At 39.7% G+C, this 59,081-nt stretch overlaps 3 protein-coding genes across 3 annotated transcripts in view; 1 reads left to right on the top strand and 2 right to left on the bottom strand.

The window, feature by feature from the left end:
• LOC121950215 (BTB/POZ domain-containing protein 10-like) overlaps positions 1-1,205 on the bottom strand; it is a 20,507-nt gene extending 19,302 nt beyond the window's left edge. Inside the window, exon 1 of the mRNA XM_042496141.1 lies at positions 1,133-1,205. Coding sequence (XP_042352075.1) covers positions 1,133-1,205 — 73 coding nt within the window. The remainder of the gene's footprint in view (positions 1-1,132) is intronic.
• Positions 1,206-2,118: 913 nt separating this feature from the next.
• LOC121950214 (aryl hydrocarbon receptor nuclear translocator-like protein 1) lies at positions 2,119-19,162 on the bottom strand. The gene is made up of 9 exons (XM_042496140.1): positions 19,062-19,162; positions 9,732-9,917; positions 7,896-7,959; positions 6,588-6,735; positions 6,305-6,325; positions 6,047-6,079; positions 3,825-3,854; positions 3,061-3,218; positions 2,119-2,276 (listed from the first exon to the last, which is right to left on the bottom strand). Exons 3-9 carry the CDS (start codon positions 7,939-7,941, stop codon positions 2,119-2,121), a joined length of 594 nt encoding a protein of 197 aa, XP_042352074.1. The 5' UTR covers positions 7,942-7,959; positions 9,732-9,917; positions 19,062-19,162.
• Positions 19,163-24,543: 5,381 nt separating this feature from the next.
• On the top strand, positions 24,544-53,095 carry LOC121950211 (liprin-beta-2-like). The gene is made up of 4 exons (XM_042496137.1): positions 24,544-24,686; positions 46,506-46,610; positions 50,402-50,610; positions 52,967-53,095. The coding sequence occupies exons 2-4, from the start codon at positions 46,529-46,531 to the stop codon at positions 53,093-53,095; spliced, it is 420 nt and encodes a 139-aa protein (XP_042352071.1). The 5' UTR covers positions 24,544-24,686; positions 46,506-46,528.
• Positions 53,096-59,081: the final 5,986 nt, after the last annotated feature.

The following is a 59,081-nucleotide window of genomic DNA, read 5'->3' as shown; positions in this document are numbered from 1 at the left end:
ACAGGGAATTTCACATCTGAAAACACAGGTGGTGCAGCTGAGTCTCAGAGACGCACGGCCACAATAAGATGAATATTACATAATATATTGGAAAATATTATTAATATTTGTAGGCTGTTTGGTGCAAAACAATTAACAATGAAGAAGAATAAAAAAATATGGTAACTAGAATAAGATATAAGATAAAAATATAGAAGCAATACAAAAATATCAAATGAAAAAAGAATTAAAGAACACATAAAGTATGTAAGATGACACATTTCAGGCTGCCAAATAAAACGCTGCTTTATAGCATGAGGCACTGTTTTATATTTTGCAAACTTTACATTCAGCAAATTATACATATTTCTAATTTAAATATTCACATACTTGTGCTAATTGCCTATTACTGCTTTTCTTTAAATTTGAATTTTTACTTATCTTTACTTACTCATCATATCATACAGACTAATGTGTACTAACTGTTTAGTGTTACTGTATTTGTATTTTCTATTTTTATACTTGTGCTGGTACTTATTACTGCTTTCTATAGACTGTAATAAACCACAATTTCTTCCCAGGGATCAATAAAGTGTTTCAGATTTCTGATCTGTAATTGGACCTGGGACGTCAGTGTTTTTGTTTCTAGCTCAGAGAAGTTTCTCTTCTTGGCGGTATTACGCGTCACCATGCCCTAAACTGTCGTGACGAGGCCTCGAAAAACAGAATCTACGTGACGATTGTTTTAAGCAGCTGCATTTATCAGCAGTTTGATGAATCACACTTAAACCCGATCATAAGATGCTTTCTCCGCTCGAATTGGCGCTGATTTTCCCATTTGAATGATTAATGAGAGCTAGTATGGTGTAGCTCTATATAAGCAGCTTGATGTTTTGAGCACCATAACTAGTAAACAGAACTGGAGATTAATGATCACCATTGACAGTAAATTTATTGTAATAGTACAATATAGACATCATGGTGAATCCTGAACAATGTGCATCATCATTTTAACTTTTTTAACTCTAAACTCACATGATCTTGATACTTTGTTGCAGAATAGCTTGTTGGTCGGCATCAGAACTGAACTCAGAAAAATGTCCTTCTCCTACAGTGCACCTTAAAACCGATTTATCTGCAGAGGAACCTAAACTTGGACACTCTTCCACCACTGCCGAATGTGAAGCGGCCAGGATGAAAATCAGCACCTCCAAATCTGAGGCCATGGTTCTCAGCCGGAAACAGGTCGAGTGCCCCCTCCAGATCGGGGATGAGGTCCTGCCCCAAGTGGAAGAGTTTAAGTACCTCGGGGTCTTGTTCACGAGTGAGGGAAGGATGGAGCGGGAGATCGACAGGCGGATCGGTGCAGCGTCTGCAGTAATGTGGACTCTGCACCGATCTGTCGTGGTGAAGAGGGAGCTGATCCAAAAGGCGAAGCACTCGATTTACCGGTCGATCTTCGTTCCTACCCTCACCTATGGTCACGAGCTTTGGGTAGTGACCGAAATAACAAGGTCGCGAGTACAAGCAGCCATAATGAGCTCCCTCCGCAGGGTGGCTGGGCTCTCCCTTAGAGATAGGGTGAGAAGCTCGGTCATCTGAGGGGAGCTCGGAGTAGAGCCGCTGCTCCTCCGCATTGAGAAGAGCCAGATGAGGTGGCTCCGGCATCTAATTAGGATGAATCCTGGACGCCTCCCTGGTGAGGTGTTCAGGGCACGTCCCACCGGTAGGAGGCCCCAGGGAAGACCCAGGAAATGTTGGAGAGACGATGTCTCTCAGCTGGCCTGGGAACGCTTCGGGATCCCCCGGGAAGAGCTGGACCAAGTGGCCGGGGAGAGGGAAGTCTTGGTTTCCCTGCTTAGGCTGCTGCCCGACCCCGGATAAGTGGGAGAAAATGGATGGATGGACTCTTCCACCATTACAGCTGTACAAATGTCTTATTTCAGATCTTATTTTAACTGACTGTAAATGTTTTTATTATACTTCTACACTATAGCATATTTTTTATCCTGTATTTTTTATTTTTTTTATCAATTTACACCTCTTTTATTGTTTGTTGTTTTGTATGATTTTATTGCTATTTTAACTGCTATGTTTTTGCTTGATGATTGTTTTTAATGTCTTTACTGATGATCGGCATCATTGAAAATGAAGTTCTCCCTCAACTGATTTCCCGAGTCTTACATTAAGGTTTGAATGAATTTGTGCAGCACTCACCCGTAATATTAAGTGCTTCAGTTCATCGTCTGACAGGAAGGAAGGTTTGTAGTTGGCCTCTGTGTACGGGTTGGCAGCACCTGCACACAACAGTAAACACATCACTCACACCTGGAGTAATCCAGATTGAAGCTGCACACAGAACAGCTCACACAGTTTGTAGTCTTCTTTTAGTTAAAGTTATAAGTAGCTTTCTTCAGGTAAGCTGTGAACCCAGAAGTCTGACATGTCTTACTAAAGAGTATTTGCTGTTGTATATTTGTAGAAGGTCAACAGAATTGTTGATCAGAAAACCAATAAATCACTGATTACTTGCTCAGCTGCTAAAAGTCTGAAAACGGTTTAATTCCTCTCAAAAAAGTGGGGAAAGGGCAATCAGCAAATTAATAAAACATTTCTAAAAATATATATTAGAGTTATTAGAATTATATATTTTTTATATATTTTTTTAATTTTTTTTTCCTTAGTTTTTGATCATTTCCTAATATTTCACAGCCCTTTTTAAAAATAATTTTCAGGTAATTCTCTTAGTCACCTTTTACAAATTTCTTAAATGCTGTGTAACGTTTCTTGCCAAGTTATTGCCTTTTCTCCCCGTGTTTTTGAAATAATTAAATAGGTTTTAAGAGGCGTCAGAATGCTGCACGATAAAAAGATATGTCACTTGCACCTGTGTTTTCCCATTAATAAACACAGTAAGCTGCGCCAAAAAGCTGTCACTAAAGTTGTAATTATTATCAAGAAACTTCCCGTATGGCTCTCTGACAGTTGTGTGCAGTATATAGTAGTATGTATGCAGTATTATTTTCAAGCAATCACAAGCCATTTATTGCAGTTTTTTGTATTTTTCTAGTTGATTCTAACCTCTGAGTGTCTTCATGTGCTGGACAGCCATGCGCAGGACCGTCAGCTTGTCTAGTTTGCGGGACATGGCGTTACAGGTGGGCACCAGTGACGCCAGCTCGTCGATGAAGCTGTTCATCTTGTCCCTGCGGCGCTTTTCGATCTGGCTGTGAGCCTCTCTGTGGAGGGAGAAGCATCAGACATGAACACGCGGTGATCTCACACCTATTACAGTCTTTTTTTTATCTTCTTGTCTGACTGGCAGAAAACCAAAGTGAAGAAAATCATTTTGGTCGCGTTTCACCTGAAAGAATCCTAAAAGTGCACGCAGCAGGAATGCAAGATAGTTATCCTCCAGTGGGCTGAATTCTGGTGCTGTGGATTATCCATCAGCTCAGAGTCCTATCTGACATGATATCAATCACGGAGCTCAGAACATGCTGCTCTTAAAAGATAAAAGCCTGAGTGTTGAGTCTATCCTGCGGGACTGTAAGGACACGTCCGCGGGTCTGTCCTGTCGTCAGTAGCTGCTGCTAAAAGGGAAACTTCTCTCCACGCAAGAGAAAGAGAGCTTGTCACCAGCCTTTAGGTATGCTCTTACAGTCCCTTAGTTCCACATAATGCTCCAATCTATACACTTCAATGTATAAAGTTTCTTATTATCAACGTGCACAAAGCTCTCTCTGTTCCACGTCACACAGAGGGACATTTAATTCATGTAAGAGAGAGTCGAAGGCAAGGGGGGAAGTAAAGTTAAGTAAGTGAGAACAGAGGAGAGTTTTTACCTGGCATTCTTAATCCGGCCCTGTTGGTCACTGCAAAGACAGACAGAGAAACAGTTTTAAATTTAACTGCATTTCTATCAAAAGCTTTCGGTATTGTGCCTTTGAATCAAAAGTACCGCCTACAAACATGTACCTAGACCCTAGATGTGTTAAACATTTTCACAGGGTTTTTGACACTTGCTGCCCCATCCAGCAGCACTCGTTCACCAGTGATACAGAGAGACATTTCCCACCAAAATTAGCACGTGCACACTGGTTTTTCAAACACAGGAAACCCCCCATATATAGGCGAAATACTGCATTCCCACTGCCAGTGAACACACCGCTGCAGCAGTGGAATCCGCCTTTCTGTCAGCTTGTGTGTGTGTATGTGTGCATTCTCACTGCATTAAAAGCCAGATCTTAGTGGGTGTTAACAGGATTTTTGTGCAGTGGGAGCGAGGCTAGAGTGAAGTCTTTATCCCGTTTATCATCCGTAGATGGGCTGCACGGCAACAATTTTAAGAACAAAAAAGAGCAGGCTGGAGTAAGAGTCTTTTTCAAAGGATTTCTGCACTGACTCGTTGTCAGGCAAGAGGGGTTTAATGCTGCTGGAGCGCACAGGAATAAAGCTCCAACATGTTTTTTTTCTCCAAGTGAGGATGAGAGTAAATGCAGTTCACATAATCTGGTCGCAATTAATCTATATTATTTAAACACTCATAGATCCACTCATTATTAAAAATGCCCATCATCCAAGAGAGACAATAAAAACTAAGGAAATGTTCAAACTTGACATTTTAAAATTTAAGGTGTGTTGATGGATTTATGTCGTCATCTCATACATTGTCTAAAATTATGAGTAAACGTAAGTTGCCAGCAGTCGGCCCAGTGAATTAATGTATTTTTTCCTCAATCTACAGCTGCTGCTAAAGACTGAGAAACATAATTTCATTTTGTAGTTATAGTTTACTGATGTATGAACATCTTATTAAAACAAGCCACAACTCAGAGTGTTGATTCTCTACTGACCAATCAACAGACTACATTCTGGAGTACCAAACTAGTGTGCCAAGTACCACAACAGAGGGGTGATAAAAAATGGGAACGGTAAGAAATGGTTCCACAATGGAAATGCAAAAAATGTTTACTGAACTGAACCGACCTGCTGGTGGAAACACATTTATGGGACAGGAAGTATTTTAAAGAGACAAGGAGGCGACATGGAGGGCGGGGACGAAGCACAGCTCGCCTCAGGATCTCTAACAAACCTCATTTGTTGGTTCTAACAGCATCAAGCTCTTTCTTAAAAGAACAGTTATGTAAAAGAGTAACAATGGGAATCATTTACACCCCACCCTCTACTACACTCCCTAAACAGTTTTCCACCCCACACACCCAGCGGGCCACCAACGTCATCAGACGTTAATTAGGGGTTAGAGCCCAAAGGGCTGACATTTATGATTATATTATCATTGTTATTAAAGTAGTAGTAGTAAAAGTATTATTCAGAAATGTTTTGCAAATTCCCGTGGATGGTACAGCACGCGAAACTTGTAACAATGTTTGGAGGTTGTGTCCAGATGCTGCTCAAGAAATATGATGCTTGCTATAATTAAGGCCCGAAAATTCAATTTTGGAAAAGCCATGCGTCACACCGTATGTCTGATTAACTTGAAATTAGACACACAAGTGCAGCTCAATGAGCTCTACGAAACTACTGCAACAACCACCGAGGTCCCCTGCTGGAAAAATATGCTTGTTGTGTTGATGTTTCCGGTCTTTTTTTGCCTTGTTTTTCTTTCTAGAGTGAACTTCTATAACATGCAAGTGAGGCAGGAGTTTTTGCTCTTGATCTTCTCCTATGCACCTGCCTACCTACAGGTGTGCAGAGGTTTCACAATTTTTCATGCTTTTGCTTCTTTAAAAATCACCAAAAATTACACTTTTTCACAAGGAGAAACTGTTAAAACAGAGATTCTTGTCCAATTTTCCTATTTCCTTGGAAGGTCCTTGAACACGTCATGTGTTATTATAAAGGTTTTTCCAAAACTTTCAGGGTATATTTAGTGAGAAAATCTGCTTCTGATTTGGGTGAAACCAACCCTTTAGTATGGTTTAACTGATTTAAAGGGGAAACTGGAAAATTTGACTCAGGCGGAGTGATTTAAAACTACAGCAAACCCAACAATACTGAAGCTTAAAGGACCTGCTTTATCACCATAGTAACAAAGGCCTCTTACCTTCCCAGTTTATCTTTGTCTGGGTCCATCTCACTGAGGAGGAAAAACAGGAGTATTAGTTTCAACATTAACTTCTAAATAACCATAGCACTTCAGAAATGTTGCAGGCAGAACAGGTTCACTGGGTTCATTAGGTTTGTTTTTCAGTCTACTCAATATTTCATGCAGCAAAATCAATTGTGGGTCATTGATATTTCAGATCTTGATAAATTAAACTTGGTGCTACGTCTATTAACATGGAGTCGTGTTAGAACTTACTCAAATGAGAAGCCATCGATTCTGCAAAGAAACACAAAGTTATTAATTAATTTTCTGTCATCCAGGTAGTGAGAAAATTTAATTTTTAAGAATTTGTGAAACTGGCTGAGAGTGTTTCACAGCACATATGATCCCTCCCTCCTACTTTCCTTCCTGAGGTACTTTTCATTATGCATTCATTATCATTCATTATGCCTGACCTTGCCTTTTTTCCCCTCCTTTGTCTGTTTTATCCTCATTTACTTATTGTTTTCTGTCTTTCTCTCCTTCCTGCTGTCCTTACTGGTAGTCAGTAGTGCTGCCCTTCCTCTTGCGGGTGTAGTCCATGCCAGGCGTGCTGATGGAGCTGGAGATGAGGTCGGTGGAGCTGGGGGACATGAAGTCAGTCATTGTCGACGAGATGTCCATCCTTTGGTCTGCCATCAGGTCATCTGCAGAGCAAAGACAAACATGCGTGTCAACAGAGGAAAATGTAAATTCAGAGTTTATACACATTTTTACCAATAAATTCCCATGAAATTTCCATGACTATGAGTCAAATTTTGAAGACCATTCATCGCTAATCTTTATCAGTTCTTTTTCATTACTAAACATGAGCTTCTTTTAAAAATAAATGTTATTCTTTTTGAAAATAATTAATTCAGAACAGGATTAGAACTGAATATTTAAATATAACGTCAGGACTGTTTGCTATTTATGAGAGGAGAGGAGGTGGTGAATAAAGGGGGAAGCATGTCAATTTTTTTTAGCACTTGTTTTATTTTGGCTTAGGGGAGGATCATAAAACTTAATATGGCTGTATTTTATTTATTTATTTATTTTACTGCTGATTTGCAATTTATTTTTCCTAAAAAAATGTTGCTGATTTTTAATTTTAAAAAGGCAATTTTGTCTTTCTTATATATATATATATTTTTTTTTAAAAAAGCCCAAAAAACTTTATGAGAACATTTTTTTTCTTTAAAAGGTTTGTCCTTTTTTTTGGACTTTTTTTTTTTTAACATTTTAGTGATTTGAGCCACAGGTGTGGAAGGCAAGTTTTCCTCAAAATTTTTTTTTTTTAAAAATCCCCAAAAATTCCACCATATCTCACAACCAGACACTTTAAAAACAGGAATTATCATTGTATTTTTAAATTTCTGACAATCCTTTAAGATGTCATATGTGGCTATACAAATTTGTGAAACAAAATTCCATGACTTTAAGCTTTTGAAAACTTCTCCAAGCCTGGAAATTGATATTTACAGATTCCATGACTTATCCCAGTTTATTCACGACCCTATGAACCCTGTAAATAGCACAGAGAGGACAGTCACTCTTGTACGCTGTGCATGTTCAAATATGTAGTAAACTTGCCAACTAATAACCAAAGCACTTGAAGGATTAGTCATTTTATCTTCCTTGACTGCATGACTTGCTGACAAGAAATCTCTATAAAAGTGAAAAGGTCGAGAACAAATCGGTCCCGGTGGAAACATCGACAGTCAGGCGGGTTTCAGACACATATGTTCCTTAAGAGGAGTCAAAACATCTGCTGTTGTCGCAGGGAGTGTTCCTGTTTACAGGCAGGAGATGATGAAGTCACACTCACCACAGATGTTCATCACAGCCTCTGTGTTAAAATCATCTCCTTCCATCCACTCTCGAGCCCTCAACTGTGAACACACAACAGCATGTTTGCAATTAAATGTCAGTCCCTGCAGCAGAGGAGTCGCTCTTACACTGCGCAACAACTTTAAAAAAACAAAGCACGCACACACAGTTTAGAGTTGCCAGGACACGGCGGTAAACATTGTGGCATCTGGGTCAAATGTAGAGGCAGAATGGACGGGAAGTCACTATTGTCTTGGTAACTGTATGTATGTGTCACAGTTATTATTTTCCAAGGAGATGTAGGTCATGTCATATCAGTTACAAGACGTGCGAGGTGTGTTCCTATTCCTTCATTTCAACCCAGAAAAGTATTTAAATTAACTTGTGGTGATTTCCCAACCAAATGTGACCAAGTTTTAAACAAATCACTTTACTTTAAAGCTATACTACACAGGTTTTCTTAGAGGCAACAGACTCATACAAAAGTAATTATTCTCAATCATCACTTATGAGCTTCTATAAGTGTGTGGAGGTGTATGTATGTGCAGAGACTCTGACGTCTACATGATTTTCTTCTTATCGTACGGCGTCATAACCGGACACAGCAACAAAAAAATGCAATATAGCGAGGCAAAATGCCAAGCACACAAAGCTCATTCAAATATAAAAGTAAATCTGGGTTTGGCTTTTGCTTTCACTTTCGCTGGCGGGACTGTTCACAAACAATAAACAACAAGTCAAACACAGAATGCCTTTAACCCTTTAACTCTTGGATTGACAACAGTTTTCTTTTGCTGTGTTCAGATTTCTTGTGCAAGCATTTAAACTTCAGAAACCTGATAAAATTTGTTTGATTTCTTTTTAAAATATGGGAAAAAGTTAATGACCAACAAACAAATTCTCCGCAATTTACAAAAAAATAAACAAACAAACAAAAAAAAAAACAACCGAAAATTTGCTGGTATGGATTGTTAATTCTTAATTCTATTTTTTTTTTTTGAGAAAATTTTCCAAAAAACTATATTTAGAATTATTCTAATTTTATTTAAAATTATGCAACAAAAACAAAGATAAAAAAATTCTTTACAGCACTTTCTTGGTCTTTGCTTATTTTCTGGAAATATTTTTTAACTTTTATAATTTCTGGCTCATTTTTGGGCCATTTCTTGTTAAACTGCTTGTTTCACTCCTGTGTTTTTTCTAAGAAATCAAGTCAATTTGTACATATTTTAGAGGGTTAAGAGATAACAACTACTTAAGACACTGTAAACTTTAGACTGGCCCTCTCTAAAGGATTTTTCAAACTTAACACTCCACACATAACTGCATGCAATGACAGATTTAACAGTTTTGTTTTGATTGTGTGAGGAGAATAACAATTTGCCAAAACAGCACACCAAAACACTAACAGATTTCTTCCACAAACAACTTAAGTCCTGGCTCTCAAAAGTGGAAATCTCTCAATCTCTTGTGATCAAATGTGACTTTGTAGTGTAAACAAAGATGGCGGAGGACTGGCTTAGTTTTTGCACTACTTTTTACAGAAAATTCACAAAGAAAAGGAAAGAAGTGTGGATTACCAGCAGGTAAAAACATCTACATTAGCCAAGCTTTTAATATAATAACAGCAACAGATGAGAATGCATTAGTGCCAGAGGGCATTATTAGCCTTCAGGTAAGGCTAACTGTCGTCATATAAATCTCTGGTTTATGCATTCAGCTCCCTGGCAGTTCCCACATGAGTCAGACTGATGCATAAGATGAGAGGGCAGCCTTTTTTTTTACTTCAAATACACCTCTGAAATATGAGTGGGAAAAGAGCTGCTTCAGTTACCTGGATAGGAAACTGTAACGGGCCTCCTGGACGGGCCGGGGATCGTCTGGATCAGTCTGGTCTGCTTTGTTCTGATGTGGTCTCAGTCTGGTTTGATTCAGCCTGACCTAGTTTCATCCGGTTTGATGTGGTCAGTCTGCCCCGATATGATCTGATCCCTAAGCAGCAGGTGCAAAGCGTCTACACCTGGAGAGAGACGGAAACAGGAGTTAGCCGAGTGCAAATCTGATCTTTCACAAATCCACAAACCAAAACAAAATCAGAAATTATGAACAAGCACACATACGCATCACGAAACTTGATTAAAAGAAGAATATGGAACTCAAACAGAGAGCTTCTGTTCACGACTACAGACCTGAAAAATGTCAGAACTGAATCTGGGCGAACTGGATCTTTTCCTGATGCTCATTAAAAGGGCAGATGAAAGCTAAAAGATTTTCTCTTTTCTCTGTTTTATCTTGCAAACCTGAATTTGCACGGCAGCTGCTCTTCAATGTAAACACCATAAAAGCATATTGATGAAATCCTCATTAGTACTAACCGCCCTGCCATTCATAAATACTAGAATGGTAAAAGAAGCCCTTATCTTGGAAACGTGTGGAATTTTAAATAAATGTATAACCTAATGTGAATCAAGGGCCTGCTTTAATATTATACACATTACACACACTCCCTATGCACACAAAATTTCAAAATCAAGCTTTAAAATTTATTGTATATTAATATTTTTTTCTACTTTCATTGAGATAATTTTTTGAACAACAACAGTCCTATATAAATATCAAATATTTATTTTCAAAATTTTAATCCTTTAAATGCCAGGTTTTGTCATGATGCCACTATGTTTTTAGAGGGGAAAAAATACAAAAAATGTATTATCTTCAATATACTACATGCTAAGTAGATTTGTTATTGTTGTTGTTGTTATCATCATCATCATCATCATCATAGACTGGTATATGTCAGTAATTTGCAGCAACATTGATTGTGACAGTGTAATTAGTGGAAATAGCATGTGCTTTCTGCATATGCCAAATATATTATAATGATCCCATCAGGTGGAATATAAAATAGTAAAAATTACAAATTCAAAGGCAAAAGCCCAGAATAACACTCAGAAATAATACAAAGCATGTTTTTATGCTTTGATGGCTATGGGATTAAAGGTCGCACTTTGAATGGGTTTCAATGGCGCATTTTTTGCACTACACAGTATAAATGTAACACTTTTGTTTACACAGTGTATTTTAGACTTAATGTCAAAGCTGAGCTGGAAAATCCAAGATTAAACAAAAACATCTTCTACATTTTTGAAGATTGCTGGCTCCTCAGGTGCTGCACTGCTGACAGCTCAGCTGCTTCTGACAATTGTCCATAACATGTCCATGCTATGGCTCTCAAGCATTTTCACTTAACACATATGCAGTTTTTAAAACTCTTAGCAACTTCTAATTCTCATTTACAGGCAATGTCCCCGATTTGATTTTGGGCATAAAAATGGACTGCTCTCTAGCATGTTTGCTACTAAATGATGATTCAGGGCAGAGCTTAAACCACACTGAAAGGCAGCCATGGCTATCAGCATGCACTGTAGCTAAAAAGATGCTGGCAGTTTGGTGGCAACCACCACACACTCTTTCTATTCAGCAGTGGAGTTACTGAATATAAATATAGATTGTATCTGTGGAGTTCTCTGTTGCTAGGATGAATGGGGCAGGACGAGTTTTGTTTGAGGCTAGGAAGGAGGCACTCAACTTAGCTAGAAATATGGTGTGAATTTGTATTCATTTTTGTCTTCATTTTTATTCTATAATGCGAAAAAACTTTGTACATTAGGAATGCATGATAATATCGGCACATAATCCCTAATGGCCAATTTTGGCTTTAAAGTGAAATATCATAATCTGACAACATCCTTATTTCTGTCGATATCACAAATCCATATTTTTTTTCATTGACAACATGAACATTTACAACACATCAACCCTAATTTGAAGTATTTTTTACTATTTCCTTTAGGGCTGCTCCCTGAAAGCCAGAGATTTAAATCATCGGTCTGAGACCCTCAGTCCACTGAGACACCTTCAAGTCAAACAGCCGTCTTTTTCTGTGCAGTGCACTTCTGTGGACGTTTTGGTGCCAAGATTTTGCTGCTGAGTGAGTGCTCTTGACTTTCACATTACTCTTTGGTACAATGAGGTGCTGCAGACATGCAGGCAGCAGCACAGAGGAGAAGAGAGGAGAGACCTTCTACTTAAAAGAGGTGAATTTACAGCTCACACCAACTTAAAATGATACAGTCTCTGGCACTTTAAAACTTTGTATGAAAATCAAAACGAATCGTCCAATATTCGTATTGAACCGCCAAATCTGATCGACTGGCATAATTCTGAGTCAGATACAGCTCTAGTTGCTACTGTGCATATATCAGCCTGAAAAGTTGGAATTAAGTAGCGCACTCGCTGTCCGGAGCTGTATTAACGTTGCCGGTGAAATTTCAGGAAGGTACGACATATTACATACTGCCCAAGATTAAGTAGTAGTATACGATGTACAACAATAGTCATCAGTTGCATGCACCAATTTGCCAGTCAGACAAACAAGAAGCAGCCTAATCAATAAAATCTTAAATACACGTAAACAATCTTGCATTCTTAAGAATGTCACACTGAACAAGCTTCATGTAGAAATTTAAAGCCAGTCTCAAACCGTTACTCATTCCTACTAAGTTTCGGGAAAAAAACTCTTGGAGGGCCATGTAAATGTTTAATGTACAGTACAAACAAAATGCAAAGCTCAAGAAGCCCCGTCAAAGTGGCAGGCAGCGGAGTTCTAGGTCAGGACGGGCTTGGTGAGCCAGGCGGGGACAAAGCTCTGGGCTAGAGGGGGAAAACCACTATGTCATGATTGAACACTGAAAGGAACTGGTGCTGGAGTGGAAACTGGGTCAGCCGGTCTCTATGGTCTCAAAACCAGCCAGCCTCAATTTCCATCCACCACCTACTTCTACTTCGTCAGTGAGTCAGCAAGCCATTCAGCTTTGTTTCCCTGTTCTACACTTTACACCCACTCAGACAGTCTGCAAGCAGCCAGCAAGCCTGTTCATGAACCGCAGAGACGTCCAGGCAGCCGCACAGTCGCCAAAATCAAAAGCACTTAAACTCCAGTGATGGAAAGAAATTTGAAGTGGGAGATTTTATTAATCTGTCAGTATGTTTACATGATGTTAGAAAAAGTCGAATTATTGTGCTAGTCGGACTAAAACTGGACTTTTAAAATATATGTAAACGTGTTAGTCCGACTGAAATTGTACGAAATTGAATCGTTTCGTGCGTCGTGTGAACACTTCAGTCGTACTTCAACTGGGCCAGGTGTTCTGTGCATGCTCCCAGTCACTGTGCTGGCCTCCCTCGGTGGTTAGGGATAGGGACTGTGCGTTATTTCTGAGATGGGAAGGGGTGCTGCAAAAAGGCCAGGCTTTTTTTTTTTAATTTAAGCACTGAGGAGGGACTTCTTTTAGATTTTGGCTTAGGGCATACAACTTTAAATGGTTGTTTTTTATATTTATTTTAAATCAATGAAGGCAGTTTGCTCAGCACTGTTTGATTGTATGTACCCGACGCAATGGTTTTCTACCCAGAAGTTATTGCAAATTGACAGTTGTGACAATGATTCAGTCTACAATGTGGACTGTGTAAATAGCATAGATCTATTGCATCTAGCTGAAGGGAAGCATATCTCCACCTACTGTGGTGGATACAGACAGACTTCAGTCAATAAATTGATTCTCCCCTGGTGCTTGTATACTGGGGCAAGGACAGCAGTCCAGTTAAATGACCTGATCGTGCTATAACTGTAGCTCGACTCAACTGTGCACGTAAACATATTGAGTGTTGATAGCAAACCTTATCAGATTATTGGGAATGAAGGAGTGTGATAACTCAAACTGTCAAACCAAAGACCACACTTTTCTCTCCCACTAATTCAAATCACCTGCACCTCGTTAATTCAACCACCTGTGCCTCATCAATTCAATCACCTGCTGTGATCTGTATGGGTGTGTCTAACCGCTCCTCTCCCTGTTCTTCTTGGTTCTCAAAACCCTTCCCACCAAACCATCTTTCTCAGCAGGGCAGCAACTGTCTCAGCCGCTGGCACCATCACCTCACAACAAGGTGGTCCTGGCTATGAGCCCCTGGGGGATTACGCAGTGCAGAACTCATCCGGAAATGACCACCACCTCTCGGTTCATACACACTCCATCCTCACCACGACTCTATCTGAAGCATCCATCTCCATGAAGCCGATCCCCCTTAATCCCTCTCCTGTCCCCTATCCCCATCATTCCATCACAAGTCGCATTTGCACTGCCTGTTCAAGGCGAGAATGTCACGCCATTATGCCACCTAACAGTACTGTAGAGGAGGGACAGGAGGTAAAATAGCACCTATATGAGGTCTTTGCAAAACATGTTATGTGTGCAACCCACCACGGGAGATTTTAAAAGCAGCTGTTACCAATAAGCAGCAAATTAAAAGAAGAGCACTGACCGTAAATGTCCTTAAACTGGGAAAACAATGAGATTCAGGAGCTCGTTACCCTCTGGGAGGAGGACGAGATCAGCAGCCATATAACAGAGAAGGTAAATGATTGTGATTGACATGTTATACCTTTGTTACTGCTTATAAAGCGCTGCCGATGTATACAATATATGTCACACTAAGGCCGACACTGTTGTGTAACATGTAACGCCCATCATGCCTCTTGTGATCGCGGGATGCTGCGATGCAGTGTAAAATCACAAACACTGGAGCAGAATGATGCCACTGTCGCTCAATTCTGTGTAAAAATGCAGGGGCGGTAAAAAAGGGACTTTATTGTGGCCCTATAGCGTGATCTCTGGAAAGCCGCTTATGATAGTTCATTGTGTGACCATGGCAACCACAGAAACTACACCTACCAAAACTCTGATTTAACTGGTATCCGAGTTCCCTTAATGCCAAACCTTTTTTATCATCAGACAACAGACAGATCAATTAGGAGAAACAGTATTGGAGCAACATCAGCTACAAAGTTTAATTATCTGATTCCAAAAATGTCCTCTATTTTTAACTTCAATATGCTCGGTTTAAGGGATAGTTCCCCTAAAAATGAAAATTCAGTCATTATCTACTCACCCTCATGCCGATGGAAAGTTGGGTGAAGTTTTATAGTGCACAAAACACTACCGGAGTTTAACGTGGAAAAGAGTGTCACTCATCTCCCGAACAGTTGAAACAAATGTTGAGGATTCAAACATTGAAAAAATACATAATAAAACCACAAAATGCCTCCATATTGCTCGTCTGAAGTAATGCAAGTGTCCTGAAGCCCTGACGTGCCATTTTGTTTGGAAAACGTCAGTGGCATCATGTTGTTAGCCATGTCACCTGTAGCTGCTAGTGTGGGAGCCGTGTCCACATATGTGCGCTCACACAAGACCAACGGCAGCTCGCTGTATCTGCACACCAGTATTCACATGCTCCAAGCCTCCCCCACACAGAGAGAGACTTATGGAGTTTACAGCAAGCAACAAGTCCCTTTGTCGGATTTAAAACTACTGTGTGTGTGTGTGGGGGGGGCTTCCAGGTAGCATAAAACACTGGCGTGCAGATACTGCGAGTTCTCATTGGTCTCCCTCAAGTGCATATACGTAAATGCGGCTCCCACACTAGGAGCTACAGGCTAAAAACATGACGCCAGTGACATTTTTCAAAACAACTTGGCATATCAGGGCTTCAGGACACTTGGATTACTTCTGATGAGCAGTTTGGAGACATGTTGTGATTTTAAGTATTTTTTCAACATTTGAGTCCTGGTCACCATTTGCTTCCATTGTTTGGGAAATGAATGCAATGCCTTTTCCCTGTGAAACTCCAGCAGTGTTTTGTGGACTATAGAACTGCACCTGACTTCCATCAGCATGAGGCTGAGTAGATAATGACTGGATTTTCCATTTTGGGTGAACTCTCCTTTTAGCTGTAAGATAAGATTACAGTAGGTGAACAGTGGATAACAGCAGTTTGTGCTGTGCAGGCTGTTAAAGTCAGAGGTAACCTGGAGCCACCTGTCTGAATGTACGAGTACGAATGTGCAAGGCCTTGAGAAAGGAAAATATATGCCATAACCAAAAACCTTTTATGAGGCCAATAATGCACCATTTTAATGATGGTTTTCAGTCTCACAAAGTTCACAGCTGAGAGCAAACAGTATGTTCTAAAGTGCAGAGTGAGCTTATAACGACACACACAAAAACACTCAGGCTGTTGGAAAGAATTTCATGAATTGTGAGTCAAATATCAGGGGTGGGAATTGAAAAGATTATATTGATACCAATGCCATTACTCGTGCTGTTTATCGGTCTGATTTTTAACAATTCCCTTGTTGATTTCCGATCAATTTTCTGTGAGGGAAACAGGAGGCCTTCACAGGTTTTCAGCATCAAAGAAACTGTTTTCTTATCTTAGTCTAAACACAGCACAGAAACAGAGTAAAAAGGCATGAAGCTGTGCAAAAGCTCCACTGTTTAACTGTTTTCTCAGTCAAAATAATCCGCTAGACTGCCAGTGTGGCGCGAATATTATTATACCATAAGATATTTACACTTAGTAAAAGACATGCTGCTCCATTGGGGGCATAGAGTGTCAAACACGAGGCATTCCTGGAATTTAAACTCAAGCTGTGAGGTTTTGACCCAGTCTTGTTTTTTGTGTTTTATGATCATGGAGAAAGTCTTTCAATAATTCTGAAAATTCAAAAATATTCCACTCTAAAGTATCTTGCTACAAATAGCATTTTCATTTTCTTCAGCGCTATTAAATACCAATTAAAAAATACTAAAAGGTAATGGAAATATGAAGGAAGGAAAATGAATAGCTCAAAAAATAAAAATCAGTTCAAACCTAACTTTATTTAAGTTAGTTTGATGTTAATACCAGGTTTATTTAGGCTGATTATTGCTCCAGATGGAAAGTTGAGGAAATACAGTTAGTTGTAGTTTAGACTATAATTTATAGTCAGAACAACATTTGCCAAACAACAGAATATTTCACAAATCTAAAGGTAAATTCAACACAAATATATTCTAACTAATGTCAATAAATAAAACATAAAATATATAAAGAAATGTAAGTCCTTGTCAGGAACATTGTTTAAACTGGAAATTTTGTCCCCAAAGGAAAACATTGTTAACATCTGTTTTATATTTATCTTTGCAGAATTTAGTATCTTGTCGTTTCCTCTTCCTGAACAACAGGCTGGTAAACCGCGGCCCTGCTGTCTCATCACAACAAACTGTTATCAAAATGTTTTTGTTGCAACATCAATCAATACTGATAAGCACTGATGTAGGTTGCTACCTGCTTATAAGCAATAATAACACTTGTCAGTTCAAGTCTGAAGTTCAAACCGGATGTCTTTCCTGACATGAAACGTTTAACACATGAACTACTGATACTGCTGTTAAGCCAGACTTAAAACGATTTTTGCAGTAATAACAAAACAAGCTGCACATTTAACAATCCAAAAAGGATGACTAAAATGTTTTTTTGTTTACATAATAGCCACTGTGGACTGTAAACCTTTTGAAAAGTGGAGCAACATCACTTTTCTTATGTTGTTTTTTATTTGCCTTTCACAAGTATTTAGGAGCAAATTGGTGGAATTTCTTTAAAAAACATGGAAAAAAGGCATTAAGTGACTTGGTAAGAAAGGTTCCACAAATTGAAAGAAATCAGCAAAAGGTGGCAAAAGAATGACCTGAAATGTAGCTTTTTAAAAAGAGAGCATCAAAATGCCATCCAAAAGCTAGGGAAAATATCAAGAAAGTATATTTAGAATTATTATAATTACATTTTTATATTACATTACAAACAAAATATTTATATTCATAATTATTGTTTATATTTAGGATTTCTATTCTGTTTTAGCATTTTTTTCCAGGTCACTTCCGGTGTTTTTTCTTTTACTTTTCTGGGATTTTAGGAGGTTTCTGGAGTTTTTGGACATTGGGGCTTAGCTAGGACATCTGTCAGGGGTTCAGGGGATGCTACACTGGCACTTTTACATATAACAATTTAAAATAGTAATATAATGAAATAAATACAAGTCACGCCCCAGCCACCTCCCTCCTCTGATAAATAAAATGCTGTCCCTTAGAGGGTTACTTACAGCAGAGGGAGGGTGATTGATTAAAAAACAACAACAACAACAACATTTAGCTTCAGGAGGGGTCAAGAATAAATACAAAACGCCCAACAAGATAAGATAAAATAAAATAAAAATAAAAAATAAATACATGTCAAACCCCAGCCACCCTTTCCTCTGATAAATAGAAGCAATGTCCCTTACAGGGTTATTTATGGTGGAGGGAGGATGATTGATTTGATGACACATTTGGCTTTGAGCAGGTTCACAATAAAACAAAATAAAATAAAATATAATAAATAAATAAATAAATAACGTACAATCTCTAAGAGGGTTTAGATCAGATTTAGGTTGGAGAAAACGCATATCGACGGGGAAACCATCTTCAACACACCTCTTCATGCTTTTCCTTAAACCCAACTTTGGGATCCCCCCGCTGCAAAATCATACAACAAATTGTCCCAGATTGTCTCTCGTGCACAAAAGCAACCAAAGCACCACTATCATGATCATCTTTTGGCAACCGCTGCGGAGACTGCAGAAACCGAGCGGTCGCCACATTTCCACTGCCAGTGCCAACACTGTGTCACGATATTTCATAACCAAAGCTGTCCCTGCTGCTGTTTCGACACAACCCGGGTCTCCGCAACCACGCGTTACTGTGTCTTTCACAGCGAAATGCGACGGAGACATGAATAAAATCGCAGCGGGACGGATGCTGTCGAAGAAACGCTGTGCCAGATACCCACCAAGGCCTGTTTACATAGCTAGCATTAGATAGCATTGTTCACTTTAGGTCACGTTTAGTCAACATTTCACGAGCCCACGGACCGGCACCTACCTATGCACGAGCCTCCTCTGACCCCCGGTGATAGCGGACAGCAGTTAGCGTGACACACCGTGGGCGGTTTCCTCACCTTTTATTCATAACACAATTTAGATTAATATTAGCATACAGCTGCTAGCTAAGGCACGCTAACTGTCAAGACCTGGCCAGCGAGCTAACGTCCCTCCTCCTGCTCTAGAAAACTGACAAGACCACGGCGATGTGAAAACATCGACGATATCCATCGCGGATTAAAACAAAGCAACGCCACCGACGAGCAATATCGATGCGCAGAAAGCTTGTTTTCAGTGTGTACTTACAGTAGGCCCAGTGGGGTCGGTCTATCCATTGAAAGTAGCTCGTAATATGTAAAAGCAACTCACACAACTGTGACATAAACGATTCTCGATCGGTGACCCAGTTTCTCTTCACCGTCATGCCTGTCGGACCACTAACCTAGTTTCTCAGCCAATGGCGTTCGCGTTACCGCCGGAGGTGCCGCTACAGCCAATCAGACGCGAGTTCAGGCTGGGAAACTATGATTGACGTGCGAGTCGACCAATCAGAGCCGGTGTCGAACGGAATGCAGAGGCTGTTATGTGTGTGTGTGTGTGTGTGTGTGTGTGTGTGTGTGTGTGTGCGCGCGCGTGTGTGTGTGTGTGTGAAGAGCACTGCATTAGGAGACGTGGTGGGCGGAGGAGCTCCGGCCCTCAATTTCCTCATACTGTATTTTGACACTTTAATTGATTTGTTAATTGAATTATTTTGATCCCAAACTTACATCTGTTGAATGTAGACAATATGGCAAGAATACTCGGCCTTTTTAGTTTTTCTTTGGGGGGCCACTTTTGCAAAATGCCAGAAAGCCCCGGGCCAGTTACAACAGCCCCAATACACAGTGGCGACTGGTCATTAAGGAGAAGGCATCATCAATGCTCAAATATTATTACTTGCCACAATTCATTAGTTATATTACATCATCATTCCAATTTGAAAATCATGTTACACAAGCCCCAACTCCATTTTTAAGTCAAAGCTAAAAACATTACTTTTTTACACCGCCAACTCCACCTCACTACAAGCATAGTTTTAACTTGATTTTAAATAATTTTAAATGATCTTTTTTTTTTGCCATTGCCACTTTTGCCATTTTAATAGTGATTTTAAATCATTCAGTAGTTGATTTTCTTTGTATATCTCATCTCTTTTATTGTAAATCTTTTATTATGTTTTATATTTTATTGCTCCGTAAAGCACTTTGGATTGCCCTTTTGTATGAAATGTGCTGTACAAATAAAGCTGCTTTGCCTCGCATAGTATGTTTAAAACACTCAAAATACAATTCTCGTCCATGTTTACTGGTTTGCGTCCGCAGTAGAGTTACGGCGGCCGTGGGGGATTTATAGTGGAGCCATGGGGTAAATAATACGCATGCTCGGGGTGTTTACGTCATCTGAGATGTCAGAGTTGATTGGCTGATATTTCAGAGGGAACATGATGATTGGCCGGCTGTCTGTCTTTGAAGTCTCGCGCTGCTGACGTTAGCTGTGAACTTTAGCTCCTCGCATGAAGCCAGATCAACTTATGAAAATGAGTGAAGTAGATTTCTTATTGGAGGTTTGAAACCCTTAATTTACTGGAGTAATTGGGGTTAAAGCGCCTGGGTGCCCGCCAACCAAGGGATGCTGTCCGTACTCAAACTGCTGGTAAAACAAATCGCGGATTAAACGCGGAGTGGTTTTCGAAGAAAAGTGGCTAACGGTTAGCATCGACGGGAAGGCGCTCGTCTGTTTTCCCATATCTGCTATTTGGTTTGAGATGGCTTCTGGCTCATTTAAAAACATCTTTCTGAGAGGATTACGAAACGCGGAAGTCACCAGGACAACGCCGTAAAACTTGGCACACTTGGAAGAGTAACTGCGGCTGCTCAAACTGACAGTGCATACCGGCGGCGGTCCACTGAGCAGCGTGAACCACAGGTGGAGAACAGGTACGTGATCACGCGGATCATAGGCGGTCTGCAGTCTGTGATTCTCACTCTCTCATACTGTGGTTTGGTCAATGACCTTCCTCGTCAATTTGTGACGTTTTAGGTAGCCCTCCGCTGTCAAAATATGAGGCGTCGGGATGCCGCTACAGAAATGCACGTGGTGGGATGACGCAATCCGTTACAGTGACGTCACCAAATGCGCAAGTGGTTGGATGGCTAAGTGTGGTCAAATAGGGCACGCACGCACACGCGCGCGCACACACGAACACGCGCGCAACGGACTCGAGCTCCAGATTACCGCACTCCCCACCCGACCAAGATCCGCGCTGCCAGCCGCTGTTTCGGAGATCCGCGCTGTCAGAGAGCCAGGCTGCCAGCTGCCCTGTCAGAGATCCGCACTCCTCCGCTCTGTTCCTCTGTCTCACTGCGCTGCTGTCGGACATCAGCTGCGCCAATGTCCGTCCTGCTCTGGTTCTCCATTGGTTTCTCCGCCGGTGTCCCCTCCGCTCTCATTCTCCGCCGGTATCTCCGCCGGTGTCCGCTGCGCTCTCATTCACCGCTGGTATCTCCGAATGTTTGCTCCGCTCTCATTCTCCGTTGGTGTCTCCAAATGTCCACTTGACCATTATGAAATAAAATGATAAAAGACTTAAAAATTGAATAAAATAAGATAACTCTGCAGTAACGCACAAATTTCCCCTATGTGGGGTCAGTAAAGTTGTATCTATCTATCTGTGTATCTATAAACCAATTACAGATAATAACATAATAGAAAACCTAAAAAAAAAAAGGGTACATGATAAATAAACCAATAAATCAGTAAAACACATCTATGTTATAACAAATACAATAAAATAAAATAAAACCATGTAGGCACTGTAATATTCAAAGGGGCCCTGAGGAAAACCGGTTGTGTATCTTTGTCTTTCACATGTGAAGACAAAGATACAAGACAGGTAACAACCCGCATTGAGATCTTTACCATATTAGACACCATACCATATTGTATTAGTTGTTTAGCCCAGTGATTCTCAAGCAAGGGTCCTGGGACCTGTAGGGGTCCTCAAGGGAATTCCAAAGGGTCCCCAAAAATAGGGAAGAGTTAAATTAACTATTCAATTCACTAAATGTGAGTCCAGTGTGAGTCATAAGAGTGACTGTTGGTGTTTCATGCACTCTACCACCTTTATTTAAAAAAAAAAAAACAACAACAGTGTGAATCACTTCTTTTTTTATTGTGAATAAGAAAATAGTTGGGGGGCCATCCGGCACCCTGTCAGGGAACAGATTTGGCCCTTGGACCATGAGTTGAGTATCAGTGATCTAAGGGATGACCCAGAGGTCTTATCAGTTGCAGTGATTTCAAACACTGCTCAATAGGTGTCGCTGTTTATTTACTTTCTTTTTATCTTTTGCCATTTGGGAATGAAGTCAAAATGATCTGATAAGTTTATAGACATTTGTTTCCACGTGACACCATATAACTAGCTAATATTCTGTGTCACTGACAGCATTAAACCAAATCATATGTAAGTTGTCAGACATGATATGAATTAACCATCAGTTGAATTTTACAGGTTAAAGAAAAGTAAAATGGGTAAATACAGTATATAAACATATACATTTACTTTTATACATTAATATACATGTGTTGGCTGTATTTTCTTAAAGTAATGTATCATATTGCAATCAGTAGTAATAAATAGTGGCAATAATAACAACAATGATAAGAATAAGAAAGTACAAAGTATCAAAGTCACTTTTACCAATTATGGTAACATTTATGTGATTTTAGTACATTGTATTTTTTTGGTCATTTATATTAATTATTAATTAATTCATTTATCTATTTAGTTATTTATTACAATAATAATAATTATAATTATTATGATCAGTAGTGCTGATATTATCAACAGTTTTCATTCACAGCTTTAAAGATGACACATTATGATATTAGTGAGACAAATAAGTTATTTATAGAAGTGCACCTGAACCTGGTCTGACTTCATACATTCATATACTCGTGTGTTGTGCCCTGAAGCAGCTTATGTCACGCCTGTTTTGCAAGAGCAGCTTAACCTGATTTGGCCAATAACACATTTCTGTGGATCTCCTCATTCAAATTATTGAATGATTGAATGAGTAAACAAGGTCAGCTGGGTCTGGGTCCTGAGCCATAAATAAAACCATCCCATTTTCACTAATAAACAGTTAGTTCAGTGTATGACTGGTCGATTACAAAACATACAATACAAAAATGACACTGCTCAACCTTACAAACAAATATATTCTCACACATACCTTTTACATGAAACATGAAGTCAGACATCAGACTAATACTTTCCCTTTACATGTGGAAAAAGAAGATTAAAATAATTTAAATGATGTATTTTACAAACATACATTACATCACTAGATGACAGTATTGAGTCATATTTAAACAACATCAGATTTAAAGGTAGAATTCATAGTTTTCATTCCCATATTATTTGGTTGGTGTTGGCTGTTGACACTTCATGTTTGGTGTGTTCTTGTTTTGTTGGTTTTTTTTTTTTTTTTTTTTTTAAAGTATACAGTTTCTATCAAAAAGTCTTTTTTTCTTTTTTTAACAGATTGTTTGTTATCTAAACTTCATAAAAATACTGGAAAATGACTAAATATCCTTGTTAATTTCCATTAGACTTTACGTGTCTGTTGCATTCATTGCTTATAATCACAAATTAATATTTGTTTTTCTAATATATAATACTTTAATAAAGAAACCGGCCTGTGGTTGTTCCTTATGCTATTTGTGCCATACTGTTAATTGATCCCTTTCCCGCTTTTTCTTTTTCTTCTCTTTTTTAAAGGTGACAGGCAACCTGTAGATCCTTTAGGAGCACAGTGAAGTTGAATGTCCTTTAATTCAAATTATCCACCACATTTTTTAATGAATGCAACTCGTACTAATATTCTGCTGCATTCAGGTACTGTCGGATCTTTCAGAGTTCTGTATTATGGCGCAGGTAATGCTTCTGCAAAGTTGTACATATAAAATAAAATAAAAAAAAATGTATGTATAAATATGGGTATGTTATATGAGTAACATGGGGTTGTTATAAATTAATTACCGAACACTTTATATAAGTACAGCTGTAACGGTTAGTTGAATAATCAATCAACATTTAAGTTTTTGTTTCTTTCTTTCTTTTAAATAAAATTGAGATTTTAAGGGCATGTTATTTCCAATTTAGTTTAAACTTTTGAGTTTTTTTTTTTTTTTTTTTTTTTAAGATTTTCATCTTTTCTTCAAATTGTAATTTTTTAGTATGTTTAAGTTATTTTTAGTTTTGCAATGTTTTTTCGTTTTATTAATTTATAATTTCGAACTTAGTTGTGTTTTTTCTTCTTTAATAAATTTGAGATTTGGGGTGTGTTTTGTATTTAAAAAAATTTTAGATTTTTGAAGATTTTTCTGCATTGGGCATTGTTACTTCTCATAATTATGGCACAATTTCCTGATTCTACTTACGTTTACCCAAGTACCATATTTAATGCAGGACTTTTACTTTTAACAGAGTATTTTCACAGTGCGGTATTAGTACTTTAACTCAAGTAAATGATCTGTGTACTTTTTCCACCACTGTTATGTACCAAAAAGCCTAAATATTAAAACAAAAAGGTCTTAGTATGTCAAACGCTGACGCGCGCGAGATATTACGAGCTGCTCGTGAAGGCATCGTGCCTATCACATGGCAGGTGATAGTCGAGGAAGCTCGCGCTCCTCTAACGCGCTCAGTACAGTCGACTCTACAGCCCAGAGCCCGGTGTATGTGTGAGTGTGTTTTCTGTGTGTGTGTGTGAGGGGCATGTGTGAGTGTGTGTGTGACTGCGTGCTCACCTTAACTTCAAGTGTCTTCGGAAAACGAAATTAAAGGATTTTGTTCCGATAAAAGCGTCGGAGGAGTCGCGTTTGGTGAGTAAATTTAACTGGATGAAGCTAATTTACCTCCAGCAGGAACCTGCTGAGCTCCTGTCACACCAAAGTGTCATTCAGTGTCGACTAGTTATTTTCTCTGGGGATTACATACGAGTTAAATAGAGTTACTGCAGGAGATAAGTTTACTATAAACTTTGTTCGTATTTATAAGTAACAAATAAGAGACTTAAGGCTGTATTTAAGGGACTGTCAGGAGCGCTGTTTGGCTGGAAATAAATGTTAGGTTTTCACATTTTGTTCCTTTTTAAGGCAGTAAAAGTGCTTTCATGCTTCGTGGAGTTGTCCCCATACAAAAACGATGATAATGTACCAGGGACGTAGCTATGGAGCCAACACTGGGAGGGGGGGCAAATCTGCTGAGGGGTGCCCAGAAAAAAAGGAAAAGAGTGAAAACTTATTTACTTTTATTTTATGTTATTAATCTTAACTGCTTTCTGTATCTTGGGAGATACAGTCATTTGGCAGTCTGTGGGGGGAGGGGCATTAACACTTAAGGACTGGGGCATTTTACACGCCATTTTTCATTCTTTATTTTCTGATAATTTTGGCTGTGTTCATGCTTTAATATTACACATGCTTGTATCGCTCTGTGCACAAAATGCGCTTTTCAAAATCAAGCTTTAAAAAATATTCTAAATATAAGATATTATTTTCTACTTTCTTTGAGTTTTTTAACTAACATCAATCCTAATCATAAGTATCAAATATTTATTTACAGAATTTTAACCCTTTGGGTAAAAATCGAAGTGAAGATGGAGATCAGAGATGTTTCATATTGCTTGTGTTATCAGTTTGACATCCTTGTATCAGTTGTGTCCTGCAAATCTAGCATGGCGATTCAATATTTAATATGCGCTTTTATTATAGGCTGGACATTTCCACAACCGTAAATTCGGCTTGTGTACAGGCGGCGTGCTAGAAAACATGGTAGGCCTACTTTTAATGTGACACTGGTGCTCCTCTGCTTGCTCAGTCATGTCCTGTCAGCTTGGAGCTATTAAATGATGTTTAGTTGCTCTGACACATGCTGTGTAATTGCACATCATCAATTTCTGACAGCGTGAGGGAGGGAGGGAGAAAAGAGGGGATGCTGATATGCTAATGGAAGGATATCAAGGCTGATGTGTGGCTCCCCTCTGCTGAAGCATCTGCTGCATCTAACACTGGAGATGGTGGACATAAACGCACACACACACACAGGCATGCATGTGCACGTGCACAGACATCACAGACAGGCGACTTGAGAGCTGAAGGAGCCTCCTGCCACTGAATACAGCAGCCTGGTGCCTCTTTTCTGTTGCAAATCTCATTTAAAAGGGCGGGAGTTGAAAGGCACCATTGCCACTGACGACAGTGAATTGATTAAGGCTGCTTTGGTTGGCACTTGGGTGGCATTAGCACTTTAAAACAACAACAGAGGAAATAAAACCAGGAGCTGAAATGAACCGGTGATGGATAAAACCCCCAAATTCATAACAATTATCGCAGCTTTAAAGCAACTTGTTTTGACAGTGTTATACCCTAAAGTAGGTTTTAGAGCAGTGATACTCAGCTTGCGGCTCATGGACCAGACAGGGTGCCAGGTTGACCCGAAACCGTTTTCTAATTCACAATAAAAAAATAGTGATTCACACTGGGAGTTGTGTTTGTACTTTTGCTGTACATAAGGTACCAGTGTACATAAAACAGCATCAAAACAGAGCTTGCTTTTTGGGAAAAAAACAAGGGTCCCAGCTAAGCCCCCAAATGTCCTAAAATCGTAGAAACGTCCTACAATCCTATAAATGTCCTTAAATCCTGGAAATGTCTACAATCCTAGAAATGTAAATAAACAACCACTTGGAAGCGTCCTAAATCCTAGAAACGTCCTAATCCTAAATCCTGGAAATATACTGAACCCTAGAAACTTCTTAAGACCCAAGAAATGCCCCAAATCCTAGAAATGTCCTAAATCCTATCCTTAATCCAGAAACATCCTAAAATCCTAGAAATGTCCTACAATCCTAGAAACGTCCTAAAATCATTGACACGTCCAAAAATCAGAAATTTGCCCTAAAATCATGGTAACATCCTAAAATCCTGGAAATGTCTTAAGATCTGAGAAACATCCTAAAGCCCTAAAAACATCCTAAAATCCCAGAAATGTGATAAATCCTAGAAATGTCCCAAAATCCTAACAATGTCCTTAATTCCTAGAAACCTCCTAAAATCCAAGAAATATCCTAAAATCCTAGAAACCTGTATGGGGCTGCTGTAACTGGCCCCTGGCCTCCTGTCATTTTTTGATAAAGTGGCCCCCAACCAAAGCATTTTGAGTCTCCCTGCTGTATGCATGGTGCGCACACACACTTGCGCGCGCACACACACACACACACACACACACACACACACTGGATCAGCAGATGACGGCGTTGATCCCTGTGATCAAAGCGGCTTTTGTAACACCAAGAGTAGCGTTTTTTTTGAGGGGTTTTTTTCTGCAGCCAATAAAGGTTGAGATGATTGCTCTGTCATCTTAACCAGTGCTGCTAATCACACCACTACTGTGGTTCACTGGAGGTAATCTACTGTTCCCTGCTGACGAGGAGAGCCACAGAGAAAGAGAGGAGGAGAATAAGACGAGAGGCAGAGATGCAGGCGAGATCAAGGCCGAGGAATGGCTATGAAAGAAGGATGAGAGGAGGAAAAGGGTAGAGACCAGAAGACAAAGTCAGGCTGTTAATCTACATGGAATAATCCTCTGCTCGCTGAGGGAGTGGAGGAAAAGATAGTGGCAGAGAGAGAAAGGAAAAAAAGCGAAAAAATCTGAAATGACTGTAGTTTATTAGAGGTTATCTTTAGTTTGTCAAGAAAGAAAAGAGCATTATTTTAGTTTTCCGCACATTTTTTGTTTATTAGACAGTCCAAATATCAGAAACCCAAAATAAGTGGGTGAGGTGTGTTACAGGTTTAACGTACTTTGTCGGTGCTCGTATAAAAATATGCAAAAAAATATAATGGGGTGTTATGGAACTTCACAACAACTTTAATCCCCTTTTTGAGTGCGGTTATGGTGCAGCCCGCGCGGTCTGTATGTGGGTTTCAGCGTGCTCTCTTTGAAGATACAAGCCTCCTGTTGTGAGAGATGAAGGAGGCATAATGATAAAGGTTTGAGATGACTCACTGCGTTTGTGTTTAGAAACCTAAACTTGTTTATATGGGCATTATCATCTTGACAATAAGGGTTTGACGTATAGAGTGCACAGGGTTTATGGATGACCTTATGTTGTAAAACTCAAGGACATGTTTGGTCTCAGGAGTGGGAGGACACATGAAGTCAGATGTTCAGCATGGAAAATTGAAAAATTGCTTTTGTCTGCATTTATATTATCAATCCAGCAAATTACATATAATATTGTTTATTGTTTATTTAAGGATTAGAAACACGTGTGTCTCTAGTCTTCCTGGGATCCTGAAAATTAGGTATATAATACAGACATACAATGAGAAAGTACAACTTATGATATAAAAACAATCAAGCAAACAAGACAGATACACAAATGAGAGAAATTAAGAGTTAAGTAGTAACAGACTTAACAGTACAATTAGCCCTTTGAAAAATGAGCAAAAATGAAAAAAATGAAAGTAAGTTTGCGTTGAAGTTGAATAAAAGCAGAAGACGGGGATGATCGAAACTCAGATAAAAATGTCCAGCTGCTGTTGGTCAAACATTAATCACTCTTTGTTTATATTTGCAGTGGCCCTTATTGATTTTCACTTATGTGATTCTACAGCATTACTGAACTGACGCGCAGCATTTACTTAAGCTTCTCTTTCTCTTGACTGGTCACCATAAACATACAGAATGGACTCCAGTGGACGTCCATTAAGACACCAACACTGATTGATTGATCTGTGACACAACTGAAAACCTTAAAAAAAAAAAGCATAAAAAAAACCTTGCACTTACATTAGTCCAAAAATGAATTTAACAGAAAACAGAGGGTCAGCAGTTGTGAGGACAGGAAGAGCTTACACGGCAGATGAGAATGGAAAGAAGCGAAATTAGCTGTTTTTCTAACAAACGAGTGGATGTTAAAAGCTTGTATTATTTGATTTTGTTTCCATCAGCTCTCAATCTGCTCTCTCAGAGAAACAGAGCGACAGAGGTTTAGATGATGCTGACGATTAGTGCTGACATATTAATGCATATAACAGTTGTTAAATAATGTCCACTTTTCAGCATTAATAGAAAGAGTTGTGACCAATACAGGAATATTCATGCATGTAATAGGGCCCTGCTGATATGGGATTTTTGGGGCTGACGCAGATACTGATATAAGGGAGTAATAAAATTCCGATAAGACATATTGGCTGGTTAAAATTAAAAATATGTATATATATTTAAAAAAACAATAATTTGTTTTGGATCTCTCAAATATGGTTCAAACACTTGTGAAAAAGCTATAAATTGAAGGCAAAACATTTTACTGTTTTACAATACTTTTATTATCCAAAATGAGTACAGGAACTTTTTATTGTAAACATCAATATGTAATAATGTGTTGAGCAGCATATGAAAAACACTTATATAACATTCTTTGCACAAGCCCCCTTTAGCATTTTTACTTTTCAAAAATAAATAACTTTGGTTAAGAAAATGACGTGCAAATTTGGAGTAAACCTCAGGGAAATAAAACTACTAAGAAATAATAATAAATAAAAAAAGAGGGCAAGTCTGTGGCAATAACCATCATTTTGTACCAGTAGTCAGGATGCCATGTATAAAGGAAGTTTGTCCATGATGATCCTTCATTTAGGAAGTTAGTTATTTAGTATTCTCTGCTTTGGATAAACACACGTAACACATGATGATCACCAATAAAGTGCGGCACGAGAGCATCACGTTGTGTTGCTGCAGTCAAATCTCTGTTTGAGCTGTCAGAAAAAATACCAAAACGACCAGCTGACGAGCAGAGGAGAGAGGAGGTGAAGGCGGAAGAAAGAATTGGGGCGATCAGGGCGAGCAGCAGCATAGAAAATCATGGAGAGACAGTAGAGACAGTAGAGACAAGAGAGGACGGTAACAGGGAGGAGGAGGTCAGAGCTGGACAGAGGCGATAGGAATGATGTCAGCGGAGCAGCACGGGGATTTCCACTGAAGTTCCTTAAAGTTGGGGCTGTACCCGACTCAGAATTGTGTCAGTCGAATCAGATTCGGCTGTTTATACAAATATTCAGCGAGCTCTGAGTAAGTGTTACCATCTATTAGCATTTAGCTGTATGCCGCTGATCACATGGATGTATTATAAGTCTGGATACAGCACCGGGGTCACTCCTATAAGAGCTGCTCATTGGAGCATGAAGCAGAAAAGGCTCTTTTTCCAGAGGTGTGAAATACAAGAAAATAACCAGAACTACTGGTCCATAAGGCTTTCACACTAGAGAGTTATGGCGGTCGAGTCTCCCCCTGAGCGGGAAACTATTGTCAGCAGAGCGACTGACTCCTGGTTTAGAGCTTCGCTAGCTTAAACGGCAGTCTAAAAAATTTAATCTTACCGCTCTTTTAGACTTTCCCAAATGTTATCGAACTGGATGGTTTATATCTAGATAGCGAAATAAGTTGTTTCTCGAGGGGTTTTGACGCTGAGTGCATCTTTTCATGTATTTCTATTTGTCGGTTAGTAGATGTAGGTCGTAACAGAAGGTTGTCTTTCATTGCAAAACTGTGACAACAGACATCCCTGAGCCTCTCTCTGTGCGACGTAGGACCACAGGTTTAGAGCCGCGACCAAAGATATCGCCATCATCGAAACCCAAACTCGCACAGTGTGTCCAGTAATGTGTGTGATCACTCTAAGAGACGTGACTGATGTCAATATTTGATCTGGCTTTGATTTGAGTGTATTATTTATCTTCACTCCTCCTGTATCAACAATGTGAAATGCTGTTTATACTGAGCTGACTGCTGTCTGTTTGGGATGCAGAGCAGGACAACCTAATGTCTCATTCCAGGAATGTATTGATCTAACTTTTTTTAAGTTCCCCGTCTTTATTGTACTGAAGCGGGGGGATAGATTCAGCAGCACTACACTAATACACACACACACACACACACACACACACACACACACACACACAGAAAGTCAGAGAGCCTAAATGAGAATATTACCAGTCGTTTTATAAGAGGGGATATCTCATTTTGAAAATTGAATTGTCCAATTTGCTTAAGCAAGACGATTGCTATTTTCAGTGAGCAGATAAAACGTGAATTAAGAGGAAAGAATGAGCTTTTAATACGTTTCCCCTCCTCTCGCTCTCCGGTTTAACTGAAGCCTGTGGATGTGAGCAGGCGTCGATTCACATCCCACTCCTTCAAGTCAAAATGGAAATTGAACTTTAATTTGAGTTTTAGTCTCTCCAAAACAAATGGAGCAGTAGACTCAGTATCAGTCCTGATGCAAACTGTTGTTTCCTGCGTGAGCTGTGAGCAGCAACATAACACGGACTAAGTCACGGATGCTCAACTTGCTTTCCCTGGGGGCCACTTCTGCAAAATGAACAGGAGACCAGGGGACCAGGGGCTGGTCGCAGCAGCCCCAGCACATGTTTCAAGGACTTTAGGACATTTCTAGGATTATAGGACATGCCTCTGATTTTAGGATGTTGTCGGGATTATAGGACATTACTAAGATTGGAGGATGTTTCTTAGATCTAGGACTTTTCTAGGATTTTAGGATGTTTCTCAGATTGTTGGATGTTTGTAGGATTTTAGGATTTTCTCAGATTGTAGGGTTTTTCTCTGAATTTAGGATGTTTGCAGGATTTCAGGGCATTGCTCGGATCTTTGGTAATGTCTTTAATTTTATGATGTTTCTAGGATTTTGGGACATTTTCAGGCTGTTTTTTGGGCGATATATAACAATTCCTGGTGTGAATCACTTTATTTTTTATTGTGAATTAAAAAATGGTTGGGGGGCCAATTGAAACCCTACGGGGGACTAGATTTGGCCACTTGCTGGAATTTGAGTATCACTACGGACTTTCTTAAAAAAAATGAAACATTGGATCGGTTTCGATGAAATCAGTGTGTGTGTGTGTGTGTGTGTGTGTGTGTGTGTGTGTGTGTGTGTGTGCGTGCGTGTGCACCTGCTTCTCGATGCCATTTACCTGAGCCTCGTTAGAAGACAAACACTCAGCCTATGCTTATGGTACTGTAACATAATCCTGTAATGTGAACTGTGAACTGCAGGTTGTGACTCTGTAACTCTACTCTCATGTAGCCAAGGTGGCGTCCTCTGAAGTGTAACGCTTCGCCGTGTTGTCCACACGCTCGGCTCTCATTGTGGACATGTAGAAGTATTTACAACCCTGCAAGTTGTGTTCTGTGTGTTTCTAGTTGGTGGAAAGTTTTTTTGGACCGGATTTGGATGGAGGTTAATGAGGAAGCCGGTAGACTGCCCTCACAAGGCTCGCGGCCAGAATCTTTGAGCTCCGTCTGAATCATCCGGCGGAGCACAAACAGTTGATGGTCTCAGTTGGTTACTCCACTGGGGCTCCAGCAGGAGGTGGCACTGGCATTTACCGTTATTGTTACTTTAGCATGCAGGTCGTGGTCTGACCTCTTTTGTTGTATGTTCTTAAGATTATCACTTTGTTCTTTCAGTTTCATGTAAAATGAGAAAAAGGGAATAAATCAAGTTTTGGGCAGAAAATGTCAAGTTATATTTGATTTTAAATTTAAGTTCCCTTATCTTTTACAATTAAAAGGTGCTTACGGGAAAGTCATGGCTCTGTAACTCCTCGTCTCACTCATGGGACAGCCTGCCTGGAGACCGAAGAGCACCAAAGAAGGTTGATATTTTTAAAACTCAAGACCTACCTCTTTAGTTTGGTTTTTAATCAAACTTTTTTATCTATTGAATATTTATTACATACATTTATACATTGAACACCATTCAAACTGCAATTTTTGATCCCACAGCCATCAAAGCATGAAAACATACGTTGTATTATTTCTGGGTGTCATTCTGGGCTTTTGCTTTGGAATTTATAAATGTTACTATTTTCCAACTCACAATGTAATTTTTTAAACCATATTTGGCATATAGAGAAAATACATGCTATTTCCATCAGGTGTGCTGTCACAATGTTGCTTCAAACTATTGACATATCCCAGACAGCAAAAACAAAAAGGCATCATGAAAATTCTGAAAGTTAAATTCTGATGTTGGTTAAAAAATAAACTCAGCGAAAGTAGAAAATAGTATTAATGTTCAATGTATTTTTTTAAATCCTGATTTTGAAAAGTGCATTTTGTGGGCAGAGCGATACGAGTGTGTGTCATATTAAAGCGAGCCCTAAGGGGTTAAATTAAAAAGAACTGTAAACATGCTTTTGTGTTTTTGCAGCAACTCTTGTCAGTTTTTCTGAAGCGTCACACATCAGCTGTATTGTTGAACTTTATCATGCTTTGTGCCTTTAGCTGCAGGTGTCGGTTTGAAATATCGTGAGGACAAAACTTAAAAAAACAGAGAAGTTGAGAGTCAGTATGGAGCCTATATGAGGCTGTTTTTGTGTTCTGCCTGACAAACTGACTCCCACTGCTGCTGCTGCGCACAACACTACTGCATCTGTGTGCAACATCTCATGTCAGAGTGATTTAACTCTGGTCATCACACACACACACACACACACACACACACACACACACACAGCCATGTATGAGATCTCGCTAATGATCATTTGCCAGGGAACCAGCGTGCTGAAGTGGAAGAGCTCGATGTAGTCCTGGAGATCAAATCAGCCGTAGATTAGATTTCATCAAACCGTTTACCAATTTACCATCGTTCTGTGGAAACCATGAACTAAAAATATCCACATGGCAATCAAAAACCTTGGATTACATTTTTTGACTGTTTAAAAACAAAAACAGTCTATCCAACTGTGTGCGATAAAATTGTAACTTCAGGCACAACTAGGCAGGTTTCTATTAACTCTCAAATCGCACAAATTGAAATTTTGAATTTAAAATACTCTTAAAGGAAACATGCCAATAAAAAAAACAAAACAAAAAATAAATCACATTTATCGCAAAAAAGATCTGAAGTGGGACGTCGGCGGCTCAGTGGATAGAGTGGGCGCCCCACGTATAGAGGCTGAGTCCTCGCCGCAGCGGTTGGATCATCCGGAAGTTTTGAATCCACAATTCCTTTGTGAAATCGTGGACTATCAGCTCCCAGAAATCCCTCATATGTGGCCGCTCCCACGTATAAGGGGCTCGCCTTTCCATGATTGCTCCATAACACGCCTACGTCGCCTTCGATTGGAAATAATGACGGCTAGTGCGGCGGCTGCAATAGAAATAAACCTGCTAATGTTTTGAACGTCCATCACCATGGTTACTGGGATGTTATCACCAGAGAAGTCGCAGAACATCACTCAGTAGAAACACAGTCATCTCACAGTTGTGTTTTATTGTCATTTCGAAAGTACCACTTAAGTTTTGCGCAAATCTGTAATGGAAACCCGCCTACAGTGATTCGGCCTAAGGTTCACATTAACACCAGTTCACCAGTTGCTCGATGGCAAAGTGGTGAAAATGAAAAAAAACCAAAACAAAACAACTTAAGGAGAGAGGGAGAGATTTTCAGTCTGATCTAAAGGACAGAACAAGGAACATCCTCGTCTTAAATGTCACTGGTCCCGTCGCATTGATGTTAATTGGTGAAGAATCTGGTGTTTCTTGTTGGCTTTGCTCTGTGCTCGCACACACACACACACACACACACAAACACACAGAGTTGTATTTACCCTGTGTGACAGGAGGGCCTGGGGGTTTAGGTCTGGCCTCTAGCTGGTGACACTAATCCAAACAGGCTAAGCCAAATGAGGAGGAACGGTAAACTCACACACCCCTCGCTGTGTGTGTGTTTCTCCGTCTCTCTCTTGTGGTCTTCTGCGTTAATGTTTTACTCTTCTTCTCAACCGTGCAGGTTCACATGCATTCTCACAGGCCGGTCCCCTATAATTGATCCTTGTGAAGGTTTTGGTGTTGCTGGAATTTCAAACGTCCAGGTTTCTGTGGATATTTGACAGATAGTTTCACTCGTGTTGAAAGCTCCGACTCTCTGTTTGTGTGTTATTGATTAACGTTGGAGACATGTTTTTGTTTCAGAGTCGGAGGCCAGTTTTGGTCAGCGTAGATATCGTATTTTGCTGTAGCGTGATACTCTTACGTAACTGTAAATACTTTTTGAGGAGATTTCCTCATTTGCATGTGTAATATATGCATATCCAAACACTGGAATAATGTTCCCAAACCTTCTGTTCCTGTCAGGCAAGTTAGAAAACAAACTGCAGAACATTTTCCTCTCATACATCTCAACTGTTGCCAGGTCACTGCCTCGCTACCCCCCAAATTTCCCTTTGTGTTACATTCAGGAATGCATTGACGGGTGAAACCACAGTTATATTTGCAAGAGTAAGAAGTTAAAAATGGAAAGTCAGCATGCAAATTCATATCGTAATGTATCTTAGTAATTAGTATCAACCTGAATTTGTCAATTGAGTTCAATTACAAGCATCTATAGTTTCTCACATGTAAGATTTTCATTCATTAATAAAAAAACAATTGGCATGAGACAATAAAATGTGAGCATTTATAGCACTTTTATGGTCTTTTGGGGAAGCTGTTAAGCATTATTAGGACAGTGCACTTACAGCTTTCTACATTTTCAATAAAGATTTCCTAATATAACCATGAAACCACAGACAGAAAATGAAGGATGACATTTTCCTGAAGGCTGAAGAGGAAGTTAGCTTCACCCTGGTGTCCTCGTCAAAAAGGCTACGGGATTTTTCCATTGGATTTTGGATTACGGCAGAAAATAAGTTCTGTGGCAAACAAACGTTGACAATAGTTACACATTTTGTTCAGTAAAATAATCATTTTTTTAAAGCATAAATGCAATTGCCAGAAGTAAAAAAGACAATGTAAGGCTGTAAACGAACTACACTACGGTCGTGTTGCTATCACTACGAGGCTGTAAAAACGTGTTTTACGTGGCTTGATGTCATGACGTTCTGTAGTATTATTTAGTCACTTGTTAGCATCGTCTTTTTGAGACACATTAAAGCTTGAAAATTTTTGAATTGTGTATTTACTGACATATAACATGAAATCTCTTAAGCTTGTGTTAACCCAAAAACCATTAAAAAACCCACTGATTTTGACATAAGGGACCCAGAGGTGCTAAAATGCTAATTCATTTTGGGGTTTTAGGGCTCATTACTGGGGTTCTCCGTTTTGATTTAAACTAATATTTATTGTCAGAACTTTACAAACACAATTCCACAAATCTGAGTTAGCCTGAAAACAATTTTAATTTGTTATTCTTTGTCAAAACAATCATACTAAAATCAGCTTTATAAGCGTGTTAAAAGTTGTTAAAATGTTATTACAGTAAGCATTATCTTTATGACTGTATAATCTGCAGAAGCTTGGTCAAGCTCCAGAGGCAATTTAGTCTCTATGTTTCAGTAGCACTCTGAACGATCCAGCTTCAAAAAAAGAAATTTGTGGTGACAGATTCATGGCAGGCAAATAAATTAATTTGTGGGAAACCCTGGGGACTTTGCCTCAGTGTTTGGCTACATACACATTAAGAGGAAATAAAAATGAAGGCAAAGTACAGCTAAAGTATAAAAGAGCTTCTCTGGAGCTTCTCCACTCTATAAATGGAGGGCTGACATTGGAGGGAAATTTAAATTAGTATTAGTGTCACTGACATAAAGCCCAGTCGGATGTGTCTGTGTGTCTTCATTCTCCTCTGCGGATCATCGAGTCAGTTTGATGATCAGTAAAAAGCCTCCGTTGTGTTTAGGGTGATAGTCCCGAGGCAGAGTGTCGTCCATCAATCTGCTAAGTGTCCGCTCATATCAGCTCTGCCATTCGACCAGCTCTTAATATTTTATCTCTTCTTCAGTTTGTCTGTGCTTCTTCTTCTTTATCTTTCTGCGTCTATTGCTGTGTATGTTTCTTTCTTACAGTACAATTAGTTGCGTTGTGTTTGAATATTTCAATATTGGTAATAATTATATCACAGTACCAAAGTTGCATGAGAAAAAGGGGTTGAAGGATCTTTGGTCTGGCTGATTATTAGGGCCGATATTTGGCATTTTGCCAATTACCAGTATTGACGTTTAATTGTAACGCTCACAGATAAACTTAATTAAAAAGTGCAAAGAAAGTGTCAGCATGAAGAAATTTTTACTTTGTAAAACCTATGCTGTTTTTATTTATTCATTTTTTACTTTAAATTTTCTCTGAGTCGCTGGGAACTTTCTGTATTTGATGCTGAAAGTGTCAGTTTTGATTAAACATTTGCTAAAGGCATTTAAACAAAATTTTGTGTTGGAGTTTGGTATATTCCAAATTCTAAATATTGACAAAGATTTCTTTTTAAAATTTTAAATGCATATCGGTTTCAAATTTCGGTTATTGGTCTCAATTGGTATTGGTGTCGTCCCTGAAAAACCAATATTGGTCAAACCCCAATAAGAAACAAAGTGAGTTAAATAACATTTGGTGAATATCAGGTTGATTTGAGTTCCATTGGCTTTTTCCTGTTTAAACAGTCACCACAAATATACACACACACTGTAGGTCTTTCCTGCTTTATTTTATGGATCTGAACTGTAGGTGCCTTCGGGCAAGTAGCTACACTGATGATTACTATCGTCAAGCTGCTCTGCAGCTGACAAACAGGAATGTAGTAATGCAGGATAACCACAGGTGTGAGTGTTTGTGGTGAAACAACAATAGCCCTCAAACTCTCCTCCAGGCTGCTGCTGCCAGCCGAAAGGTGTGTGTATGTTTATTTATCGAGGTGTCGATTAGTTTCAGAAGTCTGCAGCTCCTTCACTGTGATTAATAATGTGACATGACTTAACAGTTATCAGACAACTTACCTTTAAACAGGAAATGATATTCAAATGAGTCATCGGGATTTTAGGACATTTTTAAGATTTTAGGATATTTCTAGTATTTGAGAATATTCCTAGGATTTTAGGATGCTTTTAGGATTTTAGTCTTTTCTAGGATTTCAGTACATTTTAAGGATTTTAGGACATTTCTGGGGTTTTTGGACGTTTCTTGGATTTGAGGACCTTTTTAGGATTTTAAGACATTTCCAGGATTTTTAAGATGCTTTGGGGATTTTAAGATTTTCTAGGATTTTAGGACATTGCTTGGATTTTGAGGCATTCTTTTTAGGACGTTTCTTCGATTGTAGGACATTTCTAGGATTTTTGTTTTAAGGATTTTAAGACATTTTTATGATTTAAGGACATTTCTAGGATTTTAGCAAATTTGTAGGATTTTAGGATGATTTTCCGATTTAGGGACATTTCCAAGGTTTTTAGGACATTTCTAAGGGTTTTGGATGTTTCTGTTTTATGCACCCTGGCACCTTATGTATACTTAAAGTACAAAAACAATTCCCAGTGTGAATCACTCATTGAATCAGAAAAAAGTTAGGAGCCACCCTGTCAGGGGCCAGATTTGGCCCGCGGATCATACATTGAGTATCACTGCTCTCTCCTCTCTGTGACTCTTGTCAATAACACGCTTGCTCAGTCATGGAAAAACTAACTGGGTGTGAGCTCAGTGTGCAGCGCTCTTCTCTGTACTGCTGTGTGTTAATGTTTTCGAGGGTACACCCACCTTATATCAGTTTACCCAAATTTTAATTTCTAATTTTTTCCCATCTGACTTTATAGCTTAAATTTATTATATTAAACAACATCAAGCTGATGCTAGGCAGTTATTTTAAGTGAAAAATATTCAAAGCAATGTTTTGATGTTTGCTGTTTGTTACTCTCACAATGACCATCGACTGGAAGTCATGTGTTGTTCTGTATTATGGTTCATTACCCTCACTCTGAGGGCAAAATAGATTACAGCGGATATGAGAGCAGAAGTCAACTGGATGCACCGGAGTATAACACAGAGCACGGTCAACGAGAAAAGAATCAGATAATATGTAGGAGAAAGCAGAAAACAGAGCCATATTTCCTTAAGACAACTGAGCAGAGCGCAGCTGAATGAAATGCACTTCAGCAGGACTAGGACAGTAAAGAGCAGAGCAGTACAGATGAGTGCAGCGCTGGGAGTCACATGAAACTATATATTCTTGCACCCCCAGCAGCATTCAGCCACGGTTCACAGATCACACACTACCCACAGTCATACACCAGAGAAGATAATCTAACCAGTGTTCAAGCCCACAGACTAAGCTCTAAGATGATACTTTTTATAGCTTTTTTCCCGCTTCTGTGTCTGTATGTTGGGCTGGTCGTGAGCCTGGGGAAAAAGTAGCCCACTTATAGAGAAATAATCTTACTAAATAAGAAAAAAAAAAGCTTTTTGCTGTTTTCACAAAGCAGATACTGCTGTGTGAAGTTAATAGAAAATTAGGTGTTTAAGAGAAATAAAAAGCTGTCTGCAGTCGGTAAAGGTGTGACACAATGTTATTTTAATTGTTTATAATTGTAATAATATAATATTTTTTTGGATACACAGGCACCACTTACCCACACACACGTTTAAATCTGTGGCCAAGGCTACTATACAAGGTGCTACCTGCTCATCAGACAAACGTTCACACGCACAAGGGCTGCCACTTTCCACAAAACCATGGTCAAAGGTATTTGAAATGGCATGCAGTTTTTTCAAATGAATTTGAATCTTGTTATCTAAGTGGTGGTGATGAAATCTTAGAAGCTTTTGGCAAGTGGCCTGCTGAAGCTGATTGTGCCGAATTGTCTAGTACAGAAATACTCAACTTACAGCTGCGGGCCACATTTGGCCCCAGTTTTCTAATTCAAAATAGAAATAAAGTGATTGAATTGTTTTTATACTTTAAGTATACATTAGGTGCCAGATAGAGCTTGTTTATCAAAAGAAGTGCCAATGGACGATCCCCTGCAGCCCCTGACAGAGGTCATAGCTAAGCTCCTAATGTCCTAAAACCCCAGAAATGTCCTAAAATCTTAGGAACATCCTAAAATCCTAGAAGCTTCCTAATTACAAGAAATATCCAAAAATCCTAGTAATGTCCTAAATCCTAGAAATGTCCTAAAATCCTAGAAAACATCCTAGAATCAAAGAAATGTTCCAAAATCCTAGAAACATGTGTGGGACTGCTGCAACTGGCCACTGGCCTGTTATTTTGCATAAGTGGCCCCCAAGCAAAGCTGTGTTTCTCTGTGACTATCTCTGCTGCACAGTACAGTATTTTCACTGTCCTCATACGCCTTTATTTGCTTTGTTTTGAAATGTGCAAAATAAATCAATTTACTAACATTGTTTCGTGAGACAACCAAAGTGGTGCAGCCCTCAGCAGACAGAGGAATGGCAAATCCATAAGAGTAACAGCAGGCTGTGCAGCACGAGTGCTTAATGAAAAGTTGTTTACAAAACTGCTCATGTGCGTTGCCGTAAACCCCAGCAGTTTGCAGAAGTTTCTCAGCTTGTTGATGTGCAGAACAGCAGGAGCAGTGAGGAGCAGTAATGAAGAGCAGAGCTGGATGACAGTAATGCAGCGAGGCCTCGTGATGGCCCTGATGGTGCTAATCATGAGCAGACGGCGAGATAGACGTAGCTTGTAGTTGAGTGCTTGCTGTCAGCTGTGGGCAGTCCAGCACATAAACACAGTCACTGCCTAATCACTCCTATCTCACCACTCATCTCCTCCATGTCTCTATCGCTCGCTCATACAGGGGTCTGTGTGTGAGGAGGTGATGGGGGAGTGAGGTTGGAGTAAACCAGCAGACACTCTGCTTTGTTTTCTGTACTGACACACAGGTGCAGTGCATGGAAAAGATCTTTTGATATGAGTGTTTGCATACAGGTGTCTGACAGATCATGTTTGATGTTATCACACGGGACGCTCAGAGATAAAAAGGCTGGAAAAAGTGCTCTGTGTGTTAAAATACAGGCTGTCTGAGTGAACATCCAGCATCGGAACCTGTTGTATGTTTTGGGGTTTGGATGTTGAAGCATTATCAGTGTTTATTTCAGTAAAATGATGTTAACATGGAAACATGGTTGACCTGTTTGCTTGGATGACAGCTTTAGGACTCATACACGTGCTGTGCCTTTTACTGTTTGGAGAATGTGAGGTCGGGCGCAGGGCCAACTAGGCCTGGGTGGTACGTAATATCTCATACCTTCATGTCTTTCTGAAACTTCAAGTCAAGTCAAGTAGAGTCAGTTTTATTTGCCCATTATCACAAATCACAATTTGACATCCCTCTGTCCTTAGACTCTCACATCAACCCCATTCCACCCAAAAAAAGAAAAAGAAAACCAAACAAACAAAAAACGATAATCGTTATATGACTGTATGAGTGTGCGGTGCTCACACTACCTCAACGGCGAGTAGGCTACTTAGTTTTAGTTTTTCGGACTAATAAATATACAAAAGAATCCCACAAAATGTTAAGAAAAGTCATATTCTCACACCTAATTTCCTTATTAAACAGATAAATGCAAGTGAACATCTTTTAAATTCAACTTTCCCTCGGTCACAAGACTGATGAGGCTTAATTGCCTTGTTAACTCAACATAAAACACATTTAATATAAACTCGACCGAAACAAAATAAAACTCACCTAAACCGTCTTGGTTACTCTTGCTAGTAATCTAGTTAGTAAGTCCACTATTCTAACAATCACCAGCTCCCGTTTGGTCGAAATAAATCCTTAATTCAACAAGTTAGATGTAAAAGCCATGCCTTTACTCCCTATGGTTTGTCTCTGCCTGCTGGCTGCCGGCTGTTTACAGTTCTTAAACTTCTCCCTCCAAATGTCGCTGTGTCTTTCAGCTCGGCTGCCTCTTCCACCAGAGACCAGAGACTGAGCTCTGGTGGTGCATGCTGTGCACTACATACATTGAGTTTAATAGAGGAGCGCTTGTATTTATGACGGTACTGAAAAACATACCTTCAGGATTTCTAAATACGCTGGTATACCATCATATCGTGATACTGCTCAGGCGTAGTTCCGACTTTAAGGTTGTGTCTGGTGTTGTTAAGCAACCGTTAGCAACACCTTATCATAGCCCACTTACCACAAAACCTGAGGTTGGAACTAATCTTCTTCCAGCTGTTTTTTTTAAAAGCGTATTAAAATATTACCTGTGGCGGATGTAAAGCTCTGGTTAGCTCTGAACTAAGATGATTAACTTCTTCTGCATATTTATTATAAACTGATATTTATGGAAAAAATGAAAAATATCTGAGGCTGGGATTAATTGTTCCTTGTCGCATGGTGTGCATTGCTGCATTTTTAAAAATGTAACTTTGTTTATCTCAGGGTGCTCGGCGTCTTTATGCTTAGGCATCAATGAATTTGGGGGGGCAAAAAATGCAGCATGTGTACTGGCAGGTAAATGATCTCATCATCATTCTTTTTTTAATTCACAGTTTTTTGTCTTTTTTTTTTAAGTTTTTTGGGGCATTTTTGCCTTTATTAGACAGGACAGAACATCAATAGTGTGAAAGGGGGCGAGAGAGGGGATGACATGCAGCAAAGGGTCGCAAGCTGATATCAAACCCGTGGTAGCTGCAGCAAAGACATTGCCTTCATTTATGGGACGCCTGCTTTATCCACTGAGCCACCCGATGCCCCAATTCACAGTTTTTAATTCTTGCAACTGGAGCTCTTTGGCCAGTTGACTTTCTGAGCCTTGAATATTGTGTAAAAGCAGCTATTATTTTCTTCAGTATTTAAGCTAAAAGACAGATATGGAGTTGCATGCCGTTACTTTTTAGAAATGTACGTGCTTTGTGGTTTAAAAAAAACCAACCAGTAATCCAAACCGTTCTTGCGGCTGTATTTGGTTTGTCCTATCAGCACCTGATAACATTTTGTTTCACTCTCAGTGAAGCTGTCCGTTGTGTTAACACAACAGAAAGATTGTGCAGAGTGCCAACTTCCCTTTTGACTCAGGAGACAGCACGGCTGTCAACACTGAAGCGGCTGTAGCTTTAAGAAACAGGTCACATTTTGTTGTTTGACAAACTCGTTTTTCTGGAGTGTATTGCTCTTCCTGGGAAAGTCTGTTTCTACATCTACAAAGACATGAGAAAACAAGTTACACAGACAGTGTGGTTTTACCTCAGGACATGATCCACTCAGTTTTTACAAGGATGTTTGTCTGCTTAGACTAACACAATGCAATGATTATTTAGTGTATAATTATTTTTCAGAAAGTAATACACTACAGCTGGCACTGGTAGACTGCTGTAGTATCACATCATAATTGCGCATGATCTTTTCACTCAACACAGTAACAAAATACAAATTATACAGCAGAAAACCTTAAACATACCCCTACATGTATTAAACTTACTAATTCATTAATTCACATTGGTATATGAACTGCAAAGTATATTTTATTGGGGAACTTTTTTTTTTAATTAACAAATTTATGGTGGCCCTGAGAGCACAAACGAAAGGAAAAGAAAACGCATATCAGTGGGCAAAACACAAATGAGTAAATCTTCAAAAGTTTGACAGAAACATGCCACAGAAACAGAAAACATAACCAGATAACCCGCAAAACTGCTATAAAAACAAATATTTTTGGTTTACTTCTGTGTATTTGCATTAAAAAAAAGTTAAGCTATTCTACCAAACTGAATAGGTTCATACAGTCATGAGATCTGGAAAAGTCATGGAATGTGCAAATAGCAATTTTGAGGCCTGGAAAAGTTTTGGAAAACTAAATATACCTTGAAAGTTTTGGAAAAGTCCTGGAAATCTGTTTCATAAACCTGTATAATAACACATGGTGTGTTCAAGAACCATCAGATATGTGAAAAACCAGCTATGATGAATGGTGTAATTTTTTTTTCAGAAAACTCGCCCTCAAAACCCACAGGCATTTTTAAAAAAAAAAGATCTTCAAAAATCACCAAAAAAATCAACCATATGTTTTTCTAAAATTTGACAAGAATTAAAAAAAAACCCTGCCAAAATGGTTTCTGTTTTTCAATATTCGCCAAAAATAAAATAAAAAAAAATAACAAAAATGTATTCTCCAAAACATTAAAAAAAAAAAAAACCCCTCTCCTCTCATTAATAAAAATCTTTAAAAAACATTTTTAAATATTCAGTTATAATCTTGTTCTGAATTCATTATTTGTTTTACATAATATATATATATATTTCAAAAAGGTATTTTATAGTAATGAAAAAGAACTGATTTCAAAATGTATGGTAGTGAAGATTTCCCCAAAGTCATGGAAATTCAGTAGTAGTAAAAAACTGTGTATGAACAAAGGAGTGTATTGAGCCCTTAGGGCCGCCGTACAAATCTCAGTTTAACAGCTGTCTTATGCAAAAGACCAGAAAACAGGGCAGTTTTACATCTCTGTGTAGCAAACGCAGTTTTTAAATTACATTTTCAACTAAAAATTACACGTTTTAAGAAAATATCATAACATTATGGCACAGTGAAACAATTGTTAAAAAAATACCCTTAAAACATTCATCAGACATTTCTTTATCAAGATATAATGAAGAAATGTTATCACACACAGACACACCCTCACTGTTGACTCTCATTCTCTCACTGTATTTCCCACAAACACACACACACACACACACACACACACACACACATAAACACAAACACAAATTTCCACAAATAGCAGTTGTACACATTTCGCAACACGGGAGACAGCGGGCAGGATTGTTGGAGTTTGTCTCGTCAGCTCTGCGCTGCAACGGGACAGTCATCTCTAAATCAGCACCTTTAAACACACACACACACACACACACACACAGTGTCACAATGGAACACACAGAGTCATGAAAAACTGTTTCCTTGCTTACACACACACAATGTCTTTTTCAAAAACTCTCTTTCTCCCTCTTGCACACACACACACACCACACACACACACAGACAAAGCCACTGTTGTCACAGTCCTGTTGAACAGAGTCAGTGTGTCATAGTGTTTGAATTGTGCTGTCACCTTCTGTCTCAACAAGATGAATACGGAGCCATTTATAAATTATTTCGGAGCCCGGGAAGTGACTTGGATGTGTTTTTTTTTAAATTGCAAATCGCAATAATCGTGAATTACTAAAAGTACCAAACAGCTTTTAACAGAGAAACATGGTATTTGATTTGACGGCAGCTTTCTGCTGTGTGACTTCTGATGGCATGTAAGAATTGAGAATGTGTTTAAAGCCAGCGACCACAACAACTGGATAATAAATCAAACTTGCATGCGTTACTCCCTGTATTTTATTGCTTCATGTTTTGCTTGACGTTTGGCCTCTAAAAAGTATTTAAATATGTAAAAGGGACTTGATGGGTTATAATCTGTTAAATATGATCACTATGAATGAAATCAAGTCATAATGAGGCAGAAACAGCGTTTTAGTAACAAGATGGAAGCTACAATCAGTTTTTGGCAGATTGAAAACGTGTATTTTATGTTTTATATTGGTCCTTTGAAGGTATTTAAACAAGTAAAAGGGACTGGATGGGCTATAATCTGTCAAATACAATTACTGTGAATGAAATCAAGTCATCTTGAGGCAGAAACAGCCTTTCAGTAACAAGATATAAGCTGCAATCACTTGTTGGCAGGTTGAAAAAGTGCAGTTTATGTGTTGTATTAGTAATTCACATGCATTAAAACGTGTGTGATTTAGTCATTCAGGCATGCATTTAAAAAAAAAAAAATCCATGTCACCTCCCAGGCTTTCTACATTGTGAACAATAAACGTACCAGACTTTTTTTTTTTTTTTTAAATACACACATATGTATCTGTATACACTCACACACATGTACACACATGATTTTACAACAAAAAAATGGGAGAGTCATGAGGGCACCAGAGTAGTAATAAAGGCGTGTTACTGTAAGTTGATTGCTTGTGTTTTCTGCAGATTGTCAGTGTCAGCCGTCATGATGATGCGCGGCTGTTACAGTTAATGCAGATGAGCATTAGGCTGCTCTGCGGGGGGCTCATTCTCCCGAGGCGTCAGTACATTACATCACCGTCCTCGCCGCGATTTCCGCATGTTGATGTCTGTTTGTCTGTAAGTCGGCATGACAGCAGAACAGAGGGATGTGAGCCTTGAAGGAGAGATGACAGCGGGGATGAGTGTCAGCCAAAGACGGACTGACAGGAGGGAGGATGGGCGCGGCGAAAAGCAGGAAAGAAGCATGGCAGGAGATGGAGGGGCAACCAGAGGCAGCGATGATGGATGAAAAGTCAATCCTGCTTCGAGGAATATTTGTGTTTTGTGAGGCTGTGTGTGTGTGTGTGTGTGTGTGTATGTACACTTAATTCTTGCCTGCAGTGGTTGTTTTCAAAGATAAGTATGCATTTATGTGTTAAATGTAGAAAATAAAAAGAATACTGTGTTCAGCAGTGTCAGTGGAAAAATCCCCAAACTTGGCAAATTACCTGTGTAGTGTATTGTATTTGCAGTGTGAATGCTCCAAAAAATCGACCTTGTTCCAAAAAAAACCCCAAAACTTTTTTTGCCAAGTAATATTCGCATTCTTTGTTCTTTGTGTTTGAGGTCCTCATAACAAAATAAAACAACAGTTTGAAAGGCCTTAAGTCTTTACAGTTGTAATATAAATCAGTCTCCGCTTCACAGGTGTTCAGGTGTGTCTTGGGAGTCTCTGTTTTAAGTGTCAACATTATTTGCTGTGCTGAATATAAAAAACAGTGTACAGAAGTTGCTAATAAACGCTTTCTTATCTTCTTTTTCTGCAGAACAACAGAACACCTGAGAGCTGATGCTTCCTGCCATCACCATGGAAACAGAGGCCAGTCACATGCTGGAGGCGGCGCTGGAGCAGATGGATGACATCATCGCAGGTAAGAGCTGTGAAGTAGCGATGTCGTCTGCGTGAGTTAGTGAAAATATGTCATTTTATTTTAGAGGAATTTAATGCTGGTTGTTGCATCTGTAGGAAGTTTAGTGGTTGAGTAGAAGTGACGTCTTTCACACGCTGAGATCCGACATCCAGTAACATTCAGCCCAATCGTACGGAGCTTTCCCTGCAAATTAGTATCTGTACCGGCGTTGTAGCTCGGACACAGAGAGCACGGTGCTCTGCAGATAACAGTCAGCTGGTCAAAGAGTTCAACTGCTCAACAGTTTGTTCTGGTTTACTGTGCAGAGCCTGCAGGTGTCAGCAGAGAGGCTTATACTCTCACAATATGTTGCAGTTACTTACTGTGCTGTACACAATATAAGGGCTCAGTGTTGCCAAATGTACGATAATTATCGTTCTATAATTTTGCCCTCTGTCCGAACTGTCGTACTGTAGGATAATTTGACCTTTGTGACACTTACAGTAAGCACTTGGTTTAGTTTATATGTCTCATTTTAACTCATTTTCTGGCTCCTGCATCTGTGTTCACACATCGCTTCTCACATGATCTCCTCACAGCCAAAACTACGTCAGCATGCTGGAAAAAAGTGTCAAAAAGTCATTTAAATAGTTGTTTCCCAAAAAATAAAATCTATTCGTTCTTGTGATTGTGACCGGAGTACAGTAACTTTGAGCCTCTGGTACGATAGTTTAACTTTTTCACTCTGGCAACACTGTAAAGGCTGCCCTTTCTCAATTAATCTAAAAATTATTTTCCCGATTATGGCTGATTTATTAAAGATTCCACAAAAATTTACCCCAAAATATTTATCATAAACTTTATATCTCATTAATATTTAGATAATTTAATGAAATCATCTTCTCTTAAAAACAATAATATTAGCGGCATAATAGTATAAAATGAGTCTTATTTCTACATCACTGCTGTGTTATGTTATTGAATGAAGGATAATAATAATGATAATTAAAAATAAATGGACCTGCACCATTTACAGTGCTTTTACAATATATGTCACATTCACACATTCACACACACATTCACACACACATTCATACACTGGTGCCAGAGGCTACTGTACAATGTTACATCATTGGAGAGAAGTAACTAAAACACTTTACGGCGGCTGCAACAGAAATAAAGCTGCTAATGTTTTGCACATCCATCACCATGCTTCTTTATTGTGAGAGAAGTCTCCTAACATCTCTCAGGGGAAACGCAGTCATCTCGCATTTGTGTTTTACTGACATTTCAGAAACAAATATTGCAAAGGTTTTGCCCGCCTACAGTAACAGCAGTCTGTGATGTTAGTTTTCACTGTTTCGTTAAAGTAAATAAAATTTAAAAAAACGCTGAATAATAATGTTTGGTGACGCATGGTGTAAATTTCACGGTGTGGCTGAAAGTTTAAGGATTTTCTATTAACAGAAACAGGTTCCACGTGTTGATAATTCCAATATATCACGAATGGATGGAGACAAATCTGAAACAGGTCGGTGCTGGCTTACTGCCGTCAAGTGAGAATTGTTTTTTTTCTCGGGATCCATTTTCTAAGTTTAGTTTCTAAGAAAATTTCTTGCAAAAAAAAAAAAAATCTTGCACAAAACATTATTTTTTTATTTTTTAAAAAATCTTGCATTTTTTTATTATTTATTTTTTTCATGTGTGGAACTAGGTGAACAAAAAGATTCTTGCACCAAATTTTTTTTTTTCATGTGTGGAAGCGAGTGAAAAAAAGGGCTCAGGGCTTCTGTCGTCTGAGCGTAGGCGGTGTGCTCCTGGGATAAACCTCGTAACTTGTTTGACCTTTTCTGATAACAGCAGGTTAATAAGTGGTTAACTAGTGCACTTCACAGGTGACACTGCCTCTTTTTCTGTGATTTTGTGTGTGTGTGTGTGTGTGTGTGTGTGTGTGTATTATATGTGCATGTTCTTTCGTGTGTGTAACAGCAGCCCGTTCAGCCTTGGCCAAAAAGATTTAACTCACAGTGTGGTAAATGTTTAATGTGGGAAAACAAAGGTTAAGCTGTGCAAAGTGTCTTCAGTCACAGAAGAACAGAGAGACAGGGCACTTTGGGAATTCCTCAAAATTTTAAAGATTTCTATGAGTGATATGAAAAATCCCATTTTTTGGCTACCCCCCTCCATCACCATGTTGTCCTCAAAATCGACACACCGCCTTCTCCTGTATATCACAAGTGAACAAAAGAGTGTTTAAAGGTACCACAGTCACATCTGAAGCTCATCAAGCTGCTGCTGTTTGTCCCGAAACACGCTGACCTCATCGAGTGCTCCGAGTTTGCTATTCCGGCTCTCAGTGACCGCAAATAGAAATACATTAAAAATCCCATTAGCGATAGTATCAGCCAATCACTAACAAGGAAATTAGAGACACTTATCAGCAGAATGTATATGTTTCATGCTTATTCTCTCTCTGGTTAAACATCTTGTGGGATTTCCAGTGAAAGCACTCCACTGGTTCAGGACTCTGATATTAGAGACTACAGGACCAATTCCTCCCATGAACTTCTCCACATTTCAGAGTGAGCCAGAGCTGCCAGGAATCACGGTAAAAAAATAATTTAAAATGGAAAAGACATCACACAGCATGAGCTGAGAATTTTCTGAGAATGATAATATGATAAGTGTTGTGAATTTACAGACAGCATGGACAGACTAAGGCAATCAGAAATAATGCTGATACAGCGGCTTCACTGCAGTTTATTACTGATAACAGACGAATGCAAAGACGTATAGGCAGATGGCACCACTGCAGCAGAACATAGTTTATCAGTGATACTCAACTCACATCCTGCGGGCCAAATCTGGCCCCTGATCAGGGGCTGGGTGGCATCCCAATTTTCTAATTCACAATAAAAATATAGTGATTCACACTGGGAATTGTTTTTGTACTTTTAGTTTACATAAGGTGTCAGAGTGCATAAAACAGCATCAAAAAGAGCTTGTTTATCCAAAAAAGTGCCAGTGGAGGATCCCTCGCACCCTTGGACAGAGGTCCTAGCTAAACTCCTTATGTCCTAAATGTCCAAAAAATCCTAGAAATGTCCTACAATCCTAGCGATGTCCCAGATCCAACAAAAGTCCTAAAATCCTACAAAGGTCCTAAAATGCTAGAAACTTGTTCAATTCCTTGAAATGTATTAAAATGTCCTGAAATCCAAGAAATGTCCTAAAATTAAATTAGAAAATGTTTAGCGGGCCACCCAGCACCCTATTGGGGGCCAGATTTGGCCCAGGGACCATAAGTTGAGTATCCCTGCTGTACAGCGATAACCTCATGTATCAGAAGTGACCTTGACTTCCTTGATTTAGAGCTTCCAGGTCTTCATTTGCCGTTTTAAGATTTTCAGGCAAAGGTTGTTCTCATTATGTGCTGTTTGTTAGTGTTGGACTCCATATGGAGGGACTGTAACATGTGGCTGTTTTTCAGAGTCACAATTATTTAACTGCATCCAGATGTGTGTGCGTGTGTGTGTGTGTGTGTGTGTGCGCATGTGTGTGTGCATGTGTGTGCCAGGGAAATGATCCAGGTGACACATGGACATTTTGGAAATATCCAGTAGGATGTATGGCTCTGAAGAAAATCTGCTCTCCTTGTTTTCTAAGCTCCACTCTCGGTCCTGTTGCAGCAGCTTGTAATCCACCTCACTGGTTACTTTTTTAAGTTTGACACGTTTTTTGGATATTGGCGTTAATAATAATCATTCTGTTATACATAACTGTCTGTCCTCTGCTTTTCACACGCTCTCCAGGTTCGAAAGCAGCCGCGGTGGAGTTTTCTAACAGCATGTATGACCTGGGTTCTCCCGTCAGCGCCGGTCCTCTGCAGGTGGTTCAGTTAGCCGAGGACCTCAAACTCGCTTTGGAGCTCCAACCAAACCAGGAGGAGAGAGACAGCCTGAGAGCACAGTTACCTCCGGAGACAGCACAGATCCTCACAGACTGGCTACAGAGCGGAGCTGTGAGTACACGGTCTCATCCCTCACAATCAGCTTCCATCTCAACACGACTCGTCTTATTTGCAGCCTTGACATAAAGTTTGCTTTCTGCAGTGCAATGTCCAAAAAGCTCGCTGCAGCCACGTCAGCTGGAGATGTCACACTTGATATGTCACATCAAGCTACATCATCACGTGCTTATGTTAATGTCTTTTTTAAGCTGTCAGAAATATTGTGATTCCAGTTTGTGTAATATTGTTAGTGGTGGATTTTCTGGACTTTTTGGTGGTTTTGATCCTCTTGGTGTTTTTTTCTGGTTTAAATCACGTGAAGAGCAGCTGAAGTTCATCAGTCCAGATTGTAGGTTTTCTGTCGAGACTCCAGAATGAAATATTGGCTTTATTTCGGCACGCCACGGATATGATACTTTTGTACACTTCAAATGCATCATATCAATATTTTTAAAGGGATGTAGTTCAGATTACATGTGTATGAGCTCATCAATTCTCCAGCCAGTAGCAGCCAAAAACGGAAAATTGAACCAAACCATATTTTCCTAAACCCTAACCAGGTGACTTTTTTGCATAAACCTGATTCCCCAAAATGGTGGTTTTTGTGTCTAACTCTAAGCCCCTCACTCTCAGTGAGCCGCAGTTCTCTTGGAGAGGGCCGAATACTTACAGTTCCCATATTTAGGATATTTCTCAGATTTTAGGATGTCTCTCAGATTTTAGGCCATTTCAGATTTTAGGCCGTTTCTCAGATTTTAGGATGTTTCAAGGTTTTCCAGAACATTTGTAGGATTTAGGACGTTTTCAGGATTTAAGGATGTTTGTCGGATTTTTGCACGTTTCTGGGATTTTAGGAGGTTTTTCAGATTTTAGGATGTTTCTCGTATTTAGGACAATGTCACTCCATGAAATTTAAATTTAGTATATTTTTAACATATCTGCTGCACATAAAATGTGCAAATGTAACATATCTGTGGTTTGCAGAAACGTACAATGCTATCATTTATTCTGGTGGTTAGGTTAAGCACGAGGGGAGCTGTTTCCTGCATCCCGTGAAGCATTACATTTGGTTGTTTTCTCTTGTTGTTTCAGATTATTTTTCACACTCTCAGTGAACAACAGTTCTCTTGGAAAAGAGAAAAAAATACCTGATTGTTCAGACTTTGGTTTGTTTAGTTACACCTCATGTCATTCAGATCAATCCAGTAGTTATTGAGATGTTCAGACTGGACTAACAGACTTGACATTGCCCTCCATTGCGTCACACTGATACCAGGACCATGAAAATCCAGCAGTAAACCTTTATATGGAAAATTTCTGCGTCACCGGCCAGAGGGTTTATAGAGCCGCACATTTTAAAATTGCAGTGAAACTCTCACTGTCCTTAGAGATTACACAGCCGGGTTAGACATCGCACTGTCTGCTCAGTGTTCATGTCTCAGCTAATAAAAGTTGTGTTCATGCACACTCGCAGCAGGGTGGATTGCCTGGTAATGCACAAGTTATGTAAGTGTATTCATCATGATATTTTGGAAGTTCTCCGAGAAGTGGAGTCAGATATGCAGCATGCAAACCAAAAGAACCAGCTGTTTAGGCTGAGAGGCCTCGTTTAGCAGGGAATATGTACGTTTATGTTGCTGTTCTATAGATTCTTCTCTTTTTTTTCAGGGCCGGTTATTTAGTGAACACATTAGGAAAGAGAGACTGGATTCATCTGTTCATTCGGCGGTGGTTAGAGCAGGAGGCGAATAGAATCTGCTTTCATAACTATATTTTTCTGTCCCTCTGAGGTGACGCTCTGTGGCAGTGATACTCAACTTACTGGCCCCCAATAGGGTGCTGGATGGCCCCCCAACCAGATTCAGATAAGCCTCTTATGTCCTTAAATTTTAAAAAATGTCTTAAAATTCTAGAAATGTCCTACAACCTGAAAAAAATCCTAAAATCTTAGAAAAGTCCAAAAATCTTAGAAGTGTCCCAGAAATTCTAGAAACATCCACAAATTCAAGAAACTTGCACAAATCTTAGAAACGTCCTAAACGTCCTAAAATCTAATGAATGTCCAAAAATCCCAGGAACCTCCGAAAGTTTCAGAAATGTCCCCCAAATCCTGGAAATATTCTAAAGGTCTAAAAACTTTCTAAAATCCAAAAAATGTCTTAAAATCCTAAAAAACTTCCCAACATCCCCAAATCTTGGAAGCATTCTTAAATCCTGAAACATCCTAAACATCCTGGTCTCCTATCATTCTGCAAAAGTGGCCCCCAAAGCAAAGCAAGTTGAGTATTTCTGATTTATGGTCACAGCGTTTCAGCTCCACGCTTCTGTCGTGCTTTTTTTGTGAACTTAGTGAATTTAAATGTTGCAGCCTGTAGACTTTGTCAGTCAGCGGAGTCAGACGGGGTCAGCTGACGGGTCGGAGGCAGAGGAGAGGAATTTAGCTGCTGAGCTACAGAACAGCTATTCTCTGCTGCCGGAGGTTGGCATGTCCCTGTGAGGACGAACTCAGAGCTCATTTGGCCTCCGTCCCAGTCTGACACCAGCCTCTTCATCTGTTCGCCTTTTTCTTTCTTTCTTTCTTTCTTTCTTTCTCTCGGTCTTTCATTCTTTTTTTCTGTGTCTCTCTTTCTCTTATTTCTAACATGTCATTTACAGCAGATGAATCTGTATAAGGCAGTAATACTCAGTTCATGGCCGTACGCCCAGTGCCTCACCGACTATTTTTCAATTAAAAAAATAGAAAATGAAAACATATTTATTTATTTATTTAGTACTTTGACTGTAAATTTGGTTCTAGTGTGAATTAAAAAGCATCAAAATAAAGCTTGTTAATGAAAAAAAAGTGCCTGGGGAGGATCCCCTGCACCCCACCGAAAGAGGTCTGGGCTTAAAAAAGTATTTCACCAATATATAGAAGGCTCTCACATAAAACTAGTATCTCTAGTATCTGCATCTTTCTATGCAGTAGAATAGAAATACGCAGTAAAATCAATGTTTTTCTCAGTAGAGTCTGTTGTTTTTGATATTACGGCTTCAAATCATCTGTCGCTGAAGGCTGTATTACGGCAAGTAAAGCAGTCAAAATATTCTAAATATTGCACCTAAACTGATATTGATTTCTTTTAGGGGGCCTGAAACTAATCAGTAAAGGCAGAGTTTGCTCAGCGCTGTTTGATTATATAAACGTGAGGCAGCGATTTTCTACCTCGAAATTATCGTGAATAAACAGCTGAGATTGTGATGTCGCCTGTAACATAGACTTTAGGTTTATAGGTTTATTGCAACCAGCTGAAAGAAGGAATTTCTCCACCTGCCGCAGAGTCGGACATACTTTTGTCAATAAATAAGTTCTCCCTCGCTGCTTGTATACTGGGACAGAGACAGAAGTCCGACTCAATGTCCTAATCGAGCTTAAACCGTATAAACTGCATGTATTTTCACAGCGAGGAGAGGAGGGGAGGCAACAAGGGGAGAGGTTTGGGACGGGTTTCATCAAGTTTCCCTCAGAGACACAATTACAACTCGACTATTATCAACTTCCTGCGCTGAGCTGCCGCCCTCACACCCTCCGTCTGTCCTGCGCGGCCTCTCAGACGTTCTCTGCTTACAACATCCCTCACTATATCACCTCTCTCTGTTTTTTTTTTTTCCACTGCTCACTGCCGCTCTTTCCCCTCTCACTGCTGCTCTGGATGTTTGGACAGCCTCCCTCTACTCTCTGACGTGAGTCTGTTTGTAAATGAGTTACTGAGTGTAGTAGGCAGGCGCTCTCTTAAGACGCCTGCGTCGCACAGGACGGCTGAGGTAAGGTCAAACTGCTCAAACATGCTGAAAGAACTCTAAATGCTTTGGGCTATTTTGCAATTTTTGGACTGGATTTATTGTACTTTCTTTGCTTTGTGTTACATAGTAAGAAGGTTTATTTTCTTTTTTTGCAAATGAGAAATGAAATGCTTTGAACTTCTCCTGAGTTTTCGGCTGTTTTCGCTGACACACAGCTGTTACATTCAGTTGTGCGAGGCAGTTTGTTGCTGTTGCAGAGCGTCGTCCTGCAGAGGCTGCTGTTTTCTGCTCACAAACACCGGCTGAGGCGGTTGAGACTTGAAAAGGGAAAGCAGATCTTGGATCCAGTTCAGCAGCTTTTTGAGCCCCTATATTGTTTCAGCAGCAGATGTCTCACATGTTGCACACATTCACCGGCCAACCCTCCCCTCTCTTTCTTTGTGTTTTACTTTGATTTCTCCAACTCCCTCTCCCTCTCCCTCTCCCTCTTTTCCCCTTCTCTTTTTTACTCCTCCCTTCTGTCCCAGTTTTCTCTCCAAGTTCAGTTTGTTGTCCTGTTGTGACTTTCAGGGTAATGCAATGTTGTCTTTATTAGTCCATTAATGGACTTTGCTTGATTGAGCTGCAGAGAGTTGAGCGGTTTTGGACATTTCATGAAGAAAAAGGTGATGTGTTTTGAATCAGCTGCATTGTCTAGCACAAGGACACTCAACTTGCTTTTCTTGGGGGCCACTTTTGGAAAAAATGACAGGAGGCCAGGGGCCAGTCTCAGCAGCTACATACATGTTTCCAGGATTTTAGGACAATTCCAGGATTTTAGGACATTTTTAGGATTTTAAGCCATTTTTAGGATTTCAGGATATTTCAAGGATTTTAGGATGTTTCTCAGATTTGGGTTAGATTAGGGTTATCAGCACTGAAAAGTGTCAACATTTTTTCCACAAACCTTGTCTCTGTCACTATAATAATCTGCAACCATCAGTTTCTTAAAGGACTATGTCTGGCTGAAAAAGTTCACGTGGCCCATGAATTTCAATATCAGATTTTAAAAAACTGATGGATTTTAGGGGCAGTTAATATGAACGTTTGGCAGATCCCTCATGTCCTCATGCTGTCCACCTTCTCCCTCTTTCTGCTTCTCCTGCTGACCTGCAGGAACAGCATCAAAGACATTCATGCTCTGCAATTAGTCTGCAGCCTGTGGGCTTCTGTCCAGGGGATATTACACACACACACACACACACACACACACACACACACACACACACTCACACTCACAGATACACACATGTAAACACAGGAAGCATCCTAAGTGTATTACTGGCAGGAAGTTGTGACTGCTGCTTGTTACTGCTGACCCAGAGACAGTAGCATGTCTTTAGATCAGTGATATTCAACTTGTGGTCTGTGGGAAAAATCTGGGCCATTACAAAGTGCCATGTGGCCCCCCAACCATTTTCTAATTCAGAACAAAGATAAAATGCTTCACACTGGGAATTGTTTTGGTACTTTTAGTATACATAAGGTGCAGAGCGCATAAAACAGCATCAGAATAGAGCTTGTTTCTCCAAAAAAGTGCCAATGGAGGATCCACCGTGCAGAGGTCCTAGCTAAGACACTAATATTATCTTAAACATATCCTGAAATTAGGGCTGAAATGCCCTGAAATCTTAGAAATGTCCTAAAATCCCAGAAATGTCCTAAAATCGTAGAAATGTCCTAATATCCTAGAAATGCCATGAAATCCTAGAAATGCCATGAAATCCTAGAAATGCCCTGAAATCTTAGAAATGTCCTGAAATCCTAAAAACCTGTATGGGGCCGCTGTAACTGGCCCTTGACCTGCTGTCATTTTTGCAAAAGTGGCCCCCAAGTAAATCCAGCAGAGTATCTCTGCTGTACAGTCTGTTCTACATCAGGTATCCGCGTATGTACATGTGTTCTGCTCATATACAGTCGAAGCACTTGGAGGCATGTGCAGTCCATGTGCTCATAAATTTCGGGTGTCGTAGACGTCCGTGAGCTGCCCTGAATTTACTGTTGGCGAGAGAGAGAGAGAGAGAGAGTCGGACTTGTGCAGACAGAGATGTGAAGTCTTCCAGCACTGTGACTGTAACACAGGTCTGCACGGTTTGGCTTCGTGTTGACATCACAGCCTGTTGCTGCTTTGTTCGCGTGTCTGACATCAGATGCTGCTGGTTGTGTGTGTGTGTGTGTGTTTAAGAAAGAGAGACACGGGCCAAGACTCTGACACAAACATAGAGACAGAGCAAGAAGAAAAACGGCAACCCCTCCCACCACCCCCGTCCTTTCTGGGCTCGCCCATTTGGCCGTCAGACGGACGTTAGCAGGCAGAGAGAGGACGGAAAACCGAGAGAGCAGGAGAAAGAGAGGAGTGAGTGAAAGGAAGAGGAGGAGAAGAGGAGGAAAAAAGACATGCAACTCCAACCAGAACAGAGAGACGAAGGAGTGGAGGATGCAGCGAGTGTCTGATGAAAGAGAGGGAACAGAAAGTGTGGAGAAAGTAGAGGAGGAGGGAGAGACAGAGAGACGTACTGTAGGAGGAGGGGGACAAAACAGGGGGGGAGCTGTCCCGCTCAGAAGGCAGAGATCGTAAAACGCCCTCTTCCACAGCTGTGAACATCGCACACACACACACACACTCACACACTCACACACACACACACCCACACACACACACACACACACACACACAGTATGATAGAGTCGCACAGACACTCAGAGGACGCAGGCAGGGCAGCGATGGGCTGGGAGCATGGAGACTCCCATTGACTTCTACAGGCACTTCTCTTGGCTCAAAAAGGTGACGTTTTTTATTTAACTTTTTCATCTTCAGTCTTTCTTTATTTGCACCTCTCGCTGCATCACATTCCTCCCGTTAGATCGATGCCTTGAAGGCGGTATTTTCTGTGGAAACAAAAGAAGAGCAGTGTTTACAAGAAAAAGAGCAGGACGCTCCTCTGTGGTCCCCGGCTCTGATGCATGTTATTGTCCTGTTCTTATTGTCTTATTTCCGAGATGTCATTTCCCTCGGCTGCATCTCAACTTGTTGTTAGTGTGTGTGTGCATGTGTGTGTGTGTGTGTTTGGAAGCATGCCTCATAAGGGCTGTGTTATCAGATTAAAGCATTATCCATCAGCTGACTGTTGTTAACAAAGCAGCGTCTGATAGCGCTGGATTCAATCACAGGGAAACTTTGCCGTGAGGCATGGAGGTTTCAGGAATAAGAGTCTTGAGTTTGGGGATGTTTTTGTCTTGTCTTGGAGTCGTGTAAGCGGATTATTGTAGATAAAAAATCAGTGTTTTGCCAAGTCTGTGTGATTTTTGTCAGATGCTTTTACATCGGGCTTGCAGTATGTGGCTCTGAGACCCTTAAAAGTTTGTTTAATTTTCATTTCTACTTTTTTAGTGTCAGTGACCTTTAAAGTGACCTTCAAACCTCTAAAAGCAGGGACACTCGACTTGCTTTGCTTGGGGGCCACTTTTGCAAAATGAAAGGAGGTCAGGGGCCAAAGCAGCCCCATACATCTTTCTAGGGTTTTAGGACATTTTTTGAATTTAGGATGTTTCTAGGATTTTAAGACGTTTCTCAGGTTTTTGGACATTTCTTGGATTTTAGGACATTCCTAAGATTTAGGATGTTTCTAGGATTTTAGGACATTAGGGGCTTAGCTAGGACTCTTTCAGGGTGTTGTGGTGGATCCTCCACTGGCACTTTTTTTGGATAACCAAGCTCTATTTTAATGCTGTTTTATGCACACTAACACTTTATGTGCACTAAAAGTACAGAAACAGTTCCCAGTGTGAATCACTTTATTTTTTACTGTGAATTAGAAAATGGTTGGGGGGCCACCCAGCACCCTATCGAAGGAGAGTATCACTGTTTTAAAGGGATACTTTGAATTCTCAATTCTCACACAAATCAGTCTAACCAGTTCTGTTCATGAGGCCCAATTTCACAAATCACAACTTCTGCCGGAGGGGTTTACAGCGTACACACCTGTCTGTCCTTTGACCCACACAGCGGATAATGACAACCCCCCCTCAAGACACACACACACACACACACACACACACACACACACACACACACACACACACACACACACACACACACACACACACACACACACAGAGTTTTCCGTAAGTGCACCAGCTTTGCAGTGCTCACATCAATTTGATGCGTCAGTGTTTGACTTTAAAAGTACAAAAAGCTGCTCAATTCTTTTGCAAATCTGTAAAAATGACTGCAGGTGGCACCCTCTCTCTCTTTAATTGGCTTCTGCATTTTGTCAAATACAATAAGTATCAAAATGCAAATATGATAAAATATACTGACAGAGCAGAGAAATTGAGTTAACACATGTTTGAGTCTGAAGTCATCATCAGATCACCGTTTCTCTTCATCCTTAATCTGCAAGATCGTTTTTGTCATGTGATGCGTCTGGTATGGCTCAAGGTGTGTGAGCATGTGCATGAATAAGCTTGTGTGCAAATTATTTGGAAGTGCATTTGTCTGTGAGGGATGAGCGATATGGTTGAAATCTATATTGCGATGTTGATAAGAAATGTTTTTTTAAAGATTATTTTTTGGGAATTTTTGCCTTTTTTTGTCAGGACAGTCAGAGCGGTGGGGTGGGGGTGGGGGGGGGTGACATGCAGCAAAGGGTAAAGTTGGA

The sequence above is a fragment of the Plectropomus leopardus genome, chromosome 11, assembly GCF_008729295.1.
Source record: "Plectropomus leopardus isolate mb chromosome 11, YSFRI_Pleo_2.0, whole genome shotgun sequence".
Classification (NCBI taxonomy): domain Eukaryota; kingdom Metazoa; phylum Chordata; class Actinopteri; order Perciformes; family Serranidae; genus Plectropomus; species Plectropomus leopardus.
This window is presented reverse-complemented; position numbering and strand designations above follow the sequence as displayed.

Bases quoted from the DNA above. Each gene is read 5' to 3' on its own strand.
- LOC121950211 (XM_042496137.1), top strand. From the start codon at position 46,529: ATGCTTCCTGCCATCACCATGGAAACAGAGGCCAGTCACATGCTGGAG. The intron at 46,611-50,401 runs GTAAGAGCTGTG...CACGCTCTCCAG, and splicing joins GATGGATGACATCATCGCAG to GTTCGAAAGCAGCCGCGGTG. The intron at 50,611-52,966 runs GTGAGTACACGG...TAAATGTTGCAG, and splicing joins ACTGGCTACAGAGCGGAGCT to CCTGTAGACTTTGTCAGTCA.
- LOC121950214 (XM_042496140.1), bottom strand. From the start codon at position 7,941: ATGGAAGGAGATGATTTTAACACAGAGGCTGTGATGAACATCTGTG. The intron at 6,736-7,895 runs GTGAGTGTGACT...TTTGCTCTGCAG, and splicing joins GGCTGTGATGAACATCTGTG to ATGACCTGATGGCAGACCAA. The intron at 6,080-6,304 runs GTAAGTTCTAAC...TTTCCTCCTCAG, and splicing joins ATCGATGGCTTCTCATTTGA to TGAGATGGACCCAGACAAAG.